Raw genomic sequence first — 72,089 nt, 5'->3', positions numbered from 1 at the left:
TAGTCAGAAAAATATAAGCTACAATGCCAGTCACGTATCTCTGGATCCTTCGAAATTTCTACAAATTTTCATTTGTTTGTCATTTGCAATGTATTTCTTATGCTTCTGAAAGTGGAAAAATCAGTTATCACTGTGTTTAAATTCTGGAAGACGGAAAAACAGGATTTTCCACAAGTGACAGATACACTTTAACATGTGTACTGGATGTAAATTTTTATATTTTAGTTATTTTCCAACTTTGCTTTGGTGTCTGCCTGCAAAGATCTTGTTGTGGAAGGAGCCAGATTCAAATCATCATCAAAACAGAGAAGAGCGCTGTACGCTGCACAGACAACAAGATTTAAACCGTTTAAATGACCTAATTAAAAAAAAAAAATCAAGAAATTTAGTCAACAGAACAGAAGTGAATGAATGAATCAGCGATTATTTCCCCACTGGTATTAGACATGTTGTTCTAGAACATGTAATTGTTTATCACATGATTCTACAATATTTAATTGTTTCGTATCATAGTTGAATATTTCAGCATGTTTTGCCTTTAATTCTGGAAAATTACATTGTTTGTCATAGGATTCTGGAATGTCGTCATTCATTATCAGCTTATGTTTCCATATTATTTCACTTTTTCATATGACTCTAGAATATTTCATTATTTGTGACGTTTCTACAACATTTCGTCGTTTTATATCAATACAGAATATTTCAGCCGACTCCAGAAATATAAACGTTTCTCATACGTTTCTAGAACATTTCATTGCTTCATAACATTATAGGATATTTATCCTCATATGACTGAAATATTCCAGTGTGTTTAGCATGTGATTCTAGAAAATTTCATTGTTTGTCATTTAATTTTAGAAAATTTTAGAGAAATCAAGAAAATTTAGAGTATTTTCTTGGTTGTAAAATGATTCTAGATTATTTCAGTTTTGTAGGATCCTAAATTATTTAAGTACATTTGACATTTATATTGTAGAATATTTCAGTATGTTTAGGATGTGACTGTAGAGTATTTCAGTATGTGTGTCACCTGATTCATTATTTGTCATGTGAATATCGAATATTTCGTTGTTCGTCACCTGATTCTCGAATAATTCATTGTCATGTGATTAAAGAATATTTTAGCATATTTGTTATATTTAGCAAAATTATATATCATTCTAAAATTTTCAACTGAGATTTTTTTTAGCTATTTGTTGCTCATTTTGTTTTGCTAAAATCTATGGTTTTACTGTATCATAAACCAAATTCTGTTCTGTACCAGCTAGCAGCTAGCATATTACTGTATGGTCTTTCATAGCCGTAGGTACAGATCTGTGCCAGTGTTCCCTCGTATGCTGTGGGACGACTTACAGATAAATGCATCATTTTCAACATGACAGCTTTTGTTGTCTATATTGAAATATGATGATATTTATAGCCTTAAAACGCCTCATGGACTGGTGTGGTAATATAAATCTGCTGCGCTCTACCTGGCCAGTCTACAACTAATCAAATAGTTTGAACATATAGGATAAATAAATTATCGTTCTCAAAGGACTGCAGCAACAACTAATATATTCCTGATTCAAATCCAGGCAACAAAGTCTCTGAACGTCACACGCCACAGACGGATGAGATTAAGGATGAGAGTCTAAAGGAAGGATCATTGAGGCTGGTTGGTTTTTGGTATGTTAAAGTAAAATAATCCAAAAAAATTAAACACCATTGTCTAAACATGATATTCACAGTTAATTCTAGTTTCTAAAATACACACCTGCATTGAGTCGCCCTATAAAATGTGTAATAAATCTAGAAATCCAGAGATATATTAAAGTGTTATGGTGATTTTATCACAGATAAGGGTATCAAGCTCTTTGGCCTGAAGCGAACCCCTTTACTTGTGATAAAATCATCATTATGGACATAAGAGTGACTTGATGCTTTTATAAAATAGCGACAAAAAAATTGGAATAAAATTCAGTCTTCAGTAATTTTTTTTTTTTAAATAATTTTCGCAGTAAAAAATTCTCAATAATAAGTTCTTAATTCTTAACAATAAGCTTTGGTTGCTAAGCAACATAACAGGCAAAATGTCATGTGTTTTATGCACAGAATGCACACAATAGCTGTAGTGTAAGAGATTTATTGGTTTTAAAACCTGGTGCATTAATACAGAATTGTGATGTGATCACAGGTGTGCGTATATCGTGGATTTTACAGCGGCTTCGAAAGCGGCTCAGCCAATCAGATTTTAGAACCAAAACTATCTGTTTTTAATCATAATCATTATATATGTATCTACATCCTGGCTGTTTCTAGAGCCTAGGGAAATTTGGCTGCAGAGTTTATATCAGCTCTTACACTGCCAAATGATCAGCAAATTGTTAAACTATGGCCAATACTGTACATATCATATGTGGAAATACAGTGCAGGAACACAGACATGTTGCTAAGATGAGTGAGACGTCTTACCTGGTTTCACCTGAAGAGACGGAACAACAGAGTAAAGGAGGATTCTTGCTAATCAAAGGGATTCATGGAGACAGCTTGGAAAAAGGCAACTGAAAGAGCTAAAAGTCCACAGAAGGCAAACTCTAGCACTCTGTTCCATTCACACACACACACACACACACACACACACACACACATGCTAACTAGCTCTCAGTCAATGATATGGACCGCTAAACAAGTCAATAGGTGGAGAACTGGGATTCAGGCAAATGGGACATTGGGATGTTTATGTATGTGTGTGTGTGTGTGTGTGTGTGTGTGTTTCTGTCTGAAACACACTTTTCCCATGTCGGAAAATTCAGTTACCGCTTCACCTCAGACTGTTACAAAGCGCTGACACTGGAGACTCCTTCCATAAATGCTAAATAAACATCTCATTAGAGAAAACTTTGTCTTATTGACAATTATTTATATTATTTTTCTTTGTTGAATAACAGCACATTTTTTATCCCTTTATTATTAGGCGTGGATTATATGGAGCGTCTGCCATACAAGTCCCTGTTCGCTGTTAACAGCCAATCAGATTCAAGAATTCAACTGCGCTGTGGTATAAATGTCAATATTTAACACACAAATGTTATCGCAGCGCTTTAAATGTCATCAGTACTCTCGTGTTCAGCGCAGGACGAGGCTGCTAAGGCATACGACAGGCAGGACCTGTTACTCCAAGCGCTAAATAATGTTTATTAATGTTTGTCAGGGTTGGTAATTATTGCTATATGACAATTTAATATTAGCGAACAAGTTTTCTTTCATCGGTGGACGTCCTTATTAACACCAATCACATTCATTCCAAAGTTTCAGGAGTATTATTAGCAGCTATATCAATATTGATAACTCCCAGGCAGCGTTAATGAGTGGACGTTCAAGCGTGGAGGATCTCTTCCTCTCTGATCACCGGGTTCTCATTTATCTAAACAAATGGATATGGCTTTGTCGATGAGCGGATCCATTTTGGCGGCCTCGGGCCACTTTTGCATCAACACTTCAGCCTGGAATCTGGACCACGCTGGGATAGAAGTGTTAGCAGTTATCGACTGCTAGCAAAATCCCAGTTTGTGACAGATGGTACGCTCTCACACACTCACACACACAAAGTCAGTCAATATAACAGAAGACGAAGATTGGATATATCAGGATAATGTATATAATATACACTAAAAACATAATGTAATGTACGTATAATGTAAATAAATAAATAAATAAAAACAGGTGACTGGAAATCTGTCATAGCAGACATAGCAGATGACATAGCATGACATAGCAGATGACATAGCATGACATAGCAGATGTAACAATGTTATATATGGTCATTATTGTCATGACAGTCTATATCCAGTTCTATAGCAATGTTGTGTCCTCTGTATAGCTGCCAATGTTTGACGTCATGGCAGATTACACCACTAATTTTCCCTTAGTGCACTGTAGTTAGCGCCATTTCATTACATTATGACACATTCTACATGATACCACCATCATATCGCTTGACTAAAGTGTTTAATCTGAGAAATATCTTGACATTAATGACATTGTTATGGCATCCGTTGTAACACATACGAACAAACAGAGCACCGCTCGTGATTTTCAGTATGTGCAACATAACAGAAAACACCAAAGAAAGAGAAAAGGCAGAAAACTGAAAGAAAATGTCAAACGAGGTGGAGTAAAGAAGAAGAAGAAGTATAGCTTGATGCTTTGGTGGGTGTGGTCTCATTTACACAGTGGCTACTTAGTACCACTGTTTTTGCCGTAGTATAAAGTGTTTTCATTAAGTACGTATAATAATAACAAATGTCATACATTACAAAAATGTGACATAAGCGGTCATGACATCAAACATAATGGCAGCCATCTTAGTTATATGACATTTTTATATTCAGCATATGACACATTTATGATATTATGTTATGCGAGGCTTAAAAATGAAGGTGTCCTTTGAGGAATGCCATAGAGCAGCCATCTTTGGTTTCTTAAAGAGTTATTTTTGGTTAACCCTTGATTCATTAGACATATTTTAGCCAAATTCTATAGACCTTTTTTGATTTTTAAGAGTGTATTAGGCAGTGTTCAAGTAAAGTGTTAGCAAAAAGCGTAGTTCTTTGGCTAGTCCCTTGACTGCTACAGCACTGTGTTTTAAGAGTTGATTCTAAGTAGAAAACATTCAGAAAAGCAGATTTAACCATCCAAAGATCTGTAGGTCTTTACTGTAGATCAGTAAGCTTTGGTTTGCTTAGCAACAAAACAGACAAAGATAGCTGTTTCTGCCATGCGCAGAGATTCATTGTTACAGAAGACACCTGAAAACTACACTTTTTTGCTTTGTAAAGTCGAACAGCATTCAGTCAGCACTGATCAATCAGGTAGAAAAAAAAACAATTCGCTGAAGATGAAAGGACGCTGGACATGAAAGACGCACACTTGCTTCTGGTAGCAGTTAATTTCGCTTGTGCTGACTTTATCTAGGCGAACTTTGACTTTATGAGCCTTGGACTTGTGCCAATACAAACAGAGGAGCTGCTTATTAATAAGCTCACACATTTTTCTTATTATTGCTTGACATACTAACATACACTAGGGTTTTCTCTGTCTCTCTCTCTCTCTCTCTCTGCCTGCTAGGATTTTCTTGTTCACAATATTAGCACCTCTGCATTTGGACCAAAACAAAGGAATTGTAATATTTCACCATTTACAGTGAGTTGGAACCTCAGTAGATTTTCAGTTCATTTATATAATCTGTGATTACCAGCAATAAATATCAGGAACATTGATATGATATATCATATAAAATATCATGAATATTTTATGGTTCCCGGGCAAAACCTTGGAGTGTCGGCCAGTGATCAGTACTCAGACATTACATCACTGCTGTGAAAGATCATCAGATGAGGATATTTGATGCTGAGGACTCCTTATGCACTTGATTAGCACCCACCGGATTAAATATCTCCTGGCAAATTAAGCCCACTAAGGACAGATTTAACACTGTGCAACCGTGTTAAATTTTAACTGGGGTCCCCATGTATAATATAACAATGCACTGATCTTTTTCTCCCCCTCTCTCTTTCTCTCTCTCTCTCTCTCTCTTTGTCTCACAAATTGCTTCTTTAACACGGCTCTCTGGCATTAATTCCCATGCACAGCTCATTCACAGAGAGGAAGTCAGGCTTCATGGCATATTAAACCATCAGTCTCACACAAGAATTGTTCTTCATTAAACTGAGATATGGTGCAAAGAACCACTCCATGGCTCCATGTAGAAGGAAGTTAGGGAAGGCATGAAAACTCTGCTGAGGACCAGAGAAGGCTGTTTAGCTGGGGAAGGCACAAAGGCGCTTGATGATCCCATGCTGCTCCATTTCCTTCTCCTGCTTGTGAATTTGTCACAGCAATTACAAATATTTGGAAGACTTTCAGTTGACCCATGAAAGCCTGTTCAGAAAGGTTCAGAGGTTCAGAAACTGGAACAATTCTTGCAAATAAAATATATTTGCTTGTCATTTTCAATCTGGCTCTGACCCATGTGGCTCTCCACACTTGGCACCCCATCTGTCTTTCATATTTGGTCATCGCTTCCTGTTTTTCTTAACCCTTGCTCTGACTGGTTGGTCTCACTCGAGTCTAGTTCCTTCTGTCTGAGCTTCCATAGCACCTTTTACGGGTTTGTAACTCTGCTGGAGCCCTAAAGATTCTACATAAAACCCTACAATAAGGTTACAGTTCTGAGTAGCAAGCCATTGGAAAGCTAGACCCCTTAACCCTTATCCAAAGAACTTTTGAGGAACCAAGAATGTTGTAAGTCTTTGTGATGGACTTTCATCTGAGGGCTTCACCAGTTCTTCTGCACTGTGGGGAATTCTTCACCACTGAAACACTATAAAAGATTCACTGCTGTGTTATCAGTGCACTGGGTAGTGTTGCTGCCTCATAGCTCCAGGATCCCTGGTTTGATCCTGAGCTTGGTTTACTGTATCCCCATATCCATGTGGATTTCCTCCGAGTTCCCCGGCCTCCCATCCAGAATGTATTCCTGTGCCATGCCCAGTGTTTCCAGGATAGGACTTGACCAGGTTAAAGTGGTTACTGAAGATGAGTAATGAATGAATCTGTAGCTTTATCAGATGGACATGACACTGGGGTCCAGAGGTGTAAATTAGCATGAGGACCATAATCATTCCTTCATTCATCTTCAATAACCACTTTATCCTGGTCAGGGTACGAGGTGGGAATGCACCCTGGATGGGATGCCATTCCATTGCACTATGCATACACACATTCACTCCTAGGGTCAATTTAATATCCCCAAATCTGTTCACCGGAGTTTACTGGGAGGTGGGAAGAAACCAGAGAACCTGGTGCCAAGTAGAACCACTCTTAAGATTTTCAACCTATTATCTCAAGACAAGACGTTCAAAATCTATCAATACCAAAGCCAGCAGTGGCCAGAAGCCCAAGTTCTCTGGGTGGGAAGATGTTACATGAGCAGCAGTTTGAAAAGATGCAGCGTCTGGCTTCAGTGTCTGGCTTTATATCATAGGAAGCACATTAGCCATTGTCCTAGATCAGTTAGATGATGTAATTGGATATAACCAAATTAGAGTGGAAAAATTAAGGAGCTTCATGTCTAGTGTCATATATCAGGTTATATTAGCTTCTACGGCCTGTTGCTCAGTGAGCCTGGTATGGCTTTAAAAACAGCCCAGCAAATCAGCAAATCTCCCACAGGAATGTGAAGTTAAAGTGCTGTCCACTCTGAGGTCCAGGTGTCATTTCCTACATCTTTCATGACAACAACTTTGTCATCTTTGATGTCAACTTTGGGACAGTCAACAGTCAACTTTGGGATTGTAACTAGTAAAGGAACTTCCCTTCATTATACAACAATGTCTTAGATTATTTTCTTATAACAGCACATCCCAACATGTTTTATTCCTTTCATAACATCTCACGTTTGTCATTTGCACTCCTGAGAACTAGAGCTTACTCTAACCTTCATGTTTATTCAGACTCCATCTCTTCTTCATACCACTACATCATCCCACTTGTTGGTGGTAATTTATTTCTTCAGTTCTTGTATCACAGATTGGGTTCTGCCTCAATCTGCATCAAAATGTCAATGTAATCTTAAATGCACAAGTAAACATGCTACAAAAAAACATTATTTTATAATGCAGCCAAAAGTTATGGGTTTTTTTTTCAGTGTACGGAAAATAAATTTGAACAAGGTATAAGCAGATAAAGATGCCCCCCAAGCTACACAGCAAAACAGGCTTGGATGAAATTTCAGAATGAGCCAGGCATAATTGGTAGAGTGACGGTGAAGAGGAGGATGAGGCTGAGAACAGGAAGGAAGCGTACACTGAGGCAAAACCAGGCATGCAATTTAAGCCCATTTTCTGCCAATTTTGCTAGCCTGAGTTGTACCCATTATCCCAGTATTTTCCCATCCTGTTTATTTACTTACGTGTGCCTGGTGCTCTCTAGCATGCATACATTGGTGTCTGGTGCAGTGTTCTCCACAGGAGAGCCCTCCCTCAGGTTGGGTCAGCCGGCCGACCATGAAATAGAGGACCTTCCAAAGCATGTGCGTGTCATCAAGCGGAACTCCAGGCAAAGTCATTTTAATCAAGCGAACATGGGTGCAGGCTGATACACATGCTGGGCTTCAGCTCGGGTATGAACACCTCCAGCTAGCTAGGACTGAAGGAGTGGAGGCTGGGTCATATACGAACTCGAACTCTTAGATGTTGGACTGACCTTGGCTTGAGTGAAATGAATATTTAAGGAATCTCTGCTTCAGCTGTTGCAAATGCAATGATGATAGATTAATTAAACATGATCGTAGCTCGATCTCAGGAGTAGTTTGGTGAGCTGTTTTGGCTTGAAAGTCCTAAAATCGGTGGTTAGAAAAAGAGCAAAATATGTAGTATGTACAGAATAAAACACTTCAGGGAATGCTGTTATAGACACGTTAACATTAAGGTATTTGTACTACATACAGCTAATATATACACTTAGTATAAGTAGCAAGATTGATTAAAATCATAGCTACCTCTTACGTAACAGTTGCTATTTTTCAATGGTTCAGTTTATATAAACACTCCAGACATAGGGCACATTTCTGAAATGGTCTAGCTTAGAATACCATTGCACTGCACTTATACATCCATTAACCATATGAAGCGCTGTACCCAGGACAGAACCATCCTTTACATCTAGACACAACAACTCCTCACATAAAAACAACATATGAGTCATGTTTTGGCTTACAAAGCCTTTCAGAAACAGCACGGGCAGCCAAATAATCCTTCCTTTATACCTAGTCTTACATGTTTCTATTTTTATTACTGCAGTCAAGCCATCATGTCTGAGTCACCTCTAAGAGTCATCTACATCACTCTCAGAGTGGGCGTAAGGTCCGGGGCAATTTCAGAGTCCTTCAGAACCCTCCATGAGCAGAAAAGCTTTCTGTAGGGGATCTAACTAATACGCACTTAAATTCATTCATGATTTTGCATGAACTAATGAGTCTAATTGTAACAACCATAGAATTAGTCATTCGCCTGTACTATTATTCAAATTGCCGTACAAATGAAATAAAATCCAGTGCAAGCGCTGACATAAGCTATTGATGGTAAATGTACACTGTATATTCATTGCAGTGACATGTTTGGTAGCATGTTCTAGACAGTATCTATGTACAGAGCAAAATAAATACAAAGACCACACAATATACAGAAGACTATTCAAGCAGTCATGTCTAATCCTATGGGAAATCCTGTGGGAACAGTGAACACTTGTTTTTGGCCACCAAAAGTTGAAAAAAAGTTCATCAGAGTGACATCAAGCACTTTTTAAACTCTTGCCCAATCAGGTTGCAAGTTGAGAAGCAAGGGAGAAAAACAAACATGAGTGAATATGACGAGATTGATGAGACTTTGGATGGAAAAAAAATATTCACTGCCAATAATCCAACATTGCAATGTAATGAAAAATAACAACTTGAATATTTTTGGACATTCCTCCCTATGTGAAATGACGTCTCATTTTATATCAACACAAGAGTTTGCCAAACTTCTTCTGATTTAATAAATAAATAAATAAATAAATAAATGGCTCTCAGGAATTTGCACTCATAACCTTTAGGTCACTTGCACAAATCCTTAACCACCGGGCTACCACTGGCCAATGGGTAAGTGCAAAAAAGGGTTCAAGGTGCACCCTTTAGACTTCCTTGGTTTGGGAACTCTGACAGTTTGCATGCAAATTTCTACAATTTCTACGAAGCATAAACCATTAAACCATTCCAAAGAACCAATAGGGAACCCTTTTTAGGAGTGTACTGATTTCTACATCTCTTATTAACTTGCAGATGCATTGCAGTAAGAAACATAACACCTAAGCCTAATATGAAACAGATTACAGAAAAAGTGTCATTATTTAACAAAGAAAAAAAAACAGTATTGTGAAATTTTATGGAAGGAGTCTCCAGTGTCAGCGCTTTATAACAGTCAGAGGTTAAAAAAAAAAAAAAAAAAAAACCTCTACGTTTTCCAACACAGGTAAGTCTTTAGGACGGTTTCTTGGTAACAAGCCATGTTTTTTGTGTTTCAAGAGAGTGAAAAGAGAGAAGCTGGTGAGGGAATGACTGTTTATATCTCAGTTAGAATGTGATTATACTGGGCAAAAGTGGGTTGCTCCTCATCTTGGTGTTGTAAGCGAGTAAAATGTTTCCTTTGTCCTTGGTTTCAGATCAATGGCTGATGCACCAGCCCTATATCATCACAAAGTGGGAAGGGGGGGGGGGGGGGGGGGGGGGGGCATTTACAAGTTTACAATTTACAAGTTACTTTTTGTGCTTCCACAGGGATGGTGTCCAGCCTGTAAACAAGATTCATTTATTTATCGTGAATTGCAAAGTCAGCGATACTGCGTGACTCATTAGCCCCCTGAAAGAGCACATGAGTGCAGTACATTATCCGTATAGTGGCTTTAAATCAAGGTTGCCAGGTCTGTGTGGGATAAAAAAAAAAAAAAAAAAGGGAGGAATGGTGGTGCAGTGGATAGTGTTTCCTTACAGCGCCAGGGTTCAGTCCTGAGCTTGGGTTACTGTTTCTTCCTAGCCTAATTACTATTTGAAACCTGCGCTATTCCAAAAGCGTAGAATCAGATCTTCCAGAAACTCCATTGGTAAATGTTTGGTAATATTTACAAATAGCTCTGTATGAAACATTAAACGTGGATGCAGTTTTCCTAAACATCAAACTCTTAAAATGGTGACAAGTGCTCAGTTTTGTTTCGTGCACATGGTAGCTAGACGAACTCTGTGGATGAACACGCTACGCGACCAAGCCTGTGATTAGTCGTATCAAACGACTCATGATTCATTCCAAGATGGATGATTCTGAGGATCTTCTTCCTATAGCGGTGGAAATTGTCATGAAATTTTAACGGCGCCACCTGCGGTACTGGGGCACGACGAAACCGCGGAGAGTACGCAAGCTTGTAAGGTGGTTTCGTCTTTGCGCAACATGTACATCGTCTCTGCATTATGTGTGCTGAGGCCTAAAACTAATGTACCATCACATACGGAAGGAGGGGGGACGAATAGTTGAATGACCGGCAGTTACTGTTTTATAATTACTCACAAAAAGACTCATCATCATCATGCCTCCTGCTCTCAGTATGTGAAGTGCTATTTTGGCTCCACAGCTCATTTCCTGCCATTGCTATAATTATTCCAGTTGCCGTACTCGTTATTCCTCCAGAGCCTGAGAGAGTGCACTTCAAAAGTGGCTGAGTTAATGTAATAATAGCGAACACGACCCGGCTTCACGGGGTGATCCCTTCATTCTGCTGGACTTATGTCTTGGTGTTATTTTAAATTCAGTGTCACTTGCATGAATGCAATATTTCGGTTCCTCAGTTATTTTTAAATTCAAGCCTAATTTAGCTCATGGCACACACCATGAGGGTTCTGTGGGCAGAACCAAACCCTTCAAGTCCAAACTGAGTGCAGCAGTTTTCTGGCTGTTCTCCAAGCATCGACTGCAGAGTTTCCCCGCAGCGCCTAGCAGCAAGGCAACACAGCCTTCTACAGAGCAGCAAACCACTAAGGCAAGATGATGTAAACAAATAAATAAATAAAATAAAAAAATGACCCGTCAGTTTGTCTTGTATGTGATGGGAAATAAACACGCTTGGGAACAGATTAATGCAAGTCATATTTTATTAACAGGGACTGCAGTGGGCTTTTCATAAGGCCAGTGGTGTGGAAGACTTCTGTCTTCAGCAACAAGCTTAAAGGAACAGTACGGCCAAAAACATAATGTACAATTTTCTGCAATTTAATTGCAGTCGATCAGGTGAGACGTGCTTCTTTAGTTAATGCGTTGGAATGATGAGGACAATGTAGTGAACAAAGAATGAGGAGAAACATCATATACTTGCTTTAAGCCACATTATTAAACAAAACCAATTTTTTTTTTTTTTTTTAAAAAGAAACTTGTAAAATAGCAGTAATTCGCCCTATTCGGATGGGATTAGTGTCTCTGGGTGACGTTTGTAATAACATTTTTTACACATCTCTGTGTTGAAACTACAGCGCCAACTAAATTCTACAGCGCCGTGGTCTAAGTACAGCATAATAAATGTCTCCAGTTGTTCATTTTTATTAATTTACAGTATTATGTTATATATATATATATATATATATATATATATATATATATATATATATATATATATATATATATATATAGTGGCATGCATGAAAAATCAAGTCAAATGTGTAGCAGGTGCAAATGATGGAATTACTGGAGTGCACCACGTAAAGTAAATCCCGTCCAAATAGGGCTATACTTTGTATTAATGTGTTTAAGATAAAGATCAAACTCTTAGCTCTCCTGTAAAAAATCCTCTAATGTTACAGTGAAGTTTGGTCATGTTTGTAGATGTCAGCACATGTCTTTAACCACAGTAGCATTGAAGAACTGGATGTGTTTCGTGGCAGAAATTTACACAAAAGGTTTGTTCATAACCAACTACCTTGTCTGCCTGACTTCATTTGTTGTGAAAGTCCAAAAAATTCCTTTAAAAAAACTTCTTTTTTTTTTTTAAATGACTACAAACTGCAGTCATCAAAGCACCTTTAAAATACCAGTTTTGATCTCCCTTAGTATTTTAATAATTTACAAAAGCACTTGCACTTGAGGTTACAGCACATTAACTGACAAAGCACAAATACTGAACAAAAATCGATTGCATTATTATAAACATTATGTTTCTGATCTTCAAAGTGATTTTCTTCTTACCATTAAAAAAATGTAAAAATCACTCGCAAATAGTCAGGGCTATTACGAAATAGCCTGAGGTATCACTGGAAAAAAAACAAAAAACGACTAAGTGACTAAGGCAATGAGTTGTCCTGAATTAGTGTCAATTTCTACCCACAGGATTGTAAACAGGAACAGTAGCTTCAAATCGAATGCCTGATTTCATTTCCCAAGAAAAGAAGAATGTCATGAGCGTGACACAGCTAACTAACGTGAAAAATTTCAGAAACAGCGTGAAACAGCTACCATATATGCCACTAGCTGTGTATAATAACTGACTGGACACTGAAGTGATTATGGCTACTTGGTGTAAGCGTACATTCTGGGAAAAAAAAAAACAAAAAAAACATTGGAATGCATCGATACGGATCAGTACGAAATATGCGTGGATGTTTTTTTGCGTGGTAGTGTTCGATAACGATACTGACACCGCAGTAATGAGTAATAACTTGGAAAGGAACGGAACATTTTATTTAGCTTTGTTTATGTTCAAGTAGTGGCCTCTTTCTTTATAATGTTAGCGAGTTGATTTTAAATCAAGTTAGCTAGTTACATTAGTTACTTCGGATCTAGAGCAGGTTTTATTTCACTTCCAAAAAACGTATGTTTCAATCTCAATCCCTCACTGTCAATGATCAATAGCAGCAGACTGTCAAGAACAACATACTGGGTAAGAGCTGTAATTTTCACTCACCTAACTTAGCTAGCATCTGCTGCCATGATGAACTCCTCAAATGTTTCATCAGGTGACTTGTATTGAAGGATGATGCTGTAGTTGCTGCTCTGGATATTTCCACCATATGCAGTCCAATTATTAATCATTAAATATGCACAGATCGCTTCAGTTTCGTTTGAACCTACAACTAGCATCACCTGGTAATGGATTTCTATTGAAATTGAAATACCTGATATCAGTATTAATATCAATGCATCCCTACTCAAATGGAAACAATCTGATCGTTGGAAAAAAGTTAAATAAATAAATGTAAAAATTTAAGCTAAGGAACATTTCAATTTCGTTGCTTCAGTTCCTAGTGCCAAATCAATAAGATTAACATCACCTGGCTTTTCTAACATCTACACATACAGTACCTACACACTTATGTTCATTTACAAAGCGTTACAAATAAATAAAAAGCAAATAGAAATAAATAATAATTTCACCCTGATTTCTGATCCAAATTCACTTTTTAAAATGAGATGCTTTAAAAAAAAATCTGAACATTTCAGTTGTCAATCAAATGATTCACAATTAAAATACGACATGATGAATACAACAAGCTAAACCCAACAAATCTAAAACAAATCCCTTTTGTGTAGGTAAAAATGTAGAAATGTGTTTAAAATGGATTTTTTTTTAAAAAAAAATCATAAAAATCACATCCATTATGTTCGACAGCTTAGTGAGAAAGTATGCATTGTCTAATTTATAAGGCTCAATGAAAATCTTTTTCTGTTGACAATGAACCCGGTGCGTAGTGCAAGACTCGACAGTGCAATAAAAGAGCTAGTGCTCTTCATATCTAAACTGAAAAAAATAAATTAAAAAAATCACAGTTAAATTACAAACAACTGAAGGAGATGCACCTCGGTTCCCTCTACACACGATTGTCTACCTCATCCATTCCGAGCTGGTCTTGTTTTGATAGGTTGAGGGACATCTCAGCCTGCATCTGCTCTAAGGTCACAGGGTCATCAAGATCTGGGCTCAGGGCTTCTGCTTCCGGCTCCGGTTCTGGTTCTGCGTGAGGTATAGGCAGGTAGCCGCCAACACGGGGCAGGCACATGCACCAGCCGGCGCCGGACAGGTCCAGCTCGTTGTAGTTGAATCCAGCCTTCTTGAGTATCTTGAAGTCCACCATGTCTACGGATTCGCTCATCTCCACCAGAAGGTTCCAGAAGATGCAGCTCAACAGGATGCCCAGAAACTACAGAGGGAGGGAAGATGAATGCAATGATCAAACTATCTAAAGATCTCTTTATGTGGATGTGAGGTTCATACTTCATGTGGATGTGAGGTTCAGCTGGCTTCCACAAACAATAATTACAGAGTAAATGGATGTGCGGAGGCGTGAACACGGCGCACCACCAAGCCTGTGACTGGTCATTACAAACAAGCTTCCCTACACCAATTTATTCCAAGATGGATGACTACTTCCCGTAGTCGTGAAAATTGTCATGAAATTTTAATTTCATTAAATTTTAATTGCACAACCTGCAGTTGTGCAACCTGGAGCACTCGTAGAAGATGAGTGATGTGAAGGAGGTTTCGGTTTCACACAACCCTCGCAGACGTCGTCTCCACATTAAGTATGCTGAGTTGGACAACGGTGCTGACTTCCCCCAGAGTTTCCGGGTTGCATCCGGAATGTCATATTAGCTACAGTATGTCTCAGATCACGTACTTTGCATACTTTTAAAGTAACAGAGGGGTGTAGTGCACTGTTAATTCATGCTGCAATTGACAAAAAATTTCAAAAACAAAATAAAGCATTTGGAACATCAACATTTACTAATTACTACAAAATGACACAGCAAAATTGACCCTTAGCATAATTACACTTAGCATCAACTGCATCGTGTGTTGCTGACTCTCAACTTCTGATTTGTCGGTAGTGCTCTGATATGAAACAAAGATTGAGCAAATCTTAGTCATTAGCTAATCAGCAATGCTCAATTTAGCAAGGTCCACCCACAACAGCTTCTGGTTTTTAAAAAAGCATAGACTCTGAAGGATTTTAAAAAAATTTATGGTACTATGTCCCAGAAACTAAAATCAGCCCTGGTTCCTGCAGTGGAAAAGTTCCTGAAAAGCTGCTGAAAAGATTCTTGTGGTAAAAATTACTAAATTCCTAAAATTACTGTCCTAAAATTACTAAATTCCTGAAAAATAAAACTCTGGTAGATATACACCTAAAATTTCGAAGGTTCTAAATAAATTCTTCAGGTGGAAACATACCTAAAGTACTGAAAATATTCCTGCCTTAGAAACAACCAAGTTGCTAAGATCCTGAAAAGGTTCCGGTGGTAAAAATGTGCCTAAAGTTCCTGTGCTTCTGAAAAAGGTTCCTGCTGTAGAAACACTTCATTTGTTACGTTCCTGAAAAAGCTCCTGCGGTGAAGCCACACCTTATTTTAGTGGTATTATGCAAATCGGGACTCCTCAAACGTGAGACGGAGCGTCTGGTGTATTTTTGAAGCATGCCTTTGATCTCTTTATTAGATCAAAGGATCGTCATCATAAAAGATGTCAGACAAACGCAGACTGCATAACTCAGCTCTTTTAGCTAAGGCAGCATGCTGATGATGTCAGCATGGGATCTCGCTCACTGAATGGACCGACCAGGTGTCTAAGAGCGTTAATGGTGATGTAGGGCACCAGCCGCTGCCCCTGATGTTATCTACCCCCTCTCTGTATGGGCAGTGAGAGAGAGAAAGGGGAGGAAAGGGCAACACAGGACTGAGTCTGCGGGAGATTGTGAGAAACGGAAGCCTGCTACAAAACAGAAGCGGCGACAGACAGGCAGAATACAACACAGAGAGACACAGGGCTGTGCAGACCTTCCTGTCTGGAATCATGCCTGAAGTTCCTGCATTTCTTTGCCTGTAGTTCACCGTTTGTTTCTTGTGGTTAAAATGGGCCTAAAGTTCTTAAACTGCTGAAAAGCTTCCTGTGGTAAAACTGTGCCTAATGGTCTTAAACTGCTGAAAAGGTTCCTGCAGTGAAATGGGTCTAAAGTTCTTAAACTGCTGAAAAGGTTCCTGCGGCGAAAATGTGCCTAAAGTTCCTGATCTGCTGTAAAGGTTTTTGTGGTTAAAGAAAAAAAGAAAAAACTGGCCTAAATTTCTGATCTGCTAAAAAGGTTCTTGTGGTGAAACTGTGCCTAAAGTTCTTAAACTGCTGAAAAGTTTCCTGTGGTAAAAATGGCCTAAAGTTTTTGAGCTGTTGAAAAGGTTCCTGCGCTAAAATATACCCAAAGTTCCTGATCTTTTGAAAAGCTCTGAGGTAAAAATGTGCCTCAAGTTCCTGAACTGGCAACATGGTTCCTGCGGTAAAAATATACCCAAACTTCTTAAGTGTCGAAAAGTTTCCTGTGTTAAAACTGTGCCTGAGCCCCTCAAAAAAAGGTCCTGATCTGCTGAAAAGGTTCTTGTGGTAAAAATGGAGCTGAAGTTTCTGAGCTATTGAAAAGTTTCCTTAAGTAAAATGGGCCCAAAGTTCCTGAGCTGCTGAAAGCTTCCTGTGCTTGAAATACTTAAATTGATGAGATCCTGAAAAGATTTTCCAGTGGACACTGGAATCTCCTCAATAGATTCCTTGAGTGGAAGCATGCCTAAAGTTCTTGCGTTTCCGAAATGTTCCTGTGGTGAAAAAGTGCGTGTCAGCTGAACAGAGAATTAGCTCGACATGGTGGCATCTTGAAAAGGTCAGTCTGAGCGCGGTTCCTGGTAGCGGCTTACGCAACACATCATCAGACTTCACTTGAGGGAGTGTTCCTTTTCCTGGCGTGTTTAATGTCCTGGCCAAATTGCTATGCATGGTCATATCTACACTTTCCTGATGTAGAAGAAGTGCAGCTGGAGTGCGATTATGTCTGTTTTACTGCACATTCAAAAACAAGAAGCTGCTCAAAAAGGAGCTGATGGAACTCAGGGTTCTAGTTCAAGTTCTTTTTGACAGTTTTGGAACAAAGTGACACGAGTCATGAGTTCACCATGTTTCCGAGAAGAATTTGATCTGCAACCTTCGAGGCAACAGTGACGTTCCTCAATATGGCAGAACCCATGGAAGTCAGGTTAGCAGCTGATGCTAAGTGGAATCAGATTGCGACTTAACAAAAGCGTTCTTAGCTGTGCTGTTAGATCTGAAAAACACACGTTTTTTTCTTCTACAAATGTGTATCATTCTTGCTAAGTAACAGCAACGGTTGCGTTACTCCAAACTGCTTGTAGAAAAGTCTTAAGGGCTACTTGCTAGCCAGCTAAAATTTTAGCCTCGCATGTCAAAGTTACATCTAACTGCACCATAGCTGCCTTCAAGTTCAGGAACTTTTTAAACTTTCTAAAACCTCTGAGTTTATATTTACTGGTTGCATAGCAACACCGTGTTCAAGGCTTTGACCACTTGAACAGCACCATTCGAGCGATTGGTTTGATCATTTTGGTGCACAGTGGCACTATTTCTTTAATTCAATACAGCATGTCCAATTGACAGATTTACAGCTGAAAAAGGCTAGCTAATTTGCTCAACAAATTTAACAGCAAGCAGCGATCTGTGGGGTCCAAGCACCCTTCGCAAATAGTGTCCTCTATATCCAGTTCTTACCAAGTTGCATAGAACAATAAAGAGGCTATAGATGATCATGTGTTCATGATGGTAGCTCAATACCAGTGTTGTTAAATGGCCGCTGAAAGCTGATTGGCTAGTGGCAGCCGCGTCTTTTAAGCAACCCATTCATCGTTAGAAATACAAATGACTCAGTACACCAAAATTCAGCTTGAATGCGTTTCTAGAAACAACTATTTGAACATAACCCCGCCCCTTATGAATGACCACACCCCCAAACTATCCATGCTACATTTAGGGAAAAATAAATGTCACATTTGAACTGTTACTCTAAACGAAATATAAAAGTAAACGACAGGAGAGAGATGTTTAACCTGAGGCAACCCCACAGCGCAGCAGATTCCTATCGTGGCCCCGATGTTGTCGCCCATCCACAGGTTTACAGCATGAATACATCCACGCACGTGTATGACATCGGCCAGATCTTCACGCTGTGGATAGAGGGGTAGGAGGGGGAGACGTGAAATGACTAAATGATTCCAGACTAAACAATTCTATTAAGGTATCACACACAACAGCCCTGCATAATGGCAAAATTGAGACAGCGGCAGTAATAATGCTACAATCTGCCTGAATAAATGACCTCGTGAAGCCTGAGGTCGTGAATAACTGCGGCTGAAAATGTAAATACACGTTCTGTGGTTTCGCCAGTAAACCATCAGACCTTGGAAAAAAGGATAATAAACAGGTGGCGGGCATAAACAATGAGTCACGGGAAGCGTGCAGGAATAAAACCTGTTTATTATCATTACGGTTGTATTGCAAAGTTGTTTGCTCGTTGAACCAGAAATTCAATATTTCCGGATGGATGAAACAAGCATCTGTTCCTAAACGAATGTACGATTTAGGACAATAAGAACCGTACGTACCTGTTTGGTAAGAGTCTTATAGCCACACAGTGTGTTTACTACTTCTCCAGGCTGAAAAAGAAACACACGCACACACACATTACTATTATAGCTTATTATTCCACATCGCTGTTGAATCCAGGATTCTGATTGGTCAGAAGGTGTTGATTCATTTTCCATAACAGCAGATCCGACAGTAGTGCAGCTGCACATCACAGGTTCATATTAATGTGCTCGTTCTAACACGTTATCATTTCTATAGTAACAGCTCGTTCACAGGCGGACGCTGGAAAATCTACGGAAAATTTGTGTTCGTCTTATCAACTTTAAGAAAGAGAAAAAAGAGAGGCTGGTGACTGTTTATGGCTGCAATAACATAAGCAATAACTTGTTTTGCAGGCGTTCCACAACCTTAAATGTAACTCTAAACGGATAAAAAGTCATCCTTCGTGAAATAAAAAGTGCAGTTGATGGCAAACAGCTGTGGTATAAGAGAAATCAAATACTTCAGGATGTGCTGTTATAGGAAAATGAATCAGCTCTGGGGTGGTAACAGTAACTCCGCTTCAGCTTATCGTTGATTGTTTTCCTATAACCTTCACTCGTTTTTGAGGGCGGCAATGTGTATTTTGGTCATTTTTCCCGCTCTAATACTTGACAATCTGAACGTGCAACAAGTCTTTGGTCAATCACGACGTGATCGGACACGCCCACAACATTCGTACAATTCAACTGTAGCTAAAGATATATAGTCTACCAACGCAAAGTTTTTCATAGCTGATGAAATAAAAGCAAAACTAAAAACACACCCCGACACTCAAGGGAACGTGTATTGATAAATATTTTAGACTGCATGTGAGATGGTGAGGATTCGTGTTTAATAATGACGAGACCATGTTTCCACGTTGTTTACGCCACTTGGCGTCATTCGCACGGTTATTCTTGGCACGTGTTATTTGGGAAATCGGGAAGTCGCGGCTGTAAGTGACGAGAACGAGACACATGCTGTGGTGAAAATATACTGTCGTACACAGAGTCTTCTTAAACATAATTCCCATGGCTTTTCATCAAAGATTTCGGCTGTATCCCAAACCGCATGGTACTGTATTAAAGAGTGCACGATAAGCACTAATACTCAAACACTACACACAGGTCATGCTTTATAACTGTCCTTCCTTTTGATTTTCCACTCTGTATCCATGGGGGATGCAAACTTTTGCACTTCACTATAAACGGCTCAGGCCACAGCGAACACTGATGATCTTTAAAGTTGATGTCTATAATTTACGAAGAAGCACACACACACACACACACTTCATGTCACTACATTTCACAGGTGGGTTGAATTTCACACCCCAGGCCCCGTCATTTCTCTTTACATCACACCTTCCAGAGAGCAGCATGGTGTTTTTTTTTTCCTTCTTGTTTAACCGATAAGATCTCAGTGGGATCTCGACAGGTGAAGGCGATCTCTGATCTGATAAGTGCATGTCTGATTTCACGGCTGCCAGGACCCAGTGTGGCGGCACACCGATGTCTCGGCTGAAATCGGGTCACGTGATCAGCTGAGCTCCTGAAGAATCTGAAAATAATGTGAGCTTTTAATTGAAAAAGAAAAAAAAAAAAAAAGAAAAAAAAGATTTGTTTACTCTTTGACTCTACCTCCCATCTGCACCCATGTACTAGGACGGGGTGGTGTGACGATATAATATTAATATCATGATAAATTATTCCACAATATTTAGTAAATCCTTAGTTGATTTATTAGCGCGCTAATAACTGGACTATCAACTGTTTTAGTGATTTCGGATCCTTTAGCAGGATTTCTGTATCGGCAATGCTATATGAAACACCAAGACGCGGGTTTGTACTCTGTCTGAGAGAAATGATGAGAGAGAGAGAGAGAGAGAGAGAGAGAGGGCTGTAATTCTTCATCTTCATTCACGCCTCGTGTACTTCGACCGAGTGTTTCGTTTCAAGCAGCCTTCCCTTCCACCTTCACTCTTTCCTTAGAAGAAGTGCATTAGCACCCCAAAGGCATCACACTGGTTTATTATCCAAGAGAGAGAGAGAGAGAGAGAGAGAGAGAGAGAGAGAGAGAGAGAGGGCCAAAGTAAAAAACAGGGGAAGATGAAGGGAGGTCTCTATAGAGCGGAGTGCAACTAATTCAATACACTGAAGCACTACATGCATGAGGCACCTTCCATCAGCCAAGTTCACACACACGCACACACACACACACATAAACAGAGTAGGACAGAGAGACTCAGAGAGAGCAAAGGGGTCTACAAAAAAGATTCAGAGAAGAGAGACAGAGAGAGAGACCAAGAGAGAGAGAGAGGAAGACAAGAACAAGAAAGAGAGACACAGAGAGAGACAGACAAACAGAGAAACAGAGCGAGAACAAAACACACTTTAGGGTGTGCGAGATTCAGAAAAGAGATTCAGAGAGCGAGAGAGACTTCGAGAAAGCAAGAGAAACATCAGGAAAGAGCGAGAGAGCAAGAGCTATAGAAAGACACAGAGAGAGAGAGAGAGAGAGAGAGAGAGAGAGAGAGGAAGAGAAGTCTCACTTCTTTTTTCCGGACGCAGCAGGTGTAAGGAACGCCGCAGGCCAGAGGCCCGGTGCCGTTACAGAAGTGGTACTGATTCACCTCCCAGTCTTTATATTCATCACCTCCACAGCAGGAGAACTAGAGATCAGAGAGAGAGAGAGAGAGAGAGAGAGAGAGAGAGAGAGAGACAGCTAAATGAACTTGAGAGAAACATCAACATTGCCTTCCCCAGAAGTTTCACTGTGGCAGGTTTTGTGTTTCTTGTTAATCATAGTGCCACTGCAGTCACCCTGAGTGGTTTTTTTTTTTTATTCTGAGGGAAATGTTGATATTTTTTGACCGGTGTGTGTCGCTTACACTGTCACTGCGCCTTTACATTGTCCAGGACTACGTACTTACTGCCTAAAGACTAAGCCTCGGTTAATTAAAAAAGTCGACGCTGTCTCAGTCTCGAACCTTCTCCTGCACGTAGTCCAGGATGTTCTTGAAGTCCAGGTCATCGTAGTAGTGCTTGATGCCTTGCCGTATGTTCTTCTGGAACAATTCGGACGTCTGGGGGAGGGATAAAGAGAAAGTAGAAAGTGAGAGAAGGTGAACGTACGTGTGTGAGTGCTGTGATGAGCGTGACGTCTCTCGGATTGGCTTACCGTTTTCTCAAACAGCAGAGCGACGATGAGTGCGAGAAACTGGAGCGCCAGCAGGACAGACAGCACACTGAGGAACTGCAGAGATCAGACTCAGATTTACATCATCATCATCAGCAGCAGCATCATTTACACCACAGCGCTGCTGAATCCTCCGCTCTGATTGGGTAGCGCGGGTATGAAGTGAGCGAGGAGCACTCACCATGTGCAGCAGAGTTTTGTTGTCGCGCAGTGAACCCAACATTCCCACCACAGACACGGAGAACATGACCAGACCCAGCAGGATGAGAACCACAGCCGGGGCCAGAAACACTCCCTCCAGCGTGCGGTGCTTCTGCCTCTCCACCTCGGCATACACGCCCACACACAGCACGCACAGGCCCACAAACTGTGGACACACACACACACACACACGATCATTCATCAGGAGTGTGTATGAGCACACAAAACACAAACACTGATCAAAAGCAAAACGCAGGCAAGAAAAACAAAAAAAAAAAGAGTTTAAAAAAAGCAAGATATAAAGAAAGTAATAAGGAAAAACTGAGAAAGAAATAAAGAATGAACAAGGCAATAGTCAGAATTAAAACATGAGGATGGCACATGGAAAAAAGGAATTTAGAAAGAAAGGAGAAAAGCAAGAATGTAAAAAGGAAAAAGAAGGGATGTAAGATAAAGGGGGAAAGGAAAAAAGAAAAGAAAGAAGTTAGAAACAAAGAAAAACAAAGGAAAACAAAAAAGAAAGAAAGAAAGAAAGAACATAAAAAGGCAAAGAAGAAACAAAAGAAAAGGATGAAAAATGAAAAAGCTAGAAAGAAAAGATGGCAGAAAAACAGAAAAGAAGGAAAGCAGGAAAGTAAAAAGATCAGGAAAGAAACAGATGGCAAAATGAAAGGGGAAAGAGGAAAAAGGAAGAAATGTGGAAGGCAAGACTGTAAGAAAGAGAGAAGCATAAGGGCAGCACGGTAAGTATGAAGGGAAAGTAAAGAATGAAAGGAAGAAGGAGAGTAATTTCACGCCGTAATCTGGAGTCCTCAGTAAATTCAGTGGATATAACGGCTCTTTGGTAAAGGTTAAAGGTCGCAATTAACTGAATTCACGGCTCTTTGGTAAAGGGTTAAAGGTCTCAATGAACTGAATTCACGTCTCTTTGGGAAAGGGTTAAAGGTGATAATGAAGTTGTCAAGGCTGAAGTGAGCACTTGGTTACCTGAACGCATCCCTGTGTTAAGATCAGATCAGATCTTTCAGTGTGAAAAATCATCCTACAACGTGTAAAACTGAGCTAAAGTTAACGTGCTGCTGCGTTAATAAGAAACACCGTGTTGCTAATTAGCGCTGAGCAAATCCACTTGTCTTCATGACGAGCTGATTCACTGTCGCTAATCCATTCTGTCCGTCAATTTCCTTCGTGTGAGACTGATTTAGTTCGTTAATTAATGTGATTTATACCACAGAGCTGATGAATTCTTAAATCTGATTGGTCAGAGCTAACAGAGTCTGTAAGTAAACAGTAAAACAATAAAAGTGATAAAGAACTAACTTGTTTTCACAAATACTCTACAACATTTAAAGGTAACTGTAAACGGATAAAAACAATGTGTCGTTCCTTACAAAACGTGTATACTGCGCGTCTTTCTCATTCACAGTCGCGTGATGTAGAATAAGAAAAGGACATTGTCGTTGTCTTGGTTGAGATTGTAGCGATGTGTCGTTTGTGATTGATTCAGCTCCGAGTCGACTCTTTGATCTGAATCTTCATAGCCGACTCTTATGAACGTTTACGTGAGCTTCTTTTCAATATCTGAGCTGTTTGTTAGCATGATTCCATTCATCTTTAGTAACGGCTTCATCCTGGTCAGGGTCGCGTCACAATATCACAATAATTTGTCCGGTTGTAGAATAAAATGTCAGGGAGTCGTTTGAGAGTCAAAAGAGTCGACTCTTATTGGTGAGCCGAGCCATATGATCTGACTGAATCCTCCTGTGCTGCAGGATTGGTAGGAGAAGTCCACACTGCTACGCAACCAGAGGAGTCTACAGTGTGATGCTCTGATTGGCAGCTGAAAACACTAGCTACGCATGTTCCTGTCGTTCTCCGAGCGCCAGCGGTGGTGTTTGAACACCTGAATACTTTCTTGCAGAGACCTGGAGACCTTTACCACAAAGTCACGTGGTGATCGTTCTATAAAATTCCATCATCAACAGTCATCTGTCCTTGGAAGCTTCTCGCTGAGTTCCCACCAGTTCGGCGTCCACGGCGTTTTATTCAACCCTCCTAACCACTAGGGGCGATGTTTTTATTCACATAGATCATCTATACCAAGACGTCGCAAGGAAACAACCCAGCCTCGGATATCACAGAGGACGTGAGGATGTCAGACAGAGGACATGGTGAGAAAGTCAGCGATAAACTGCGAGGTTAATGGCGCTCGAATTCACAGAAATAATTCGTAGCTTACCGAAAAAGTTAAGAAGTTTATATGAGACTATTGCCAGCATTGGAGGATCGGTTACCTGTAGCTCTGATTGTAGTGACAAACTGTTACACTAGAGAGAAAAGAAAAAAAAAAGCCTGATGTGTAGGCGAGTAGAAAAGAAGAACAGGGACGGACGAACTGTTTCCGATATTCCGGTATTCGTTGATAAAATACTACGTCGTGACTTTGTGCTAAAGGTCTCGGGATGTGAAAAGTATTGAGGTGTTTAAACACCGCCCCTAGTGGTTAGGACACGTGAAACAGAAAGAAGTAGTTCAGTACATAGCTAGCAATTGTTTTTTTTTTTTGTTTTTTTTTTTAAAGACATGCTTAAGTAGTTACATTAAGAAAGTAGCATTGCGTGAATATTATTATCACGTCCTCTCTTTTTTTTTCTTTTACTGCTGCATCTCTACGGTTCTTGATTAAAGTTTTTCTTTCGTAGTCAGTGATATCACGCCTTCCATTACCTTTTTTTTTTTTTTTTTTAATTCGCTATTTTGGCGTTAACTCACCCTGAACTGTCAATCTTGGGTTGAAAGAGTCAAAAACAAAAGCCTCAAAATGTCCATCTCGTATTCCTTCCTAGTTATTTTCCGTTTGCTGTATGTTTATAATCCCACACTCAGAGTGCGTAATTACTGCGAGGACGCAATACGACAATTAAAACGTCATCCTCGGCTTAAGAGGCTTGAAGCCCACTCGTAAAGCTCGTAAAGCTTCTTCTACTTAGACACAAACACGCGATAAAGTGAAGTGAAGCGAAGCTCTATTTCAGATGCTGAGGGAAACTTCACGGTTCTAAACAGGAAGAAGAAAAAACAAACACTGTGTAAGCAGATAGAAATGCAGACACGGTGCATCTGGTCTGAAAGCTTCCGCAAGCACTTTTTACAAGGATGTGACAAAAAAAATTCCCCTGAAAAAATTACATTCAGTAGGAATTCCTTTGATTCCTGGGAAATGTTGGAAACACAGGAAAGGATGGAGGAGTTTTTGCGCTTTCCAGTTTCTTGGTAACAAGACGAGCTGCATTTGATTGGTGAGGGAGCGACTGTTCATAGCTGCTACAGCGTAAGTGATAACTTGCTTTGCAGACGTTCCACAACATTAACTATGAAGAGATAAAAAGTGTGACGTACGGATCTGCATGCTCCGTGTTTTGCAGTGAGCCGGTGATCGCCTGAATGCAGCTTTTGTGCATGTTGAGACCTACGCTGTCTGCTTTCGGTTTGATTTTGATAAGAGTCATTGTGTTGAATAAATACCACGCTGCTAGCGGCGGGACACGGTGCTGCGGCGATCGAGGTATAAAACACTTCAGGAAAGGAAAAGAGGTGAGGAGTAACACGCTCCAGAACGCCGGGGGGGGGTGGTGTGATGTGGCACAACGCGCATGTGTATGTCCCCCATCCTGAGGTGGATTATTTTCGTATAACGTTGCGCGTAGTCTGGAGTTGTTGCTTAAACCACAGACAACGATTACGATGTTTAATTTATTAATGTACAAAGCAACGCACATTTTAACGATTTATTGTTTCTTATTGTTTCCGGACTCGTGAAGACCGGTCTTGCCAGGCTTCCTTGGAAGAACGAACTCGGAAGGACAGGAGGACACAGGACACGTCTTTTTTGCGAGAATCGAGATGTGCGAGACGAGACGCCGCAGAGTTGTTTCGCCGCAATGACTTCTGGGACTTCTGGAGGGGTTTTCGGTCTGCGTCCGATGCGTCCTCGATATCAAGAACGCGTCCGGGGGTTATTTCACGCGTCCTGGGTACGTGCGTTCCTGAGTACTGGAACTTCGGCGGTGGATGATGACGTAGAACGAGTTCGAGAACTCATATTAATAAACGGCTTTAACGTTGCGGAACATCCGAGAGACAAATTAGTTCCTGTGTATGAGCTGTTACTATGGAAACGGTAAGGTATTAGAAGCAGCGCATTAATACAAACCTGGGGCTCTTGTTACAGCCGAAACTACTTTGCTGTTATACAAAATAATACGCACCTTCTGACCAATCAGATTCGAGCACAATAATAATAATAATAATAATAATAATAATAATAATAAGGGACAGAAGACGCAGAATATCGCGAGAACTGGAAGAGTGACGTAGTTTTGTGTCTTTAACTGACCAGACACGGTTTATTCAACACAAATAACAACACTGGGTTTAAAAAGAAAGGTTAAAAAAAGTCAAGAAAGGTTATTAATCAGCCACAACAGAGGAAAAGGAGAATTTTAGCATTAAAATAATTGAATATAATTTCAGTCCGCGTGCGTTAGTTAGCTAGCCGCGTTAGCTTTCTAACATTAAAAAAGCTTTTCAGTGTTAAAGTTACTCACCGAAAACAGCATGGAATAAACGTTTAATGTGAATTTAACACAGTAATAGAAGTAAATGTTTTTCTTCCATTCTTCATACGAAGGCATGATGAGGTTCAGTCTATTCTCACACACACGTTCATTTCAATTCAAATAAATAAATAAATAAACAAACAAACACAGGCGACTCGAGCAGCTAAGCTAACTAGCACTTCATTCGAAACCGGCTCCACGTTCAACCGACCGTGGAAACATTCGCACTGCTTTCATTTCGATTCATTTCTGCTCATCTCTATTCAAAAGGAAAGCGTGCACACTATTACGCTGCTAAAGCAAAACTTGTACACATTGTAAACAATAACAACTTCCGCCCTGCGAGCGGCGCGCGCGCCTCCGCTTAAAGGGCCAGCAGCACCTTTTTAAATTTCCCCGCACACACCCTGAGTTCTGATGAAACTGAGGAAAAAATGTAATTTAGATATATTTCTTTTCAAAATTTCCACCTTGTCTAAGTTTTCTTGCTGTTAATAAACAAAACAGTCCACACATGATACATGTCAGTGTGTTAGAAATAGTTTTTTTCCTTTCTAAAGAAGGACGGCTCATGTCATGCTTTCACACTTTTTCACACTGTTTCAGACTTTTTTCCTCAAGATTGACTGAAAACTATGTTTTAATGATATGTTTGGTAAATCTGGACACATAATTTAATTCTTCAATTTCATTAAATCATCGCCTGTTCACAACAACCATGTCGTCGTATCCTGTAATGAATTTCGAGACAGCGACTCCGAACCTGCGGTTACCGGTATATTCCAGATTAATGCAGGCAATGAAAAGCTTTTATCCAATAAATAGCCCATTTTTCAAGTTTGGTTAGTTCATTTAAATTGATGGTCTGGTTCAGTTGCTAATGAATACAGCACCTCTAAACTAGCTAGCTAGCGTTACCAACAATCAAGCATGTGCAGAGTGAATTGTCATATCCACTATATGGCTAAAAGTTTGTGGTCTCCTGACCATCACATCTATACAGTATGTGGTTCTTCCCCAAACTTTGTCTAGAATGTCTTTGTATGCAGTCGCATTACAATTTCCCTTCACTGGAACTAAGAGACTCAAACCTGTTCCAGCATGACAATGCCCCTGTGCACAAAGCGAGCTCCATGAAGACATGGTGTGTTTAAGGTTGGAGTGGAAGAACTCGAGTGTCCTGCACAGAGCCCTGACCTCAACCCCACTGATGAACTGGAACTTTAAAAAAATCCAAAGGATCTGGATTTATAATAAATCTTCACCTATAGACTATGGACACGCCATCCATAAAGACACACACCACACACACTCTATATTTAAAAAGAAAAAAAAACATTAATATGAATAAAGGAATAAGAGAATATTTTTAAAAAATAATGTTTTTTTTAAAAAAAATAATAAAATAAAAGTTCTCCCTCCATGAAAACACACAATACATACTCTACTTAAAGAAAATCATTAATGATGAATGAATGAATGAATGAATGAATAAATAAATAAATAAATATTTAGATCGCTCTCAAAGATCCTGTTATAAACATGTTTTGTGTTAGATGTGTGTTAAAATAAAGAAGAAAAAAAACTACACAATAATTATTTATTATACTTATGAATGACAAAAGGTGAGATGTAACAATAAACGGATAAAAAAGTATGATATGATGTTATTTCATAAATTTAAAAAAAGGTATAAGAGGAATAAATTACTGCGGTATAAGAGGAATAAATCAATTAGAGACAAACGCCACTTCATCACAGCACTCCAGAGTTGATTATTTTCATATAACAGCATGGCACACGGTGTTTTATTCCTTACAGAGCTTCTACTTAGAACCCTTTCTGATAGGGAAACTCTCTTTCACAGGTTTTCATTTCGTACTCCTCCCAGAGGGAAACCTGAGGAATACTTCTAGGCAGAAGGTTCCTGGGGTCTGTCACGGTGTAAAATGCAGAAGCCACACGACCCATCACATCCTCGATCATCGTCCTGCTCTGCTGATCATTTTCAATTACTTGCAATTATATTCCAGGCCACAGCTGGGCCTGAGAAGAAAGCAGGTGTGTGGCGACCGGCTGCGTGTTCTACCATTACCATGCTAATTCAGTTATAATCCCACACCATAGCCGTAACCAGATGTGTCACGGACCTGTGGAGTACTGATACACCAACCATCGGGTTCTCCATTTCCGGCACAGATAGAATTTAACGTGATTTGACCATAAAACTTTGACCATAAAACTTGGAGGATTTTTGAGGCGAGTTGTTTCATTTATGTGGCTTAGTTAATACACTGTCACTGTCAATCAATTAGCTTTTTCAAACACAGCTCCATTTTAGTGCGTTTCAGGTGTATATAGATATTTTTGAAAACCTGATATATAGTTGTTGTTGCTTTTTTTTTTTAAATTCCCATCCACACGAATATTTTCAAAAAATTTCCATAAAAACAAAATGATTCCAAAATGCTCATGAGCACTCCAGCCCAGTAGGTGGCGATAATACGTCATAAACTGGTACATCAGACGCCTCAAAAACATAATTAAGGCCTGCGTATTGAGCGGTGGAGAAGGTGAAATGAGTAAAAACACCAAAACAAACAAAAAAAACCCCACAAACACGTATTCATATGTATTCGTTGTACATTTCGTAGACGGTGAATTCAGGAGCAGTACAGTGTGGATCATAGTCTGCTGCCTAGGCACTAGCTTGTAACAATCAGACAATGTGAAATTAAACCCAAACATGCTAGCAAATAAGGTTTTTATTCATTTTTACCTTGTAAGGGGTCATGTGCAAGTTTATTTATTTGTTGCGAAAAAACATGGACATCTTCATGAAAGCGTAAAGCTCATAAAATGCTAGCATTTTTACAGTTTTGTTCTACTACAGTGACCTTCATGCAACATGGACTGAAATTGCAGCACAGCAAAAAAAATGATGATCAATAGCGAGTAGCTTAGGAAGAACCTAGCTAGCATTAGTGATGACTCGTAATGTCGAGGAACTGATCTAAAACCAATAAAACTCATTTAAAAGTAGAGAACGGGGACGTTACACTGTTCACCATGTGAGCGGCCATGTTGGTTTGACATCACTGTGTTAACGAGGAAGGAACTGGTAGTTGAGAAGACTAGCCCAAGTTGACCAGTTGAAATTTCAAGCTAAGAGGAGTGTTTTCAGTGGTTTTTACCGGTTGTACGCAACATAATTACATTGACCCTGGATAATGACCAGTGTTCCTTGTAATTCATAACTAGCGCTGCCTCAGCAAGGAGGTTACAGGGACCGCTGGCTGCATGATGGCGGGATTTATTCCGAGTACCATCATGCATCACTGCATTATTTTGTGTGCACTGGAGGCGTCCAGGTGATTCCCACCTCACAAGGTGCATACATAACCAACGTTTTTTTTTGTTGGTTTTTTTTTTCTGAACTATCCATTCTTTGTTGTGGAAAGATGTTAGTTCCTGTTAGCACCAGCCTGATTTTTGTTCACTTTCCTGAAGTTACTAAAAAAATACAACCAACTTGTCATGTTACCGAGAAACCACAACGTGTAATATCAACCCTCGGAAAACGTACTGACTATTACGAAGCACTGACACTGGAGACTCCTTCCATAAATGTTAATGTTACCATCTCAATGATTATATTTTTTCTTCATTAAATAGCCAAAACAATAAAGTATAAGAGTGAGAGCATTAATCTGAATTACAGCTGGAACTACTATCGGAGCTCCTGTTAGAAAATGATTAAATATAGAAAAATATAGAAAATGAATCAACACCTCCTGACCAATCAGAATCGAGAATTCAGCAAAGCTGTAGTATAAATCAGAACAGATGATTATATCACATGAAATACTACTTATACACGATTTTACAATTTATCTACAAAAATTTCAAGGATTTCAAAGCATCATATTGGAAGCATCTCCTGTGAGAGAGATGGAATGATGGAGTGATGTTCTGCATACTGATTGAGGTACAACTGCGTTGCAGTAAATGTTGCTTTTATTACTAATCTGTGGCAGTGCTGGGAATTATAACAGACAAAGAGTGTGTAATAGGAGGGAGTAATATCAGTATAGAGGAATAATTATCTCCCAAAGGCTTTAAAGTCTGGGAATTAAAGGTCTTTAAATTTAACACAATAACTGATTTAGATTTTATATCAGCGCTCAGACATGGGAGGGGTCTAGAAATTGTCTGTGAATCAAATCTCTTTGATGCGTTTGTGGCCCTCGTCCAAGACGTCTTGACCTCTGGCTGAAACAGGGATGGAAAAAAAAAAAAAAAAAAAAAAAAACTCCAGGCCTATCTGGGCGCCAATGTTCAAACAGAGGCACTACTCAATTAACCATGAGCCGTGTGTGTGTGTGTGTCTGTGTGTGTGTGCGTGTGTGTGCGCGTTTATGAATAATGCACTGCAGAGTTGTCCCGTAATTGAGACTTTCCCATAACGCAAATGGCGAGATTTGTGTTTCCTCTCTCAGAAGATGAGGATCGGTGTCTTTGTGAGTGTGAGGCCACATTAACGCTCTCCCACATCAGCAATAAACAGAACAGACCATTTTTATTTAATGTCGCATTCGGAGGCTAATGTTAGAGTGGTTTAAAAAAAAACGTTCGATGTTAACACTTCAGTGATTCCACCAAACAATTTTGGACTTTTTATACATTTGATTTTTTGCTTGTTTTAAATGGGGCATGGTGGCTTAGTGGTTAGCGGGTTTGCCTCGCAGCTCCAGGGTTGTCCCCCGAGTCCCCTGGGATACTCTCAAGGCTTCCTGTGACCCTCTGTAGGATAAGCAGTACAGAAAATGGATGGATGGATGGATGGATTGATGGATGGAATAACTGCAATGACCTTTCAACAGAGTTTAAAGTGGGACCTCAGCCCAGACTCCTCAAAGGTCCTTTCAGTGGTTCTACTACTTGAAAGCCTTAGTTGTTGGGTTTTACACAGAATTCCCCCAGAGGCACAAGCTGAACAAGTTGGTCTGAGTGCAAATTATGATTTTTGTGACAAAGCCGAAGTGCTGTGGAAATGCCACGTGTCCTGGAGATTTGGACAGACGAACAATGAGAGAAAATAAACACTGGATACAAGTGTATAAAACCACATAACAAATGATCTAAACGTATTGATTCGGATTCAGACTTGTCAAATGGCCCCACAGACGTGCGAGTGATGTCTGTAAATCAGGACCTTTGGCACTAGTCTTCCTGTAGTTACTGAATAAATAGGCAGAGTTGAAGTGGTTAAGCGACTGTGTGTCTAGCTGTAGATGAAACGTACTTATTAATTAACACGTCTTAACCTTTTGCACTAAAGATAAAGAAGTGTAGAAGAGGAGCGGAGACTGCGAAGGACAAAATGGAAAGGAAGGACAGGGGCCAAGTGCGGAGTGTGAAGAAGAAGAGCTGAACAAATCCAGACTGAAAGGATCTCATGGTGAAGTGACAAGGAGGCAATCGGATAGAAGAGATAACGATTGTCTTCACGTCTACACCATCTTCACGTGACACAAATCCTGCTGCTTCTCAATGCATTGATGGGATTTTAGTCACATTCATGTCTTCATTCCTTCATGTTTAATGTTTATTGAAGTAGAAATCAGCAGGGTGGATATTTTATTTCCTAGTACGTTGGCCATGAACTACACTGGCCATGTAATGGCCATGAATTACATACTAAAGAGCTAATTGATCCCCTTTACATGCTGTAATGTTATGTAGGTAATGATGATTACTTGCACTTTTCAGAAGTCACTCAGAAGCAACACACTTGGCGTGTCACTGCACATCGCCGCCAAGGTGTGTTTACAAGTTCTGCCAACAATGTGGTTTCCATCACTGTATTTTACAACCAAACACACCCAGTGTAACAGTGACTCCATGACTAAGTAGAGGAGCGTGAAGGAACCAGTGGAATTTTCCAGTGTGCTCGTTTCTTATCCAAGAACAAATAGTGAAGTTATCACCTTCTGACCATGACTCATGTTTTGTTGTCTATAAAAGGCAACTACATTCTCTGCAGCCTGAGTGATCCAGATGGCCTCCATTTAATCGTAGGACCACAAGTACGTCCATAATCGACCGTTCTACTTCCTTATAGTCTTCTCCAGAACTAGTTGAGTCACTTTGATTTCCTTATCTTTTCCCTCATACAGCATGTAAATAATTCAACACCTTCTGACCAATCAGAATGAGGAATTCAACAGCATTATTGCTGCCATTTGATACTCATTCGACCCGTATTAGCTATGAATATTTTAGATTCAGAAATTGAAATCCTGCTCTTTCTCCATCTGTTTCAGTCGAACGTTAACACACGCATGCCTCTAACACACGTTCGGCCAAACCGAGACGTTAATCTCTCATAACGCGAAGTGAGAAACCCTATTACTGAGATATCTCCTGAGATATCGAAGAGAAATTAAGCGAATGCTACTTTAAAAAAAAAAAACGTTAGCCATATTATTTTTATTATTTTTCCGTTAATCCCTGCGAACTTTTCTATATTTTTCAATACATTCGCATCTGATCTCTTTGATTTACATTACGACCCTTGCACAACGAACCTGATGTTAGTGTTTTGTTGTTGTTGTTTTCGTAAACACGTACGCACAGACTGTAAACAATACGACGTCCATGTTAGTCATAGCTTTAGATAGCTGGCAGGAGAGGAACCCGATGCGGTCCTTGATCTACCTCAAGTTTTGAATATGTAGTACATTCTGAGATGCTTTTCTGCTCACCACGGATGTAAAGAGCGGTTATTTGAGTTACCATAGCCGTCCTGTCAGCTCGAACCGGTCTCATTAACGAGGCAGTTTTGTCTGTAGAACTGGATTTTTTTTATTTTTCGCACCACACTAGAAATGTGTTGTGCGTGAAAATTTCCGGAAGATCAGCAGGTTTTTTTCCCCTCATTCTGATGTTTGGTGTGAACCGAAGTTTGACTTGAATCTGCACAATTCTATGAATTTCACTCCTGCCACGTGATTGGCTTGGATTTCCCAGGCCGCCACACTTATTAGCAAAGAATCTTGGGATCTTTTTGGGAAGGGGGCTGGGGGGGGAGGAATATACAATGGATAAACGTGGAATAAAAGTGGATAAAAGCAGCTTCTCCGATTTGTAATCTCTTTTCTTGTCCTCTGTCAGGATCAGTGAGAGTCCGAGTCTGCAGGACGACAGATCAGATATTCATTTTTTTCCCCCATTTCCACCTCGTATTGACAGGCATGGATTTGGGAGAAGTTGTTCTGAAAAGAAAAAAAAAGCCAGAGAGCCATTAGCACTGCTGATTGCCATCTCTTTCTGCTCCCCGTTGTGGAATGTACTCAACGCCAATTGGTGTGTGAAATGAAATTTTTGATTTCTCACCTCAGATCGATTTGTCGAGGAAGCGTTTTTTTTTTTTTTTTTTTAGCTTCAGGACATTGTGTCTGTCTGACAAAATGAAGGGCGTAAGCAGCAGCAGCCGAAATGAAGCAAGATGCTGCAATTAGGATGCTTTAGGGTGCAATCTCGCAGGTGCTATGGCGTCGAGAAGCTCCAGCTTAATACTGTTGCTTTTTTTATTTTTTTGCTTCAATAATCGAAGTCTAGTGAAGAAATGGGATGAACAATGTCACAGGGACGGGTCATGAAAAGGTTATGAGCGTCTGGTGTGTGTATGTGTGTGTGTATGTGTGTGTATGTGTGTGTGTGTGTGGTTGCACATGCTCAAGTGTGCTAAAAGGGAATGAAACAGGATTACGAGTGAAGTGTAACGCTTGCATGAAGTAGCATTAATCAGTCCTTCGCTGGAGGATTTCTTATAGGATCTGCAATGCTAACGCAGCTAAGACTGCATGCAGGATCACAAACGCCACTTGAATTATCATCAAGAGAAGATGTGTCTCTTTGAGATCGAGAGGTGTGGTGTGATGCAGTGCTTGCTCACGGGAACGCACCCAACAACCCCGGCCAAGTATCTCTTAGGATACTATTACGTATTCCATACATAAGCTCTGCACGGATATGACAAACGGCTTCAGGAAAAGTGCGCCTGAAAATACTAAAAACCTAACAGGCTTAGCACTGAGTGGACGATCTGCACGAACACGCATCGATTATGCTGGAACGTTGACATATGGGCTGACATATGGAAAGACGAAGACCATGAAGCGTGCTTGTGGTTTGGTGGAAATGCATCACGATGGTCCGTGATATTAAACGACAAGAAGTGAATGGATGTCCAGAACCGGAGGAGACCATCGTCCACCGATGGCGCCACAGGAGCCGAGTTTGTCATGGAGAAGATTGGAGACACGTCGCGACCAAAGAGACGTCAAAAGTTAAAGTTGTGCTCGTTCTAACAGGCTATCGTTTCTATAGTAACAGCTCATTCACAGGAACTTGTATTAAATGTAACACTGACTTGGCTTCATCACATAATTCCACTGTTGATTATTTTCCTATGACAGCATGATGACATGGAGTGTTTTATTCTTTATTCTTTATTCTTTATTCTTTATACATTTAATGATACATTAATAACCCATGCTTTTGTCTGGTCATGTTCGAGAAAGACCTACACCAAAGGTAACGCCATTGTATTTATGATTTATTCATTTACGAAATGATTCATTATTGATGTGTGAACAATTTGCCAGGTTCATTTCAGACTCATTTCATTCATCTGTAATCCATCATTGCTGCACAAAAGACTTGCTAATTAGCTGATTGTTAGCGTGCGGTGTAGCACGCTGTGCTGAGACGTCAAGCTCGGCCTGGTCTGAATCCAACAGAGGGAGGTAGTGAGCAGTGTTTCCTGTGAGTCATGATCGATCAGACTGCTGACATTTAGGATACGACCAATAAGCATTGACTACTGCACAGCTGTCCACATCAGTCAATCTGCAAGAACAAGCTTCTGGAGTGTGTGTGTGAGTGTATGAGTGTGTGGGGAGAGTGTGTGAGCCAGCTAAATCACCAGTGCACTACATAGGGCGCCTTAGCCTCTTACAGATGTAGGAACATTCACATTTAGGGTGTGTAACATCCTATAGTGCACTAGTTTAACAGAGAGATATTTACACTACAAGTGTACTAAAAGCAAGTGCACTACATAGGGTGAAACTTCTATCTAGTATGCAATAGGTCAAATATGTATAAGTACACTACCGAGGGTGTATCACGACTTCTCCGTTACGTCCAATCAGGACCAATCTAAGATACGCTTCATTACTTCATATAAGTGCACTATGTACTTAGGACATCACAGCCTTCATAGTGCACTTTTTGTCTAGTAGTGAACATTGTGGGATTCTGCATACTTCCTTACTTTCTAAATGCAGTACATAGGGCATGAAACAATGGTCTGTACACTCCATCTAGTGCACTATGTGTCCTATTATGAGCCATTGAGTGCCCTACGCTTTCTACAAGTACATAGACATGTCCAATTACGAGCCATTTGCACTCTGTATAGTGCACTATGCATAACAAAGTGAGGAAGTTTGAAATGGTGGCCACTGCACTCTATCTAGTGCACTGTATGTTGGAATGCATGCACTATTGCTCCTTTATACAGTAAGTACACTACATAGGGTGCACTCCATGTGCACTAGGGAGTCCATTAGGGAGGCGTTTGTAAGTCACACCTCTACCTCCTGCCCGAGTGCACTACTTAGGGTGAAGTGGTGGTTTCTCCAGTCTACAAAGTGCACTATTTATCCATTTCTGAGTTATCTAGAAACAATATAATGTATAGTGCACTTTTTGTCTAGTAGTGAACCGTTTGGGATTCTGCCTCCTTCCTTCCTTCCTTTCTAGATTCACTACACAGGACACTACATAGTCTCTGCACTCTAGAGAGTGGGGAAGTGGCTGTGTCCGATTAAGAGCCACTCTGTGTAGTGCACTATGCATCCCTACTTCTTAACTTCTAAGTGAGAAAGTATGAACTCCTGGTTTCTACACTATATCTAGTGCACTGTAGGTACACTACATAGGGGTCGTAAATTATTTGCGATTCACACCACTACCTCCTACCCAAGTGCACTACTTAGGATATGAAACACTCTATGAAGTGTCTATTTCTGAGCCATCTGAAGCTCAGTGATCTAAGTACACATGAGCTATTAAATGAGTTCTCCCCTCCATGTAGTGCGCTAGGGATCGATTTGAGATTGATCCCTCCACCTCCTCTTCAAGTGCACTACTTATTGGAGGTTCCTAGTCTCTATAATGTGCACTACTTGTCTATTTGTGAGGTTCGGTACGCTACATGAGGTATGAAATGACTTCACTCTACTGTATGTAGTGCACTATATATGAGCTTCCTGTCTAAGTGCACTACTACACTTACACCCTACTTAGGGCACTATATATTGTATTTAATAAGGAAAAATGTATGTACATGGACAAAACAGGGTAATGCCTTCTCCACTTGATATAGTGCACTACATGTCCATTTGGGCTTCACCTCTCCACTTCATATCCAAGTGCACTTCAGGATATAAAAAAGCAGCTTTCTACCCTCTATCAAGTGCACTAGATCTATATGCAGCACTCCTGGTAAGAAGTAACAGCTTCTACATGTCTGATTATTCAGAATTCATTCAGCTAGTACCTACAGAATAAACCCCCTACAGAATAGGGTATGAAATCATTTCCACTTGATGTAGCGCACACTCTATAGACTTGATATCCAAGTGCACTACACTCAGTCTAGTGCATGTCCATGCATAGCTCTGTTTAATATTGTTATGAGCTCGCGCGTAAATTCCTGCCTGAGGATCTGAGAGAGAGAGAGAGAGAGAAAGAGAGAGAGAGAGAGAGAGAGAGGACACGTGAGCGTGCGTGCGTGCGTGAGTGCGCGCGCTCACCTCGAGCTTAATATCACAGTCAACACAAGATCACTGCAAAAAAGTAAAAGCAGCCAGAGAGCGAGGCGCGCGCCCAAAGTCTCTGCACGCCTTGCACGCGCGGCGCCATGGAACCCCGCAAAACTTCTCGGCGCGCGGGTTTTGCGGTAACCGACTGCTCGAACATGGTCGATTAAAAACAGAAGCGCGGAGGATATTTACTGCTGATTATTATTTGTGAAGATGGACCCGCTGTTCACTTACACCGACTCGCCCGGGAACTGGAGCGCGGAGAATAACGGCACGGACCCGCACTACTGGAACCAGTTCACGCAGCCTGCGTGGCGCATCGCGCTCTGGGCGCTCGCCTACAGCTTCATCGTGCTGGTGGCGGTGGTGGGCAACGTGACGGTCATGTGGATCATCGTGGCGCACAAGCGGATGCGCACCGTCACCAACTACTTCCTGGTGAACCTGGCGTTCGCCGAGGCGTCCATGTCCGCCTTCAACACCGTGGTCAACTTCGTGTACGCGGCGCACAACGAGTGGTACTTCGGCTTGGGGTACTGCCGCTTCCACAACTTCTTCCCCATCGCCGCCGTGTTCGCCAGCATCTGCTCCATGACCGCCATCGCCGTGGACAGGTCAGCTCCTTCAGCACTCTCCAATCAGCTACTAAACCCCATCCGTGTTCTCTTACTCATCACTCTCCTCTCTCACTTTATTTATTTACTCATCACACTCCTCTCTCACTTTATTTACTCATCACTCTCCTCTCTCACTTTATTTATTTACTCATCACTCTCCTCTCTCACTTTATTTATTTACTCATCACACTCCTCTCTCACTTTATTTACTCATCACTCTCCTCTCTCACTTTATTTATTTACTCATCACACTCCTCTCTCACTTTATTTACTCATCACTCTCCTCTCTCACTTTATTTACTCATCACTCTCCTCTCTCACTTTATTTATTTACTCATCACTCTCCTCTCTCACTTTATTTATTTACTCATCACTCTCCTCTCTCACTTTATTTATTTACTCATCACTCTTCTCTCTCACTTTATTTACTCATCACTCTCCTCTCTCACTTTATTTACTCATCACTCTCCTCTCTCACTTTATTTATTTACTCATCACTCTCCTCTCTCACCTTATTTATTTACTCATCACTCTTCTCTCTCACTTTATTTATTAACTCATCACTCTCCTCTCTCACTTTATTTACTCATCACTCTCCTCTCTCACTTTATTTACTCATCACACTCCTCTCTCACTTTATTTATTTACTCATCACTCTCCCCTCTCACTTTATTTACTCATCACTCTCCTCTCTCACTTTATTTATTTACTCATCACTCTCCCCTCTCACTTTATTTATTTACTCATCACACTCCTCTCTCACTTTATTTACTCATCACTCTCCTCTCTCACTTTATTTATTTACTCATCACTCTCCTCTCTCACTTTATTTACTCATCACTCTCCTCTCTCACTTTATTTATTTACTCATCACTCTCCCCTCTCACTTTATTTATTTACTCATTACTCTCCCCTCTCACTTTATTTATTTACTCATCACTCTCCTCTCTCACTTTATTTACTCATCACTCTCCTCTCTCACTTTATTTATTAACTCATCACTCTCCTCTCTCACTTTATTTATTTACTCATCACTCTCCTCTCTCACTTTATTTACTCATCACCCTCCTCTCTCACTTTATTTATTTACTCATCACTCTCCTCTCTCACTTTATTTATTTACTCATCACACTCCCTTCTCACTTTATTTATTTACTCATCACACTCCTCTCTCACTTTATTTATTTACTCATCACTCTCCTCTCTTACTTTATTTATTTACTCATCACTCTCCCCTCTCACTTTATTTATTTACTCATCACACTCCTCTCTCACTTTATTTATTTACTCATCACTCTCCTCTCTCACTTTATTTATTTACTCATCACACTCCTCTCTCACTTTATTTATTTACTCATCACTCTCCTCTCTCACTTTATTTATTTACTCATCACACTCCTCTCTCACTTTATTTATTTACTCATCACTCTCCTCTCTCACTTTATTTATTTACTTATCACTCTCCTCTCTCACTTTATTTATTTACTCATCACACTCCTCTCTCACTTTATTTATTTACTCATCACACTCCTCTCTCACTTTATTTATTTACTCATCACACTCCTCTCTCACTTTATTTATTTACTCATCACTCTCCTCTCTCACTTTATTTATTTTTACTCATCACTCTCCTCTCTCACTTTATTTATTTACTCATCACTCTCCCCTCTCACTTTATTTATTTACTCATCACTCTTTTCTCTCACTTTATTTATTTACTCATCACACTCCTCTCTCACTTTATTTATTTACTCATCACTCTCCCCTCACTTTATTTATTTCCTCATCACACTCCTCTCTCACTTTATTTATTTACTCATCACACTCCTCTCTCACTTTATTTATTTACTCATCACTCTCCCCTCACTTTATTTATTTACTCATCACACTCCTCTCTCACTTTATTTATTTACTCATCACTCTCCTGTCTCACTTTATTTATTTACTCATCACTCTCCTCTCTCACTTTATTTATTTACTCATCACTCTTCTCTCTCACTTTATTTATTTACTCATCACACTCCTCTCTCACTTTATTTATTTACTCATCACTCTCCTCTCTCACTTTATTTATTTACTCATCACTCTCCCCTCTCACTTTATTTATCTACTCATCACTCTCCTCTCTCACTTTATTTATTTACTCATCACACTCCTCTCTCACTTTATTTATTTACTCATCACCCTCCTCTCTCACTTTATTTACTCATCACTCTCCTCTCTCACTTTATTTATTTACTCATCTCACTCCTCTCTCACTTTATTTACTCATCACTCTCCTCTCTCAATTTATTTACTCATCACTCTCCTCTCTCACTTTATTTATTTACTCATCACTCTCCTCTCTCACTTTATTTATTTACTCATCACTCTCCTGTCTCACTTTATTTATTTACTCATCACTCTCCTCTCTCACTTTATTTATTTACTCATCACTCTCCCCTCTCACTTTATTTATTTACTCATCACTCTTTTCTCTCACTTTATTTATTTACTCATCACTCTTCTCTCTCACTTTATTTATTTACTCATCACTCTTCTCTCTCACTTTATTTATTTACTCATCACTCTCCTCTCTCACTTTATTTATTTACTCATCACTCTCCTCTCTCACTTTATTTATTTACTCATCACTCTCCCCTCTCACTTTATTTATCTACTCATCACTCTCCTCTCTCACTTTATTTATTTACTCATCACTCTCCTCTCTCACTTTATTTATTTACTCATCACTCTCCCCTCTCACTTTATTTATCTACTCATCACTCTCCTCTCTCACTTTATTTATTTACTCATCACACTCCTCTCTCACTTTATTTATTTACTCATCACCCTCCTCTCTCACTTTATTTACTCATCACTCTCCTCTCTCACTTTATTTATTTACTCATCTCACTCCTCTCTCACTTTATTTACTCATCACTCTCCTCTCTCAATTTATTTACTCATCACTCTCCTCTCTCACTTTATTTATTTACTCATCACTCTCCTCTCTCACTTTATTTATTTACTCATCACTCTCCTCTCTCACTTTATTTATTTACTCATCACTCTCCTCTCTCACTTTATTTACTCATCACTCTCCTCTCTCACTTTATTTATTTACTCATCACACTCCCCTCTCACTTTATTTATTTACTCATCACACTCCCCTCTCACTTTATTTATTTACTCATCACACTCCTCTCTCACTTTATTTATTATATTTATTTACTCATCACACTGTCTTTAGTCTATTTTATTACCACAAATATTTAATATTTATTTCATTTTTATTTCATTTTTTCATGATACCATTTCTAATTATTTTTTATTTTTATTTTAATTCTTTTTATTCATTTTAAGTTACCCTTTTTAGGTTTTTTTATGCATTTATTATTATTATTATTATTATTATTATTATTATTATTATTATTATTACACATTTTGAATACTTATTTCATAATTATTTTATAGTTATTTATTTATAGTGTATATATATATATATATTTATTTATTTATTTTTATCTCATTATTTGTTACATTTTTAATATTTTTTTCTCTCTTTCTCACTGTAATTCACTTTATATCTATCCCACGCTTTTACTAACCCTACCACTTTAATGTTATCTCAATGTTTTTATTTTATTTATTTTCTACTTTTTTGAGTTTAACATAAATATATGTGTGTGTGTATATGTGTGTGTGATTTATTTTATTATTATTATTATTATTATTATTATTATGATTATTACAAGAGAATTCCTCGTGCTGGGCTTTTAGAAACACTGTGTTAGTTACCGTGCACAGAGTTGATGGTGATGATGTCATCCAGCCAAACGTCCCAGTGATCCATAAATCTGACTGCATTTCTTTCCTGTGACACTTTTGTTATGCTCCACTTGACAGTTCACTTACAAAACCTAATCAGCTTGGCATTAGAGGTGATACGACTGCACGGCGCAGTTTAAAAGGAGTTTTAAATCTTCTCGGTATTTGCTTTCCGGGACAGACTGATCATTCATCAGCGTAATGTCCATTGGCTGCGTGAGACAACTTACTTCTGTTCTCCTCTGAAAACTGCGACTTTTATTTCAAAACAAAAGAGCCAAATGGTTAGTGATCCTCATTAGGATAAAAAAAAGACACATATTTAAAAAAGTTTCATTATATTATATCGAGTATACAGTGAAACTTATAAGATAAATCTGCAATGGCCAAAAAGTGCTACGCTTTATAACATGTGTGTGTTAATGAACGCTGCTGGCCATCTGTACTGATTCTAATTAAAACATCATGGGATAAAGGACAGAAAGAAAGAAAGAAAGAAAGAAAGAAACAAAGAAAGAAAGAAAGAAGGAAACTGAAGAAAGAAGATGGAAGAGAGCTTGAAAGAAAGACAAAAGGAAATAAAAACAAAAAAATATGCTGGAAGGAAGGACAGAAAGAAAGAAAGAAAGAAAGAAAGGATTAAAACAGGAAGGAGGCAAGGGAGTAATTGAGGAAGAGATTGAAAGAAAGAAAAAGGAAATGAAAATAATAATAAAAATAGTAAAAAAAATATAATAATAATAAAAAATAAAAAGAAAGAAAGAAAGAAAATTAAATAATGAGAAAAGAAAGAAAGAAGAATGGAAGGAAAAAAGAACCCTGAAAAGAAAGAAAGAAAGAAAATAATGATGAACAGAAGGAAGGTAGGAAGAAAGCAAGGGAGTAAGTAAAGGAGAGACTGAATATATAAATATATTTTATATGAAATATAAAAAGAAGGATGGAAGGAAGGAAGGAAAGAAGGAAAATGAAGAAAGAAAGTGGAAGAGAGCTTGAAAGAAAGGGGGAAAAAAGGAAATGACAGAAAAGAGAGGATCTACAGCAGGGGTATTCAAGTGCAATTAGGAAAGATCCAGTTAAACAAAGTTCCTCGCTTAAAGAAGTTCCGTATAAGCGACTAACCGGACTGACAACAGTTACGTCTGTAGCCCTGTAGCTACTCTGTGGTCTGATGAGCTGCCTTCAGCTAAATAATTTACATAAACACATGTGCGAATTCTCCTTCTCGTGTGAACGCTGTTCAGGTTTAGTTGCGATTTCCCTCCATGCGCGTCATTGTCACGTGCGTTCCTGAGCCGTGGTGACCCGTGTTCCCCGGTCACATGACCTCCCGGTTGTGACCCCTTGCTTGTTTTCTCATTCATGATTCGATGATTCACAGTGCACGCTGATCTTACGCACTCACTTCCTGCCTCGACTCGAGCGTACGTTACACCGGACCGCGGTCTGCCAGTTGATGTTCACGTGATTGTCAGACTACGTACACGTCATGTCTCACCTCCTGAGACTTTAGGAGGTATAACTGAAAAGTTCACTGCAGTTCCAGAGGCATGACTTTGCTTCAGTCACTGTAATAATCATAAATGACTACATGGGCTGTTTATTGTAGAATCAGATTAGCATTAGTGGTAATCGTATTAGCTGTAATCCTGCGCTCAGAACACCGTGCAGTAAACCTGTGTAAATCCGTCTGCTTATTACACTTCTGTCCTCGGGAGAACTGACCTGGCCTTCATCTGGGTTCAAGAATCAAACAGATCTCAAGGAAAGAAAGAAAGAAAGAAAGAAAGAAAGAAAGAAAGAATAATGATAAAAACAAAGAAGTAAAGAAGAAATCAATGGAGGAACTGTGGGTGAGATGGAAAGAAAGAAAAAAGGAAATGAACGTCATTAAGCTACTTTATGGCAATGCTATTAACGTGGAAAGATTGTTTCATGATAAATTTTGCCGTAAATGATGACGGTGAATCGTGTCATCACAAGCGTGTCACACTGACCAGTTTATCTTTACAGATCATTAAATAATCATGATTTTCTTTCGTATTTTTTCCTAATCCCAGTGAAATTAATATCTGGATACGTCACTGCCAGCGCCACACACAATGTGCTTCTGAATCTGTTTAAGATGCGAGTGTGACTTACATCAAGCGCAGCACACAGGTATATAATTTTAACCTGTTTCAGCCTGTGATAAAGCCCGCTGCCGTAGAGTGCACATATACACAGCGGTTTACGGTCACTACCCTTTAGAAGTGATAGAAAGGCTACCACTCATCAGTTTTATTTAAGCAGTATGAGATATGCTCATGCAATGTCGCTACGCTATGGATCTGCTGTGATTTCTGGATAGAGTGAAAATGTTGAACCTCCTGACTATTATTTTTTCACATGGGTCAAAAGTATCAAGGCTGTGTGCCAGAACAGGGAGTGGAACCGGAAGAGGAACCGAGAGTGGAACAGGGAGTGGAACAGTGAGTGGAAACGGGAGTGGAATAGCAAATGGAACAGCAAGAGGAACAGGGAGAGGAACAGCGAGCGGAACAGGGAGAGGAACAGCGAGTGGAACAGCGAGCGGAACAGGGAGAGGAACAGCGAGTGGAACAGCGAGTGGAACAGGGAGAGGAACAGGGAGTGGAACAGGGAGTGGAACAGCAAGTGGAACAGGGAGAGGAACAGCGAGTGGAACTGGATGTGGAACAGTGAGTGGAACAGCGAATGGAACTGGATGTGGAACAGTGAGTGGAACAGCGAATGGAACTGGATGTGGAACAGTGAGTGGAACAGCGAATGGAACCGGGAGTTGAACAGCAAATGGAACCAGGAGCGGAACAGGGGGTGGAACAGGGGCGGAACAGCGAGCAGAATAGCAAGCAGAACAGGTAGTGGAACAGCGAGTGGAACAGGGAGTGGAACAGCGAATGGAAATGGGAGTGGAACAGCGAGTGGAACCGGAAGTGGAACAGCGAGTGGAACCAGGAGTGGTACAGGGAGCAGACCACCGAATGGAACCAGGAGCAGAACCAGGAGTAAAACAGCGAATGGAACAGGGAGAGGAACAGGGAGTGGAACAGTGAGTGGAACAGGGAGAGGAACAGCGAGTGGAACAGGGAGAGGAACAGCGAATGGAACCGGGAGTTGAACAGCAAATGGAACAGGGGGTGGAAGAGGGGCGGAACAGCGAGCAGAATAGCGAGCAGAACAGGTAGTGGAACAGCGATTGGAAACAGGAGTGGAACAGCGAATGGAAATGGGAGTGGAACAGCGAGTGGAACCGGAAGTGGAACAGTGAATGGAACAGCGAGTGGAACAGCAAATGGAACCAGGAGTGGTACAGGGAGCAGACCACTGAATGGAACCAGGAGCAGAACCAGGAGCAGAACAGCGAATGGAACCGGGAGTGGTACAGAGAGCAGAACAGCGAAGGGAACCGGAAGTGGAACCGCAAGTGGAACCAGAAGCGGAACAGTGAGTGGAACAGTGAGCGGAACCGCAAGTGGAACCGCAAGTGGAACAGCTGAAAAGAAGAATAAATCAGAAGTATTGGGAGGAGAACTTTCTGCTGGCAGGAAGTCTCAGAAAGTGTTTGTTTTAAACTTCCCATGATAGATGGCGTGTCTCCGCGCGGTCATTAATTCACTCGAGTATTGTCTTTAATCCCGTGTCAGAGCCGCCGCTTCTTCTGGTTTTAGTGGTGAAGGCGTAGCCGAGAAGAATTGAGCTTAAACGCTGTGACTCTATATTAGGACATGAGTGAAAGCAGTGTTTACACTGTGTTAAGCTCGGGATATTACACTGGGATCTGGAGGAACTTCTGACTGGGACAACTCCAAGGCGTTATGGGGGGAAAAAAATCCACTCCTGTGAAGAGTGTGTGTTCAGTTCAGTAATGTTTTACCAAATAATGTTATTTACTGCAATTAGTTAACATTAACAAACCATGACAAGTAACATTAACAGCGTAACGCACACCTGGGTTAATTGATGCTTGTTTAATTATAAATTAAATTATAACAGCTGTGTTAACTGATGTTTATACCACAACGCTGCGGAATACTCAATTCTGACAGTCGATCAAATCGCAGGTTTATATTAATGCACTCATGCTAATCGTTTCTATAGTAACATGCTCAAAGTCTAATAACAACTGAACCTACTATAATAATGTAATATTTTGTTTCACAGAAAGAAAGAAAGAAAGAAAGAGACCAACGAGGATGGCCAAAAGAAAGGGGAAGAAGAAAAAAGTTAGTTGGACGAAAAGGAAGGAAAATAAGAATATAAAAAGGGCGAAGAAGGAACATAAGAAAAAGAGAAAAGTAAAAAAGAAAAGAAAGAATAAAAGTCAGGAATAAAGAAAGAAAAAAAGAAATAACTTTTTTTTTGCCAGATTAAGAACTACTGTAAGTTATTTCACAGAGAGAATGAAAGAATGAAAGATAAAGGATGGCAAAAAGGGTGAGAAGAAAAAAGTGTTCGAAAGAATGAAGGAAAGAATGTAAAAAGGACAAAGAAGGAACATAAGAAAAGGGGGGAAGGAAAAAATAAGACAGGAATAAAGATATTAAAATAAAAATAGATCTAAAACAAGAAAGGAATTGTTTTTCAGATTAAGAATTAAAAAGATTAAAGAAAGAAAGAAAGAAAGAAAGAGGACAGTAGAAACTCTATACATTTGTTGAAAGGCGTGTCCTCAGAGCTCCTCTACACTTTAGTGACGTTAAACCCCAGGACTGTCAGAGAGCCACGAGCAGAGCCTTTAACCCCTCGGCTAGATCTTCTCTGAGTTGTAAAGCACCGCCGCATTTCTCTCCAGATATCTCCTGCGCAGCGCTGAGGTCCCTGAGGGCCGTCGAAAATTGAACATTTCTTAGAACATTTCAAGACAAAGTGAGGTCTCCCCAAACTTATAGCAAGCTCGAGGTGACGGCTTCACACTTCTGTTTGTCGACGTGAACCGGTTAGCATGTTCACCAGCGTTTCGTGGAGTGGAGTCCATTATTCAGCTCATGATCTACTTTTAGTAACATATTCATTCCTTTATATACAGTGGATATTAAAAGTTTACACACCCCTGTCAAAATTGCAGGTTTTTGTGATGCAAAAAAATAAAACCAAGATAGATCATGCTGAAGCCATGGTCTGCAAAAAGAGCTTACAAATGTACGCATGTACGAGATCTCATTGTGGAAAGGTATTGCTCAGGAGAGGGGTACAAAACAATTTCCAAAACATTAGATGTACCATGGAACACCATGAAGACCATCATCAACAAGTGGAGAAAATGGGGCACCACAGTGACATTACCAAGAACAGGACGTTCCAAAATTGACAAAAGGACAAGAAGAAAAACTTATCAGGGAGGCTGCCAAGAGATCTACAGCAACATTAAAGGAGCTGCAGGAATATCTGGCAAGTACCGGTTACTCCCTGCATGTGACAACAATCTTTTGTATTCTTCATGAGTCTGGGCTCTGGGGTAGGGCGGCTCGACAGAAGCCGTTTCTCATGAGAAAAAACATCCATGCCTGCCTGAATCACCCCAAACCATGTTGCGAAATGTGTAATGATCTGATTAGACCAACTTTTTGGGCATAATTCTAAAAGATATGTTTGGTACCAAAACAAGACAGCTTATCACCCAAAGAACACCATATTCACGGTGAAACATGGTGGTGGGAGCATCGTGGTATGAAGCTGCTTCTCTTCAGCTGGGACTGGGGCTCTGGGCAAGATAGAAGGAATCATAGATATCTATTTTGGCACAAATACTGCAGACCACTGAAGATGAAGAAAAATTACATTGGTAGACTTTTACCCAAAAATGGGTGCATAGACTTTTTATATTCACTGTACCAAGAGAAAATTAATCAACCCCTTCTGACCAATCAGAATCCAGAATTCTACAGCACCTTGGTATAAATACAATATAATTTGCAGTATGTGGATTTATTTTTAGTCATGCTTAGAATAAACAGTCACTGCAGGCGCATTTCATTAACATTCATACAAACGCCAATTAACAATATTAATGCATTTGCATACTGACCTTATTTATGGCGTATTAATGCTCTAGTAATGCAGTAAATAATGTTGTTAAACCAACACACAGAATGCTTGTATATATCTAAAATGATTATTATTTATTGAAATGGCTAGATGTCTCCAAACTTTCAAAACGAGATGCGTCGCACGTCTGCAGCCATCTGTTGCTTGGACTCTGTAGTGTTTTCCCTTTTGGTTTTTCTTTCCACCTTGCGCTGACAGTCTGCTTCCGTTCACCTGTGTGTGTGTGTATGAGAGAGAGATATTGGTCTTCCATTCATGGGATTCAAATTTAGATGAGCTTGATGTCTAAGTAGCCAAAGGGGAAATGGCTACAGAGCACCGTGGTCTGAATCTCGGGACGTAAACAAATAATCTCCGGGATAAGGGTGCATTTATTTATTATTCCACCAGTTTCCGTAGACGGGTCACATAGCAGCCGCAACTTATCTAAACTACAGTCCATTTCCCTGTGCTAGAATGAGAAATAAGATTTGGATTTTATCCTGTCCTACCAACCCAACCATTTAAACTCTTCAACTATGTAAACTCCGAGGGCTTTGGAGAAACCTCTGTGCCTTCTTGAGCACCTCTTCAATCCAACCGTCCTTCAGAACTCATTTCAAAACCTGTTTTTTTTTCCGTTCCCTCCTATCTTCACTCCCAAAATATGCACTGTTTATATATGCGCATATCCTTGATGTATGAAAGATACAGAAGCCTCAAAGCGTCTTGTTGATACCTTGAGGTGAAGACAGACAGTTTGTCTGCTTTAAACGCCAAACCACAGAGCTCTGGCTTTTGTTCGCTTATATAATCTGGCGACAGGAAGCGGGGGTCTGGTGCGTTGTATGCTCTTGGACAGGCATGAAATCCAAATCTGGATCGATACAACTTTGTCCAGGAAAGCGTTTTCGCTGCTGCTTTCGTAGACCTGGTGCTTTAGACGTGTCTAATCAAAGGTGCGCAGTAGGGATGCAAACAATTATGAATACAGGCAATGTGTTCTAAATGGATACGAATACAGACACGAATAAGAAATGCAATATTTCTTTTTTTAAGTAAGCTTGCTAGAACGTTCCACAGAATTCACACACCATGCTGTTGATATTTTTTATTTTTTTTTAATCTGAGGAATCATTCGGATTTGTCACTTTACCATGTTATAAATAATTTACATAGAACGGAGAGAATCTCAATTCAAATGCCGTTTGTTGCTGAAATTGCGGAACTGCGTCACGCACGTAGAAACTTTCACGTCTTGTCACCCCTTGTGCAAACTGCAAGCTTAAATCATCACACCCTTCCCTAAAAGCAGTCGGATACATAGTAGTTCTTGCTCATAAACCAGTTCATAATTATAATTTCATATTTTGAAAATTATGCTGTCAAACATTAGGCCACGCCCCTTACCTGAGTCTGATACCTCAGGAAGAATGACTGTTTTTAGCTCTGTGACGTCCTTTAGTTATTTTTTTAAGCTAACAAGCTGTAATGCAGAGTTTGAAACCACAAAAGCAAGTCTACAAGAGACACTAAATAAATTATAAAACTTGCAATTTGCATAATGCTAAACTAGTGGCCGTGAGCTTTCCATCCTTAACATGTCTCTGCTGATCAGGTGTTAGGGGTGTAAATATCTCTTCTTTTGCCTGATATATTGAGATACGCATCACTGTAAATTAGCACACTTGTTCTAGTCTTTTGTATGCTCGTGCGTGTTTTCGATGCAGCCCGAGACAATCCTGACGATGTGTTGGCAGCCGAAACCGTGGCACACTCGCAAAGATAAAACCTCCGCGCCGCTATTGACGTGCCCTTTCTAATTAATGCTGTAAAGCCTGAGATGAGACGGCAGCGCACACAAATCATCTTAATGTATGCCTCTCTGTGCTTCTAAAGTGGAGCAGTTTATTCCTGCTTTGTGAAAAGCCTGGTTCACTTTCCGCACATCAACAGAAACACATCAAGGCTTTTCATGCTGGCAAAGGAATTTCCTTTAGGACAAAAAAAAAAATGAAGACTGCTGTGCAGAAACCATTTCAGAATTTTAAAAGGAGCCTAATTAGCTGTTCATTGCACAACAAATTGCTATAAGTGATCATTCATGGCACGGAACAGGAGGGTTTGTTTCCTGCAAATAAACAGGCATAAATGATTTCAGGGGCATTTAAGGTAATCTGCGAATCAAGTGCGAGACAACTTATGCATTATTCATAAGAAAAGCTCAAAATAAAAACAATCTGAATATTAGGGAAAGAGGAAATGTAGGATTTAAGAATTATGCTATGTATTAAGCGTTCAAAACGCCTAATTAGCATTCTTTGCATTTTAAGATAATTGAAGCTCTTTGTGTTCTTTGGTTCAAGTGAAGCATCAAATCTCATCATGATCTCATCCATTTGGAAAAACGTTTCGCCTCCAGCAAGCTTCTACATCCAATACTTTACTGTATTGTATGGGTTTTTTTTTCTGTCTTATTTTCTGCAGAGACACTCGGTCGCAGTGCAGTAATAGGGCACTCGCAATGACTAAAATGAAAGGAAATGAATTGAAAGCACTGTGACACAGTTCAAAGGGTCAGACAGAGAGCGAGTGTGGCTCTGCGTTTCAGCCAATTTCAGACGGTCTCGCCTGATTTAATCTAATGCAATAAGACGCACCACGGCGACGGTTAAAGCTGTAGTATGAACACAATTGAAAACGGTGGGCATTTGTAGCATATACACTTGAAGACACTGAACACATTGGTCACACGGTTCATCTTTTTTGTGTTAATTATACACTCACACACTCTCGCTCAGAGAAATCTCAGAAATAAAGTTACCAAGCTGTACTTTTCCTTGTCTTCCGAGTGGTCCCATCAAGGGTACTTCTGTATTAATCAGAGACATCTATCATCATGTTAGTCTTTTTATTTTTCATTTGTAAATCATGTCTAGCTTTCAAGCTACAAGAAAACGCAATTTCCTTCTTCAGTCTGCATTTTCTATCTATCTTTTTTTGCGGTTTAAACAAAAGTTCTTGTGTCTAAAGGCGATGATCTAGACAGAACTGAAAAACAAAATCTCAGAGGTGAACTATATGCAGATCATTTTAATAATCTGAAAGGGGAGCTCAGAAAATCAACTTAGGTACCTGTCTAGACAAAGTCTGACTACGAGTCTCCGTCCACATCTAATGAGAGGTCTTATACGTACTGTATGACAGGATAAGAGGAAACCACAGTCACATCAGTGTATCTTTATACTTTGAAGAAAAATAATTGGACCTTAGGAACCACTGATCTAAAAGCTAATTAAAGGTACAAAATGTCTGCTTTATGGTAACAACCCCAAGGAAGAATAGTACACCATGGTGTCTTTATTTCCGAGAGTGTATGGGTGGGCCCTTTGCACTGATATACAGGGCAGGAGGGTGCCAATACTTTGTGTAGCACAACAGCTGGGCTATAGTCAGTAAGTGTGCACCAGCAAAGTGACCTGTATGGTAAGTATATTTGTTAAAATGGTCAGTGTGTGATATATATATATTTTTTTCAAGTCGTTTTACAGATTTCTTCGCGCAGTGAAGTGTTGTAGCATGAAAGGTCCTTGGCTGACCTTTATCTAATGAGATCCAAGTGGTAAAAAGGATTTAAAGGAGTCTATCATTCAAAGTTTAGTAGGTCAATAGAACAAAAAGGCCACATTTAATCAGTTTCCTTTACACTGCATACTTCTTCGAGGGTGTTATCATGCTGTATGCTGTGGTCATCCATCCAGTCCTGGGTGCTGCATTTCTTTTATATTGGTCAGAAGGTGTTGATTAATTTTCTGTAACAGCAGCTCTGACAGCTGCACATCAATGCGCTTGTTTTAATACATTATTGTTTCTATACTAACAACTTTTTGGGAACATTTATGGAAGGAGTCTCCAGTATCAGCACTTTGTATCGGTCAGTTTACGCGTTGTAGTTTCTGGGTAACAGGACAAGCTGCATGTTTGTATTATTAACTTTGACAAAGAGACAAGGGAGGCTAATGAGGGAACGACTGTTTACATCAGAAACTCTTGATCTTGACTTGTAATACTTCATTTGACCGAACTGAGGAACAACAAAGCACAGCAGGCTCACAGCTCTGTGCCGTCTCTGCATTATGTATAAAACAGGCAAGCTGTGAGAGTCAATGCTAGATGTGGATTTGTCTCAGATGGAGTGCTCTTTGGCCAAATATTGAGTTGCACCAATCGATACATGCTATGTTAGCAGATACGATCGCGGACATATCATCCTGTATCGAAATAACATTAACACAAACCAGAATCTAACACCGTGCAGTTAACTCCAGCATTATTGGCATACATCAGTAAAATTTTGTGTACATACATCAGTAAAATGGTTTAAAAGTTTCACTCAAACCATTGGAAAAACATCTTCCCTTTATTCTAATAAAACTTTATGTTCAAGAACATATACAGTATTTAGTGAATGATAATATTTTATCTTAGACATATCGGACAAAATTATTAATTAATTATTATTTATTAGACAATATTGTAAAACAAATTCAAGCACATTGTTATTCTTTGAAGAAATACCATTAAGCATGAGTAAAACAATAAAAATTTACATTTTACAATTTTTTTTTTTTTTTAATGAGTGATGAGATTAAATCATATGGTGCTTAAATGTATTTGAGCTCAAAATAACACTCATTGCTCTTCTTTTCCTACAGGAAAAGGCCAATAATTCTGGAGTTAATTGCATATTATTTTGAAAATTTGAGGGTTTTTTTAACAAGAAGTTGCAGCAATGCTACAAAAATCTGTATAGGCATTTCTTACATCACAAGAGACATATTTGCATATTATTTGCATACCCTTCTCTGATTGGCCACATGGTTGCAATTAACCGGTATACAGAGCAATCTAGTGCAACTGAAGTTGGACATTCACAACATCCCTTTTTTTTCTCTCAAAGACAAAATTCAAATACAGCAATTATCTCTACCTCGGTGATTATCGGTGCACGTTTCCACATGTTCACCTACAGAAGCAAAATTACATCCTTTGTTGCTTCCAAAAAAGTGATGTCAAGCTGTCAGTATGGACCGAAAGAATACATGTGGTGGAAATGAGACTCCTGGGTATGGTTGCTGAGCTTACTATTGTGGATAGGGTGAGAAGTTCAATAGTCATGGAAAGCCTTAAAGCTGAAGGTTTGGACACCTTATAAGGTCGGGTACTGCTGAAGATCTATCAGGCAAATCCCACTGGATGGAGACCCTGCGGTAGACCCAGGACCTGCTGATGAGATTATATCTCACAGTTGGCTTTAAAGTAGCTTCAGTTTGTGGCCAGGAATAGAGAAGTCTGGCCTAACCTTCTCAGCCTGCTGCCACTGTGACCCCCATGAGGAAAAGCAGAAGGAAAATGAATAAATAAAGGAATGAATGTACCCTTGGCAATCTGCATTTGTATTATCAGAATTTTTTTTATTTGGAGCCATTTTGAGAGAGGATTTAATGATTCCAATCCATCTTCAACTGAACCTGTGAGCCTGTGAACCTGTAGTGGTGAATGCTGTGCTTTTTGTTGTTCTTTGCAGGTACATGGCCATCATCCACCCACTGAAGCAGCGGCTCTCGTCCACGCAGACCAAAGTGATCATTGGCGTGATCTGGGTGCTCGCTTTCCTGCTCGCCTTCCCGCAGTACTACTACTCTGATGTGGACCAGCTGCCCGGTCGCGTTGTCTGTTACATCGATTGGCCAGAATACACCATCATGGACTTCAAGAAAATGTAAGAGTGATGCTGCTATTAATCTGAGTGATGATGGAAGATGGTGGTCTTAGGGAAGGTTATCTTGATTGTACTGGAGTGTGCAATCTTCGCTGACTGTTAATTATGGTGAAAAAAAAGCATTGTTGTCAGTTTGGTCCCAATCAGGGAGAACACTCAGGAGATTTCTTGCTGTTTAGACCTCTTGCTGTGTGAATAAGACATGTTGGACTCTGATTATAGACTGTGAGCAGTAAAGATTTTACGTTACATCTTAGTGCCTTTTCCACCAAGGAACGTGTGGAAAATATTAGCTCTTTCTCACAGAATAATAATAACTCTGGCCATACAAACTAGCTGAATGTTAATAACTAGCTGTGATGAATAAAAGGTATACATAGCAGCAGACAGATTACAGTGATGGGTATTAGCTCTCATTCTCGCTGTCACTTCTGTTGAAGTTTAGATTTGTTACGAATCTAAGTACAGATACATCAAAACCAGACTTAAAGACCATAACTCAGTAACCATTTGGTGTTTTGTTGTTCTGTACATAAATACCACACTGTAATCTTATTTTAATGAAGCACATATCATCAGATTTATTGATTTATATACTTATAAATCTCACGCAAAATTTATGAATTACTAGTTACCCTGCTAGAGCACACCATTACAGCTTGGGGGTTTGGGTTGAATCTGTTCGTTTTTGAAGGCCATGAAGAGCATGATCCAAGCAGACAGCTCCTGAGGGGTTGAAAAAAAATTGTCAAACCTGTGCACACAAAACTATAATCTTTAAATCCATAAAGTGAGATGAACTCTACAAAGTAAAGGTGTAAATATTGATTTGCAAATGTCATAAAAATGGTCCGAGTGTGTCTGAGCGAGGGGGTCTTGGTCTGGTTCCAGTCAAAATCTGAATCAATCCAATTGCAGGAATTGAACCAAACGTGCTCTGTACCTCATGCTGTAGGCAGCATTTTTTGCCGAGCAGCAAATAAAAAAATCTGAAATAGTTTTTCTTGAATAGCTATGTTCCTGTTTGAAGTATATTTTAAGGGTATTTCAGGAATTGAAATTAGTAACATGAAGAACTAGACTTGATGGTGGTGGTGGTGGCATCCCCATCAACGCTACTGGTATCCAGTTCTACTTGTTTTACTTTTTTCCATAGTCATATTTCTGACCAGTGAAAGTTTTACACACCCAACTTTTTTTTTTTGGTCTGTTTAATTACATGTAGTGAGAAAACAAACCAAAAGTATCAAATTTTGCTCTGATTCTGATTCGGCAAACACACAAATGGTTTGTCCCTCAGAGGGACTATGTAGAACCATTCAGCACATGGATGCCTTTTCTCAGTGGGTTTCAAGTAACTAAGCTAGACCCATTAACTGTCCGAAGAACCCTTGAGGAATTTAAAGGTATTTGCGAGTCATTTAGTTACAATTTTGCCATTGCATTCATGTACAATTACGTTAGACAGGAAAATAACTCGATAGAACAGCTTCCTTCCACTACAAGTCACTGGTAGTGCAGTTTTGCTAATGTGTTGTGGTCATCCTGCCTGAACTCAAACACTCCAGATGAGAGTTTCTGTGGGCTTGGATATAACGCACGATTCACATGATCAGAGAAGTCCAATCAATATGGGTTCAAATTCTTACCGTACCGCAAAAAAGTTTTGTTTACTTTTGGGTTTCTTATATATCATTAGGTGATAATTGAATCATTTGAAACAACTTCCTTTGCAAAGGATTTCTTGGGTAATCAAATAACCAAGTCCTAACCTCAGCAATGTTCCATGGGAATGTTCTTATAGTGTTAGGTGGAATTTACCTTTTTATCCAGCATCAGTTTTTGGTTATCTGGCTAATTAGGGAAATGACCTTCTACTTTTCTTTAATCTATATTAAAAGGCGAATTCACTTAGCCAGGTACTCACCCAAAATAGTAGTCTAGACTCTGGAAGCACACAGTAACAGATGCTTCTCTGTTTCTGCTTTAGTCCACCTGGCTGCATTTGTGTTCAGTCGAAGACGCAACTTAATTTCATGGCTGTTCGCTTTGATCTGAGCAGAACAAACAGCACCAGAGTGCAGCAGAATCAAAAGGAGAAAGAAGCTGCTTGTTCTCGAGAGTGGTCGTGGGACACATGGTTCACCATGACAAAGAAAAATGACACGCAAGTCAAATAAGATTTTTTACACTGAGAAAGCTGTCTTGGGTAAAAACATTCAGTGCTATTACAAAGACCTGAACCAACAGACAGGACAGCTTCAAGTTTTGTCTTTTGTTGATATTAGATCAGATCATTTCCTTTCTTTTCTCTGGTTGCATAATTCTTTCTCATTCTGTTTCTCCTTTTTGTTCTATGTCATTCTCCAGCCCCCACCACATTTGGCCAAGACCTAGCTGTTCTGAAAATGCTTTTGTGCAGATGGAAAGACAGTTTTGGATACCGCAAGCTGAGACTCTTGACTGAAATTCAGGCTCCCAGCAGCCATCTACCATCCCCAAGGGCACTCTTGGCCATGTTCTCATTGGGAGAAAAGTATGGTAGAATCTCTCCGTCACCATTTTTATGCATCATGTGCATCCCAGTTGAGCTCTGAATAGTTTTCCTCTCTGAAAGTGCTGAAGCCTCCAGCAAGGCAGCCTGACTGGTAGTTTAGGAAGATGCTCCGGCAGGCCTGATGAAGGGATTTCATTAGCATTTATATCGTTCCACTTACTTTTCACATCCTCCTTGTCATGTACTATTCTTCCAATCCAATAAGCAGGGTGCCTAGCTCAAGTGCTGGAGGGCCAGAGTTCAGCACAGTCTGGTGATTTTACTGATCTAATTAGAATTAGGTGTCTTTGAGCAAGGAGATCACCAAACTGTGCTTGTTTCCGGTCCTTCAGGAGTCAGGTTGGACCGCCTCTGGTAACAGATGTATTTCTGCCGTTGCAGTCTTTCACCCTCATAACACCCTCTTTTCTCTCTCTCTTCACCCTAATCTTTTTCTGTCTTTCTCATGTGATCTTTCTCTCCGCATCACACTCTTGATCCTCTCCCTGCTTTCACACCCACTGAAATAGAGCTGCTAGGCTTGCTCTCGTTATTCCTGCAGGAGAATTTAAATAAGAAACCCTCAGTATCTGCAGCATGAAGAATTATATTCAGTATACTCTGCTCTAACTGCAGTGCGAGATGTGCCTTGAGCCAGAGCAAAGCAATGGCTCTCTCGCTCTCTCAGTGAATAAACGGCAGAATTGTAGCAGCATTTCAGAGAGGCTTTTCCGCTCTTGGGCAGCAAGAACAAAGAATCAATGCTGCTTTTAAACACACGTACCCCAACAAACACAAAGACACCTTTGAATCCACTCACCTTCTTGAAACCAGCGCACAATGAGCGCTTAACGCTCCAGACCATTGTCTTGCGCTTGGCACTGTGCCATGTGGACTATCAGCGACACAATGCGAATTACCCTGATCATGTCCGAGCGGCTGAGGCGCTTATTATTTTTATAATGAAAGCGTAATGTCTGGCACATCTGGGCTCACTGGGGATGGAAAGTGGAGGTGGAATGAAATGTGTGAAACCTGCACTAGCATAATGAGCGTGTGTGATTAGAGGGTTGGTTTGCAGTTGGTGGGCCACATATTAATGCCAGAGTCTAAAAGAATAGTGGCTTTACTGTTATGAAAGCTTCCCAAAATCTGTGAGACTGTAAGTGTGCTTGCTCATCTATCCACACCTTGAACATCATCAGAGGGAAAAGCACATAACACACTGTGCGCACAAGAACACTGTGTACTGCCTGGCATACACTTATACCACACAGTTCGGCAAATAACGCAGTACATAATGGATATTCTCTGTTTGAATTTCATAAGTGCACTAGCCTTTCTAACATTATTACTACATGACTGAGTCTCAAAAAGAGTGGTACAGCAGTCTTAGCTTTTGCTCTGTCAGTTTGAATCGCATTTTTAGCAAAGAGGGCAATTATAATGCAGTAATTCATTTGCACTATGATGACGTTTCTCTTCAAAAGAATGCGTTGGAGAAAGAATATGTAAGCCTCACCCTCCGAAATGACAATTAGCTAGTCAGTAGAAATGCACTGATCGGTTGAGTAATGATCGATAGCACGTATGGACAGCCATTGCAACATTACAATGCAGCTGTACACTCTCAAGGAGAACTTCGCCTGCCCAATTCACAGGATTGGCTAAGAAGGTCATCCTACCCAGAGAGTGGGACCAATTATGCTTTCTCTGGCATTATTGAGATTCAGATTTGTAACTGTCACCAGGGCAAACCCTTGACCCAGGGGTAGTCAACTAAACTTTAACCATTAACCATTAAACCATTAATTAATCCATGGTTACAAATAAGATGTATCCATTTGAAGTTATGATCTATGGCCATTTTTTTCCTTACAATGAGCTACGGTATGTTTTTTAGTTTGATCTGCTAAGATACTTGCTGGGTCTGCATCCAGAACACAGCCCGCCAGTTGACAATCCCTGTCTTAGACAGTTGCAACACTCATCAGTCATCTGTGACCACCATTCCGAACCGTTTATTGAATCCTGAATTGTGTCCTAGGGACCATTGAGTGTAGGGAACAGCAAGTGGGGTGTCATTTTGGACTCAGCACAGCATTGTTGGAGCCTTTGAGGCAATGCCAGTCTGCTAGCATTATGCCTGGTGTCAGCTTACACTCACTGTTCCATTCATGTGCAAGAAAGAAAGAGAGAGACAGGCTAACTGCATAGTCCACACTCAAACACACACACGCTTATATATAGACATAGACACTCTCACACTGCTAAATATAATGACAAGCAGAGCTGAAATTCCACACACCCTCACTCCACAGCTCAACAAAATGATCCACACAGTTATACATGTGACCATGCTGAGCATGACACTGCTTCATCATGTGCTTATACTGCAGGCAGACATTTCGATTTATCTGCAGCACACGTGCCAACACCTTCATCTCAGAGGTGTCTTGTACACAGTCTAGCTGTAACTCTTGATTCCTTTTTTTCTTGCTTTCCCTTTTTAACCTCAATTTCTCCCTTACTTTCAGTCTTTCTCACTCTCATGTGTTATCTAGTTCCCCTCTCTCACTTGCTGTGCCTTGCTGAGCTGAGCCTTGCTGAGCTCCCTGCTCATGCTGGACTACGATGGTCTCATTTGTCTCAGCTCTGATTGCCGTAACCACCCCTCCCGTTGCCTCCCGGTGGGCTGGTACACACAGAGGCGCTGACACACACCTGCCTGATTTTGACCGTAGCACATCCATTTGCTCATGTGAAATGGAGTACAGAGTAACTTTTGGCACTCTACATCTACATCACACTGACTTATTCTGTGCTAATACATAATAAGACATAGTACCTTGTCTTTTGCCGGATATAACTAATCTGTAGTTTTATAACACACCAAATTCTCATCTTCGGAAGACAATCTTCAGGTATAACTTCATATAAAGATGTGTACTCAAATTAAGTAAATTACATATGTAGCTTTAAATCCCTAATGAGCAAACCAGAGGCAAGAGTGGCAAGGAAAAACTCTGAGACACCATGAGGAAGAAACCTTGACAGGAACCAGATTCAAACTGGAACCCATTCTCTTCTGAGTGACTCCGGATAGTGTGATTATAAGTCAATTAGTCTTACGCCATTGTGTACTATAACGTCAAACAGTACTAAGTGTGATAAAAGGATGTGCAGTATGAGCAGACTGTGAATAAGCGTCCTGGGATGAGCAACAGGACAGTCTTTATGATTACAGCAGCAATTAATGTACAAATCTACATTATCCCCATGAGATTTCCACTGAAGCAAGGGTGAGACTTTGGTATAGACTGTTTCTGGGAAGTGCATATCTTAAGGATGTTCATGTGGGCCCATTCACAGCTGGAGAAAATAAGTCACAAATGCAGAAGCTCCAAGCAGAAGTAGAGCTTCAGGATGAATCGGGGCAGGTCTGGAGGGTGACAAGATGTTCATACAAAAGCAAAAGTTCTACAGTCAGTAACTGTAGAGCTATAACGTCACATGTATGCTTGGTTTACCTGAGAGTAATGCCAATTAGTGCAGGTACAACACAGGTGTACTTAATAAACTGAGTCAATGTATATGTATAATATCCTAATCCTGCTGTCAAACCCATTTCTCATCACTGCACATATTTGATCAAACCCTGAAATCCATTTTTCTGCTTCTTTCCACATGAGTCCCGCACCTCATTACGTCTGGCGCACAGCTCATAAATTCTGTCTTGTGCCTTGTCACAATGAAAGCTGATTTTATTTAAGCCCTCGCTATTCAGAACTCAGACGACGGTGGTTTTGGGGCATGCAGAGCGGTGATTTTGGGAGTTATAACTGCCTTTGCAAAATCTTTGTGCCTGGTGAACTCTTTTGCCTTTTGCTCGGGAAGATCAGAAGCAATGTCTTCCGCAGATGCCCTGGTTATTATTATCCCGCTCTACAAGATGAAATGGGGGAAAGTTATCAGTGTCAAAAAACTTGGATCTGGTGCTGGAGATGGTACATGGTAGTGTTTTTTTTCCAGCTCTAAGATGCCAGACGCATTAACAAGCCATTTATGAAGTTTAGATGAACATTGCAGCTATCGGCTTCTCTTACTTGTAAGCATTGTAGCTCCAGTGCAGAACTAAAGAAGCAAACGTGTAATCGAGTAGAGTTGGAGTAGAGGAGAAAAATGTGTGAATCTCAGTTTCGGCTGAAGTACTCCTTAAATGGTGTGATAGAATGCGTTCTCTAAATCTGGTCCTCCAAGAATATCAGCACTGCATGTTTTTCCTATCCTGCACTAACACCACTGAGTTAACTAAGTCAGCTTATTAGCATTCAGCTTAAAGGTTAGGATAAAACGGGAGTTTGGAGGAACACTAATGCACAGAAACAGAACTGGAGACAAGGACCTAGTGACCTGGCCACCAATTTTATTCAAATATGAGTCTGAACAACTGGCTAATTAAAGACATCTTGAGAATTCCTCACATGAAATTGAAAACTATCCAGCTATCCTGGAATGATTTATTATTTCCAGTAGGCATGAGGCTTTATTTCATCCAAATGCTATCACATCCCATTCCTAACACACACCTTTTTAGGAGCTTCAAAAATTCGTACAATTGTCATTGAGTTACTGGGATTTTATATACAAATTACGCTGTCAAGTTTAAATTGCTTATTTATTTCAATTACACACACAAATTTAATGAAAAGAGTGTGACTTAGTCATTTCATATTGATTTGGGAAAAAAGCAGCCCAAAACAAATCCACAAATTAAGACAAATAAGTCTAGACATTCAGTGAGGACAAAAGTAATTGTGCCTTATGAAAGGTGGAAGAGTTACTGTGTCTATGTTAGCCAAAGCGCTGCAATGGCTGAGCTGCATTACTAGAAGATTTCACAGTTCAGTCATCATTTTTTCGTTTTCAGCTCTTTTTGCCTTATAAGGAGTTTTGTGGGCATGGCTAAATGTAATGTATGGCTGATTATCAATTTATGCAAGGATAAATGAGGCCTATTGTCTCTATGGGTTATGTGATATTTCAATAAGGACACACAGGTTTTTCTTATATTAGTGAGCAATTGCAGAATAATATAGCGTTTTTTAATAACCGCTGAAATAAAAACAGTTCTTTCTGGCAATCTCGGACGTCTGGTCCTGACTGTTTATTTGCACCCGACTTCCTCTACATGAGTGTGTATGCCATGTCCTACTACAAAACCCGGGAAATTGTTTGCATTCATTTTGTCAGTGACAGAAAAGCCTTCTTAGCAGATCACACTCCAGCTTGTGGTCTCGCTTTTTAAACCTGAATAATGCTGGAATAATAATTCCCACCCTGTGGCTCTATCAAGCACACCTCCGAGTGTTTAGACTACAGACCCAGGCAGTGGAAACGAAGACAGGAAATTTGATGTCGTTCCACTGCCGTCTTCTTCATTAGGACATTTCTTTGGAGCGGACGGTCATGGCGTAACTCAAGGAGCCCGTCTCGGAAATGACTTCTGCTGCTGTTTCTTCGCTCACCTTAGGCAATGAATGGAGCCTTTGTCAGGACATATGGCATTCTAATTTCCTCAGCACGTAATTACAGACAAGAGGAAAGACATCAATTAGACTTGATTACATAACGGCAATCTTTAAAAAGGTTGGCGAGAGATATTGGGTAAAGAAAGAAATGCGGTTTGTCTCCAGTGTCGGTTTGACTGGCCAGTCTGTCTGAGGCATGATAAATCTATCACAGTGTGTGTGTGTGTGTGTGTGTCTAGTCAGAGCCTGGCCGAGGTTGATGGCTTAATGTTTTAGTCATTTTTTAGACAGCTTTAATCAGCAGCCTGTGATGTAACTCCACAGGCCATCTTTTTCTCACTCTTTCTCTCTCTGATTGTGGTTAATTGGTGGAGAAATGGACTGGAAGGTCTCAGCTGTGTAGTGCCCAGTTGGGGCGAATGGATTAATTCTGTCCTCCTGCAGAGCTCCTCTGTGCTGAACCAATGGCATGCCGTCTTTCTTTCCATCTCTCGCTCTCTCTTTATAGTTATATAGAAGAGCGCATGCTCTGGGTTGCTCGGGCACCACCTGTGCCACCGTGGAACCTGATTAGTCGAGTATTATTGAAGCTTTGATTTTTTTTTTTTTTTAGTTCCAGCACTGGAACAGTTATACAAGGCCTCTTTGGAAGACAGCAGGTGTCCTAGAGTTTGGAAAAGTTTTCAATCGATCAAATGGTTGTGGGTTTGATGCTGTATGTCAACCCAACCTTATTTGAGTTTTACAAATGGGAGCATTGGATTTTATATGAACGAGGTCATGATACCACAGCAATTACATTTTTAATGGCGTGCCGTACATTTTATCAGTTAATAATTACATGCAGTATTGTGGAACGTCCATGAGAACATCCATCCATTCATAAACTCCCATGTCGGAAAACCTAAAGTTACAGCTTTACCTCTGACTGTTACAGAGCACTGACACTGCAGACTCCTTCCATAATTGCTAAATAAACATCTTCTCAAAGAAAATGTCACCATATCCATTATTACACGTTTTGTAATACGTTTACGTGGTTGCCATACAAGTCCCTGTGAACGAGCTGTTACTATAGAAACGATACTGAATGATAACGAGCGACAGCTGAATGATTTACAGCTGCACTACTGTCCGGAATTTAATCAACACATTCTGACCAATCAGAATCAGGAATTCAACAATGCCATTGTGTATAATGGAATACAATCCACAAAATCCGCTTTGAATTAGTGGGGTCAGACACTCGCATAGGAAATTGAGGAAATTTGCCTTTGTCATATGCTAGTGTGAATGCAGAGTGGCACAGGTGTTTTGACTATTACAATACAAAGATAGAAGGAGAGAGAGAGAGAGACAAAGATGGCTGAACACGTTTTTCCTCTCGATTTCTTTGCTTCTTTCCCAATTCATTCAATCTCCGTTCCCCCTTTTCTTTACAGTTACTATGTGTGTGTGGCTGTGCTGATCTACTTCCTGCCCCTGTTGGTGATGGGTTGTGCTTATCTGGTGGTGGGGCTGAACCTGTGGGCCAGCGAGATTCCCGGAGACTCCTCAGGCCGCTACCAGGAGCAACTCACCGCTAAACGCAAGGTTCTCCTGCACACACACACACACACACACACATACACACAGTGTTAGACGAGAGGTTTCTATCCAAACATTTCACAGACTAAACAACCCAAGTGTTGTTCAGATTGTTTTGTGTTTTTTTTAATGTCCTAAAGAGGAGCAACACCATTCAGACAAAACGAAATTAAATGCATACAGAATGACAGGAACACTCATTTACTGGAAAATTGATTTCTTTTACCCTTTAATCACAGGTTTTGTTTTTTTTTTTGTTTATCCGTACGCCAACTTTTTTTTTTTCTCGGCTGAACGGAAAACCTTTTTTGAATTTCTGATGTTTCCATTCGGACTTTGAGATTCAGGGTTTGAATAAAAACAGGATGATGAAAAGTCCCTGCTCGCGACAGTCAGGTTTGGGAGATAATGAGGGTCAGGAAGGACGGCAGTCATGAAATATTCCATACAAGATTCCCATTCGACCACAACGACTCTTCATTTCAATCTCAATCTCTCACACACACACACACACACACACACACAATGAGTTTTCATGCTCTCTTCAGGAGCCCCTGCTCATTTTTCTTACTCTCGCATTCTTGACTTTCTTTGACACCCTCACTTATTGTTCTCAGATATATAGCACTTCTTATGCCCCTCATTTGCCCTGACTATTTGACTCCCTCTCTCTTCCTTGCACATGTATGTGTAGGTGGTGAAGATGATGATCGTGGTCGTGTGTACCTTCGCCGTCTGCTGGCTGCCGTACCACGTCTACTTTCTCCTTCATCAGTTCTTCCCTTTGCTATTCGAGAAGCCCTTCATCCAGCAGGTCTACTTGGCTATCATGTGGCTCGCCATGAGCTCCACCATGTACAACCCCATCATCTACTGCTGCCTGAATGACAGGTAACAACACGCGCACAGCCTGTGAAGCATAAAAAAGGATGTGTAAAGTCAATTGTGCTTAAAATTACAAGAAAAACACAGAGCTTACACACTGAAAAAAATGGTCCGTCATGGGTTCTTTGGATAATTGGGGGTTGTTTGCTTCCTAAGGAACAGTTTTCACAGTGTTTTCAGGTTTTACACAGAGCCTATAAGGGTTCCCCTTGAGCCATGGTTTCTCAGAGTGGGGACCAGGAACCTCCAAGCATCCATGAAGCATAGGCAAGAGGTCCATGAATATTCATTACAGCGGAAATCACAAGTGACTATTATTAAAGTTATTATATTTATGATTGAATTCTTCTAGTCATTAGTCTGTTTGATTGGCCACTAGAATCGAGTGGGTTAAATCCAAACCTCAGTAACTCAAACCAGTCAGATTATAAATAATGTCAACATAAAATTAATGACAATTCTAATAAAAATGTGTTCTGTCGGTGAAAAGTTCAGGAATAACCTACCTACCTACCTACCTACCTACATAGCCCCAATGAATATATCCAAAATATGGTATTTTGTACACAAGCCGAAGAACCCTTTTACAAGGTTTAATAATAATCTGCATGAACAATAATTATGAAGTTGGATGGAGGGAACAACTCGCTAACATTTTAGGACATAGTTTCTTCTAATGATCATTTACGACATAGAAACGCAAGCTGATTGGCTAACCTGCCGAGCTAAGGTTGGACACTTGTTGAGATGCACAAAAGAGAATGCGTTCAACAGCGGAAATGAAAGCTATTTGAGCTCTCTTGCTCTTTTTCTCATCCTCTTTCGCTCTCTACGCTTTATGTAGGGTTTAGCATTCATACTCATCAAGCTAGTTTTTTCTGCACACTCAAACCCTCTGTGTGCCTCTCTGTGACACTTTTGTCCTCGCCTCCACAATCCACCAGGCACATCTATCTCCTAAGACCTTGTTATGTGTGTGTGTGTGTGTGTGTGTGTGTATTTGGCAGATTTCGTGCTGGCTTCAAGCAGGCCTTCCGCTGGTGCCCTTGCATTCACGCTGACTCCTACGAAGGCCTGGAGCTCAAGTCCACGCGCTACCTGCAGACACAAACAAGTGTATACAAGACGAGCCGGGCGGAGCCCACTGTGCTGGTTGTCAACAGTCCATCGCTAGAGCTGGCGTCCAATGGCTCATCATCTCGCAGCATGTCCAAGACAGTGTCAGAGACGTCCAGCTTCTACTGTGCCAATAACCTCCCCGCCTAGGAGCTCTTACAGTCAGCAGAGGAACGTGATGAAGAATGAGTCGGTGTAATGGTACAAAAAAAAAAAAAAAACTGATGGATCCATTTACCTCTGCACAAACATCATCTATGTATAATTTTCTGTATCGTTTTCTGTATGATCATTGTGACAGACCATTTTCAGTGGTCATGGTGGGTGTAGACAGTTGAGGAACATGCCAGAGAACCAGGAGTTTTAAATGTTCCTTTAAGTTTTTTGATGAATCTATTCACCTCCATTTTGTCAATTATGAACCACACTGATTGAGAATTATGGGCAGATCCTATGCGGAAAGTGCAGAAAAAAACAGAAGTCTGTGAAGTGTTCTTACTTATAAAGTGTTGATGGATCCATTCACCTCCAAAATGAAAGAATGAATGATATCAGTTTTATCTGTTATGAACCACTCTGAGTGAGTATCATGTGCACATCTTATAAGGAATGTGCCAAAGAATCAGAAGTTTATGAAATGTTCCTGCTCATAAAATGTTAATGGATCCATTCACCTCCATAATGACCATTTCATCTGGTGTTATCGTAACTCAGAGGTTAAGGCTACTGCTTAGATGGAATGTTTAGTGTTCAAATCCAAGCATTGTCATGCTGCCACTGATGGGGCCATGATCAAGCCCTTGAACCACTCAATTGATTACAGTATCTGTCAGATGAATAAATGTAAATACTATCTCTGTTTAATGTTACAGTAGGTACTATTGGTATAGATGGCAAAGGAACATGTTGAAGAACCTGAAATCCTTGATGTGTGCCCAGCTAAATGTGTTAACCAGTTGACTTTTGGAGAGCTGGACCTTTTTCCCCATACCAAAAACTGTGTGGTGCAATCATCTGCTATGACACTATAATCTCTGTAACAGACCACTTTATAGAAATGTTTTGTGTTTGTGCAAGTGCCTCACAGTATCTATTATCTGGTGTAGGTAGACTATATGCTTTTTTTTGTTGTTTCTTTTTCTATTCTTCTAAAACCTGATTCTTGCCACACTTTTGTCAAAGTTCAGCTTTGAAATGACCGATCATGAGTCCCTTCAGGGACGTAACCAGAGACCTTTTTGGAATGAGAACAGCGTCTCTGAAGCTTTGCAAACGGATCTGGAGAACTGGCTACAGTGTATTACCGTTTACATTTTACTAGCATGTAATATTGCGGATTGTGTATCGTATACAATGCCTAAACACACAGCCTCTCCTCTCTGTGTATATGTCTGTGTGAATGTGTTTCTTTTGTAGCAGGGTTTGGGAAACTCTCAGTAACGTGAGCCTCGATCTCTGATCAGCTTGGTTTGAAATCCACAGTAAGTACATTTCTGTCCAAATGACTTGCAGAAATTAAGCAAATTTCCAAAAACACAATATACAATCCATGACCAGCAGTCCAACTCTAAGGACCTTGGAGTAAAATGCCTTCTGGCACGGTACAGCATCACGCTGGGCAGTATGGGGGTTGAATCCATGCCAATCACTTCTTGGGTAGATGAAAAAGCCTCGAATATAGCATCTAAACTGCCTCTTGGCACAGACAGAGAAAGGAAGAATATTCAGTGGCATTTATAGCTGTGCCCGGAAATCTAAATCAGTGATGACGGCCAGGGTTCCACTGCCAAAATGTAATCAGGGGTTTCTCTGGTTCAGAAATGCTAGTAGCTGTGTGTCTTTGGCTTTGCTTTAATTTTTGTGAATTTGTCACTTAAATCTGAGAAAAAATTGTAATGGGAATGGTTGTTTGTCTCTATCTGTCTACCTCTGTTTGTCTTTTGAATGCCGTTGCCCTCCCCCTTCCAGCCATTTGCCTGTTCTCGGCTTAAGCGGTCACACACAAAATTAACTCTGGAGTCAGGCCCTGGAGTTTTAATTTTAGCCTCCCATCAACACATGGTGCACCAATCTGACAGAAGAGGCGGAGGAGTGGAAGGGATTTGCTGGTGCTGTTGTGGGGTGGCAATGAAAGACAAAAACTTAGAGGAGGACCGCTGGGTTTGGAGGAGGGGTAGCACACCTGTTGTTTGAGATTATGGAGCGAGGTATGTGACAGTGGTATCAGTTTCCTGGGCAGGAGGAGGACATAGTTTTTGTTAAGGGATCAAACTGTTCTGGCGCACTGAATGGTGCTCAGGCAGATTTTACGAGTGATTGTGGAATTTGCGGAGGTGTGGAGAACTTGGAGAAGTTGGGCTGGAATCCTGGGGGACTTCTGCTTTGCTCCAGACAGTCTGGTCTTCCACTAAAGACTTGACTTGGGTTGGAGTTGGTGAATAGTAAGGAGGTTGTGGGTGCAGAAACTTCGTCATTAGTGGAGAGCTGGGAATAATAGGAAATTAACTAGGAAGAAGGTGGAGCTACTGGAATGGTCATTCTCCCAAATCTCAGTTATATTAATAGCCATAATATCATGAGTTCATGAGTAGGTTCATGACATATAATCCCAATTAGGTCGAATTCAGTCCAAGGTTATAACATTACAAAATGTGGACAAGTTCAAGGGAGGTGAATAATCATGCAATGCACTGTAAACATCTCTAGGTATGTTCATCCTTGTGTTGAGTTTTTACTGCAGGATGATTTTTTTTACATTTGTTTACTTGGCAAAGCCTTTCATAAGAAATGTATTTCTCATAAAGCTGTAAGCTTTGTGGGTCCATAAGCAGTAGCGCCTGGTCTCCAGTTGGCGTTATGGTAATGGACTTTAACAGATTTTTCCTTGTCCTAGAGTAGAGCCCACACAGTCTGTGTATCTGTAAACAACTTCTGTCATGGGATGCCAGAACAAGTTTCACCATTTTATAATTTTTCATAATTCTCCCCATAGCCTGTTGAGACCAAATAGACAACAGCACAACTTGAAGAACTTCTGTCCTCTCTGTTCTGTCCTCTTCTGCCCTCTAATCTTCAGAAGGGAGGGACTGACTGTTTATAGTTGCTATAATGTAAGTGATAACAGCAACTAACTTGTTTCAGAGACTTTCCACAGCATTCAATATAACTGGTTATAAATGGTTAAAAAGTATGTAATATAATAAAACACTTTGGGATGAGCTATTATAGGAATCAACTTTGGGGTGGTAAGAGTAACTCTGTTTATGTCCAGAACTGCATAATTTCTTACCAAATATGATGTCATAGTATTACAGTTTTAGCTAGCTTGTGTTTATTAAACCACAATAAATCTTTCCTGGTGGTTACAATTTCGTTTATTTGAAATAATATATTTCTATAACACTTAATCTCACCGTACTTAATCTGAAAGTACAAATTCACATAAACCCCACTGCAGACTTTCTAGATTTAGGTGAGGCTATAGCATAGGTCCTTGATGATTTTTTTTTTTTAGGATATTGATTAGCTGTACCACATTGCATGTAGAGTCTCTTTCAGTATCTGTTCTATGGGACATAAAACCCTCATCATGCCTCATATGCCTGAACACAGCAGAGCAACAACACCTGCTGGGAGAAGTGGACGTGCTGTAAAAAGCCTCTGCTGACTGAGAACCGTGTGTTGCCTGTCCATCATCTAACCGACATGCCGGCGTTCATAGTTTCAGCAAAGAAGAGTCTCCTAGGTTTACACCATTTGGGAGGGTATCCAAAAAAGAGGCCTTCCAAGCATCGAAAATCCCAAATGAGCACCAGCCACGTGCTTGGCAATTGACTTGTTTGTTAAGCAAACTTCATTAAACAAGCTCCACTAGCATGTAGAAATTTCTCTTCTGGTATTTTTCCATCTCCAAATTTCAGGCCACCTGCTGCAATTGTGTCTCTCCAAAATTAGTCAGCCTTTCCCTGCGCCCTCATGACGACTGGCATGCATTGTTCTTAGTTTTAGGGTGAAGAAATAATCACCAGCTTTGGTTTAATATGAAATCTCTCAACCCCCCCTTGCGGATTTGAATGCAAATTTGCCAGACTGGCTTGCCATGTTGAAACTGCGTTGACACACATCACATGAATGTTAAAGCTAGATTGGTATAAGGCTGTTTTCAGTGTCTTGTACAAAGTGGCCTCTTTGTTTTTTGATGTTCTGCATGATTTTTGGAGATTTTTTGGATCAGCTATTCAAGTCATAGATCATTGAGTCTGAAATCACTGCACTTGAATATCACTAACGCTCAGCATGGACGATATTGACTGAAAAAAACAGCAGAGCTGTTAAAGCAGTTAAAGCCTCAGTGACTTGATGCCACTTAGTTCCAGAGGATAGCCAGAGCAACAATAAAATATCTATCGATCGCCACACCAGTAGCCCTACCACCTCACTGTTTTGATATCATCCAGTTCTGAGGATAATTGTGCTGATCTGGCAGCATGATTTTGCTTAACCTGAATAAAAATAGCAATAGGGTGTGTGACACAGTGGCACTATCCGTATCTGTATCTGTTTAGTGCTCCAAATATACATATCTATATTCGAATTTAAACCTAAAGTGGGCGGGTTTTTTTTGTTTTTGTTTTTTTTAACCTGTTCCTTCTGAATACTGTATATGTATTCATTTACATCCCTAATGATGTGTCTCAGAGGAAGTATGTCCTAGCGTTTCCTCTCCCTGGTTGGTAGCTGTCATGTGATATGGAAGAGCTAGCTGGCTGGTGGTAAATTGGGAATGACCAAATTAGGAGAAAATGCGGTTTAAAAAAATGTAAATGCAGACATTTTTGTGGGACAAAAATGGCACCTGTGCTAACTGTATTATTTTTTTTTAGGTTTTTAGGTTCTCCCATCTTGCTGTTTGCAGAGGTCATGTGCTTGTGGCTTCATTTAATAAAGTAATTCTCAAAGCTGTCGGCTACCTAACCGACTGCCGCCTCCGGTACGAACCAAGCTAGCACAGAATGGTTCGAAGTCATGCGGTAATCACTGAGACGTCCCGCTGTTTAAGAATAACCCAGATGCTCAGGGGGGGATCTGCAGAAAACAACATGAAGAGATGGGGTTTTTTTTTTGTCTTTGTTCTTTTGTCTTTCTTGCTAGTCACAAAATTGCTTTGTGTGACAGCTAACAGTGTTTACCCAGAAAGTCCCTTCCAGCCTCAGACAGACCTTTAATGAAATCTCAGCACACACACACACACACTCTCTCTCTCTCTGCATCTAATCTCACTGTTACAGATCAGACCCTCGCTGTTACAGATCAGAATGTAAAGCACATGGTCTTCACACTGCAGCTCCTACGCTGCTCTCAGACAAGATCTGAAATGGTTTAGAAGATGAGAGGACAAGTTATAAAGTGAAGGGCGATCCAACTTTTTGGGCAGGACCGAGAAAAAAAAAACATGAGGATATTACCGCGATGGAAGCAGAGAAAGTATGCGTGTGCGCATGTGTGTGTAGGTGTGTGTGAGGGGTGGGGTGGGGGGTGGCAGGGGGATTCTACAAGAGGCTGGGTGGATGCTCTCATCAGCTCCATCTCTCTCCAATCAGAGTAATTACCCAAGAGAGGAGAGCTCAGCGGACAGAACAACAGCTGTGTTATGTGTGTGCACAATCACACACACACATTCTTCACATCTCTATCCTAAAATATGATAGGGCAGCCCTATTTCACGCTTCGCAGTGTGTGTGTACGCAGGGTGTGATTTTTTATTAAGATTAGAGAAATCACACAATACCCATGAGTCGTCCTTTTGTTCAACGGTTCTATTATGTTCATATTCTCGTGTGTATGCATAGGAGAGTAAGCTATCATGGCCCCAGGCGTCCTTTTTTTTGTATTAGGTGCGCACCTGTGTGTGGGATTATATGGTGAACCTGTGTGTATTCGTGCCCTCATGTGTCCAGAGGGTGTAGCTCATCATCAGGACTGAGCTTTGATGCTGTGCCAGTGCATGAGGCCACCCACTGATGGAGCTCGATAGCTGATCTGGGATCAGATGATACCTCATTGTGCTAATGTTCACGACCAGAGCAGCTGGTTGCAGCAGTAAAACGTAAGCTCTATCGTAAGTTGCAACAAGTTGCATAGTTTTACCCTTGCCTTAGGTGAGTAGGTGTAACATCTGCCGTAAACAAACTACTCGCTAATTTGGTTTAAAAAAAAATGTGTT

The 72,089-nt window shown here is 40.2% G+C and overlaps 2 protein-coding genes across 3 annotated transcripts; one reads left to right on the top strand and one right to left on the bottom strand.

Annotated features, from left to right (window-relative positions):
- Positions 1–11,701: 11,701 nt before the first annotated feature.
- On the bottom strand, positions 11,702–27,413 carry zgc:110329 (uncharacterized protein LOC550500 homolog). The gene is made up of 8 exons (XM_034299159.2): positions 27,048–27,413; positions 22,421–22,606; positions 22,222–22,296; positions 22,031–22,126; positions 21,593–21,712; positions 19,041–19,091; positions 18,486–18,602; positions 11,702–14,752 (listed from the first exon to the last, which is right to left on the bottom strand). The coding sequence occupies exons 1-8, from the start codon at positions 27,132–27,134 to the stop codon at positions 14,423–14,425; spliced, it is 1,062 nt and encodes a 353-aa protein (XP_034155050.1). The 5' UTR covers positions 27,135–27,413; the 3' UTR covers positions 11,702–14,422.
- A 10,483-nt stretch (positions 27,414–37,896) lies between these two features.
- Positions 37,897–69,220, top strand: tacr1a (tachykinin receptor 1a). Of its 2 annotated transcripts, XM_026939880.3 has the most exons (5): positions 37,901–38,571; positions 54,017–54,211; positions 63,721–63,871; positions 64,560–64,756; positions 65,758–69,220. In XM_026939880.3, the coding sequence occupies exons 1-5, from the start codon at positions 38,171–38,173 to the stop codon at positions 66,014–66,016; spliced, it is 1,203 nt and encodes a 400-aa protein (XP_026795681.1). In that variant the 5' UTR covers positions 37,901–38,170; the 3' UTR covers positions 66,017–69,220. The 2 variants fall into 2 exon arrangements, with proteins under 2 accessions (XP_034154990.1, XP_026795681.1); XM_034299099.2 differs by lacking the exon at positions 54,017–54,211 and having other exon boundaries at positions 37,897–38,571.
- The last annotated feature ends 2,869 nt before the right edge of the window (positions 69,221–72,089 follow it).

The sequence above is a fragment of the Pangasianodon hypophthalmus genome, chromosome 24 (genome assembly GCF_027358585.1).
Source record: "Pangasianodon hypophthalmus isolate fPanHyp1 chromosome 24, fPanHyp1.pri, whole genome shotgun sequence".
In the NCBI taxonomy this organism is placed as follows: domain Eukaryota; kingdom Metazoa; phylum Chordata; class Actinopteri; order Siluriformes; family Pangasiidae; genus Pangasianodon; species Pangasianodon hypophthalmus.
The sequence above is the reverse complement of the archived record's forward strand: the minus strand, read 5'-3'. Positions and strand labels throughout refer to the sequence as shown.

Bases quoted from the DNA above. Each gene is read 5' to 3' on its own strand.
- zgc:110329 (XM_034299159.2), bottom strand. From the start codon at position 27,134: ATGCCTTCGTATGAAGAATGGAAGAAAAACATTTACTTCTATTACTGT. The intron at 22,297-22,420 runs GTGAGTGCTCCT...TGATCTCTGCAG, and splicing joins ACAAAACTCTGCTGCACATG to TTCCTCAGTGTGCTGTCTGT. The intron at 14,753-18,485 runs GTTAAACATCTC...CTCCCTCTGTAG, and splicing joins GCGCTGTGGGGTTGCCTCAG to TTTCTGGGCATCCTGTTGAG.
- tacr1a (XM_026939880.3), top strand. From the start codon at position 38,171: ATGGACCCGCTGTTCACTTACACCGACTCGCCCGGGAACTGGAGCGCG. The intron at 63,872-64,559 runs GTTCTCCTGCAC...ATGTATGTGTAG, and splicing joins AACTCACCGCTAAACGCAAG to GTGGTGAAGATGATGATCGT. The intron at 64,757-65,757 runs GTAACAACACGC...TGTATTTGGCAG, and splicing joins TACTGCTGCCTGAATGACAG to ATTTCGTGCTGGCTTCAAGC.